Raw genomic sequence first — 72,089 nt, 5'->3', positions numbered from 1 at the left:
TGGCAGTTCTGCTAGATTAGAAGCTGCATGCCCTGTGTAATTTTGGAAATTGCTCTGATATGGCTCCTGTGGATACAGAGCTCAGAGCAGGCCCTGCCCCCCCCCCCCTCGTGCGCGGGTTCCTTTGGACAGTGCCTTCTGAGGAAGTCACCTGTCTGGTTGGCTGCGCAAGCTGGTTCTTGTCTTCCAGCAATTAATACTTTCATTTATTTAGTACGTGGAAGTCTCTTGTCTGCATTTAATGGTGCACAAGGAGTAACATTCTCATTTTACTTTAATTATGCTTTAGGAAATTGTCCCATTTCAAAATTATAATGTCAAAAATTACCTGCCACCAAGTCTTAAGGAGAACAGTCAACCCTCACAGACGTTTTCAAACGTCAGCACCAGGCTCTTGGCTCTGTTCATTAGACACTGGGCTATGGTGGTCTCTTAAAATCTCTTCTTTTTTTTTCCTTGTTTCTGAGATGGTATCTCCCTTTAGATAAATTCTGGTTGCAATATTTTACTATTTTTAATCTTCCAGGAGGGAAGCAGTAATGCCCTTCTCTCCGTCCTTCACACCGATTTGTCTTTGCTTTTCATTATACAGTGTCTGCTTAAGTCCCAGTGCCTGCTGCCAGTTCTATTAAACTGCAGAAGGAACTGCCAGGTCACAATTTATGCTGCAATATCGTAAAATTAACTTTCATGCAGAAATCCTTTTTTCCCCTCTCTTATTCATTTTTATGCTTAAGAAATCCTGATGATTTCTGTTAGAAGGATTAGTTGTCTTTGTCTTTGCAATTGACAAATTGCATAGAATTTTGGTTTTAGGAGCAAAGGAAAAGTAGAATAAAAGCTTAATTCAAATTTTCTTCCTAATGATTACAAAATCCTCCCCGCCTTATTGCACTAGACTGAGAGTGGAAATGTGTGCTATAGAGCCAGGCACAGGGTAGAATAACATGGAAAATGAATGGAAGACAATGAAGTATGGAATATGGTCTCTTACCAGATCTTGAATCGAAGGTCTCCATTCTTGGCGCAGGCCTTCCCTGCTCCATGCTAGTCCTCGGGACCTAGCAGACAGTATTCCCTCACTATCTGGGTGTGCGAGCTGGGGTCCTGCTTCCTGCCATGCCCAGTGACACCCATGCTGAATAGCATGTCAACTACCTTCCACTGGCCTCTTCCAGTAACCAGCAGGCTCAAGGCTGGAAATGCAACTAAGGAAGACCTTTAGACCTTGCTTTAGACCTTGACCTCTAAATGAACTGCATGGTGTCCACATGCTCCCTGCTGAACCGAAACCTTTGACAGAGTTTGAGGAGTAGAAAATGGCAGATTCTGGATTTTACTAGTCCTACTCGAAGCTCTTCCCTTGCCCCTCAACAAACGACCCTGACCATTCCTCCCTTTTCCTTTCTTCTTTATCAAATAAAACATTCTCTTCCTGGATACAGGGTGTAAAAGGTGAGTGTGTTCTTGTTATTAAAGGGCTTTCAAGGATTACAATTTTTTTCTGATATTATAGATAGTAATAAAAACAAAATAGTACTTGCGCCTATAACCAATCATAATATTTTTTAATTATTTAAATTTAGAGTTGCTCTTCAGCTGCAAGTGAAAATATCTATCATTTAATTTGACAAATTTTTGTATAGATACTTTCTGATATTACAGGATAAAGTAGAGAAAACTAATATAAGATGTCATCTTTATAGTTAGCATTTATTTCTTTCAAATATGAAAAGAACATTTTGTGGTGAATGATTACTATTACAAAATGGATATTATATTTTCATATTACATCATTCTATATTTTTCTAAATGGTATGAGAAGAATATAAAAATAATGAATGGAATATTGCTATAGTTGTGTTTCACATTGAAGGCTGACTTGGAAAGCAAACCTCTCATTACCTGGAGTAAAAATTGTAGCTGAATGTGATACAGTTACTAACCTGCTCGGAAAGAGAGAGTATCCTTCAATGTTGTGAGAAGGACATATAAAATATTTATTCTGCATCAATGAAGGGCCACTGGACACTAATCATATGGCTATTCTCATTAGCATAGTATTACATTCAGCCAATCTCTGTTCAGTTACCATTCATAGTATACGTACCAAAAAAAAAAAAGTGTACCAAGTAAACTATGTAGGGAGTAAGTATGAGATGATGTCAGTGAGTATACAAATTCTGACACCTATTAGCAAAGTATATGATCCCAACTTAAAATAAACAAAGCAAGTGGGCATTATGTAGTTCTCAAAAGGAATTGCTTGATTCAATCATGTATTATTCTTACCAATTAGAAAAATGTGTCTCTGACCTGGGTGTGAATCTAATAGGGTCTCAGGAAAAAATGACTTCTACAGAGTAGCATGACGAAAGCTACTGGAAAGCAGAGGTAGGTAAGATCTCATTAATTTAACTAAGAGTTTCTGAATAGGTTCCAAATCTGGTGTGAAACATAAAGACTCTGTTGCAGTTTGAAGCCAGAAAATAAATATGTTTTCTGCCAAATGCACTTAAATACTTAGTGAATTGCCAATCATTTATGTTACAGAGCCATGCTAAATTTATCTATTCCTTTAATATAATGAAGATGGCATGGCTGCCTGAGAACATGCAGCAGAAGCGACATGAGCCTTTCTTACATTTCCCACCACTGTGTTGCAGCCATAAGCTCTAACTGTGTCATTTAGGACAAGGAAGAAGACATGCTAAGTCCATTCTCAATTTTAGGAAAAACAATTGCTCCTTACACAAATACTTTGTCTCTATGTGACCCCTGTGTGTGTGTGTGTGTGTGTGTGTATGTGTATCTCTCAAACAATATCATTGTCTTGACTAGTTAATTGTACTTCATCTAGGCATGTCTTTCTTTTTCTTGCACGTAAGCCCGTCTTCATACTGTTCTTCTAGCTTAGGATGGCTACCTCTCTCTTTTCTCCAGTCAAAGAAATCTCACTAATTCTTTCAGCTTTAAATAAATATGTGTTGCTTCATGAAGCTTCTCAGACACCCCTTGTCCATTAAATTGTTCCTAATAGAAAGCACCCACAGCCTACTCTATGTGCATCTCCTGGAGAACAGGGTTCATTCTACTTTGTATCAAATTTGCTTTTTTTAGAAAACATATCTATTCCCATAAATACACAGTCAGTCCATAGAATGCAAAGTCCAAAATTATTCATCTTTGTATTTTAATCAGCACCAAGTGTAATACATGCATATCCAAAATCGAAATTATATGCTTATTAGAATTAAACTGTATTAAACTCTGGTGATTTTCCCTGTAAAGAACGAATATTAATGAATCTTTTAAAGAGTTTTGTAATCTCAGGGTTTGCAACATCAGAAATTACTGATTATACTAAGTCTATCTAAATAATAGTCATTGATAACAGAAGTATATTTCTTCAGCCCAACTAACCAAAGTAAAATGTATCACCTGTAAACATACGAACAACTGTCCTGTAATGAGGACACTTATTTGAAAACTCTTATATTATGCAGTAACTCTGAGACTAGAAAAGTCAACAAAAGCATAGTCTAAGTTTGCTCATTGATGGCTTTGGTAGGTGTCTTAGCTTAGAGTCTGTCTCTGTCACAATTTGTTGGGTGGCTTCTGGTAATTCTACATCCTGTCTGTCAACTTCAATTTCTTTAAATTATTATTGTATCTGACATTATTAGAATGTATTGTTTTAGCTAATCAAAATAGTAGAAAGTGCCAAAGCTAGATGTGGAAATAATGCATTTGGTCTCATTTTACCATGAGTAGCCTATGTGATTTGGAGAAGCCCCTTGCCCCCTTTAGAATGCTCTGCAATCTGAGGCTATTGAACCAAATAGGTTACTCTATGAATCAATGTTCCCATTGTCCACCATTGGATGAGCTCATGATGTAGTCTCAGATGGTCAAATGATTTAAACCAATGGCCTAAGTCCCTGGACAGCTAGGCACTTATGTGTTTACCTTGTTGAGAATACATATGTTCTTCCCTAGCTGATTTTTTTTTTACATTTTTAAAAAGTGGGCTTCTTTCAGGACCCTGACCCATTGTGCACAATGACTGACCTCCCCAGCATGTTACCCAAGACCCACTGGGGGATGGTTAATTTTATGTATCAACTTGCTTGGACCAACAGCTTCCCAGATCGAGCATTCTTTCTGGGTGTGTCTGTAAGGGGGTTTCAGAGGAACTTCCCATTTGAATCCTTGGACTGCTTAAAGTAGATTGCCCACCCCAGTGTGAGCAGGCATCATCCAGTCCTTTGACAATCTGAATAAAACAAAAGGTGAAGAAGAAATTCACTTTTTTTTGCTTCTAAGCTGCCTGTTGAGCTGGGACATTTATCTTGTCCTATCCGATTATGTCATCAGTTCACCTGGTTCTTAGGCCTTCAGGCAAAAACTAGAAGTGCACCACCAGCTTTCCTGGGGCTCCAACTTGCAGACCAGACAGCAGCTGATGGGACCTTTCAACCTCCATAATTGTTCAAGCCAACTCAGATTATATTCTGTTGGTACTGTTTGTCTGGAGAACCCTGACTAACATACACTTACACATCACAGAAGAGCTGAATTTCCAAACAGGCCTCATTTGGGTGGATTGCAGCTTATTACAGTCACAGACACAGACATCAGCTACTGACCTCTCTGCCTCACCTGCTCTTTCAACACCTCCTTCCCATCCATCATTCATGCAGTCACATGAATGAATGAATGCCTGCTCTTATACTCTACCATTGGTAGTCACTTATTCACCAAAAGAATGATTCCTTTTCATCCCTTGGTACTTCCACCTTAAAACATGTAATTCCTCCACACCTTCCTGTATGAAATCAACTGGGTTTTAGAGTAGAAAATCCTCCTGTCTCCTATAAAAATCGGAGAGCTGATTTCAAACAGCATAACAGTGACTTCATTAATTAATTCATCAACGAGATAAAACTTGTCATTTTAACTTGTTTCTGAGATTCCAATCAAAGCCTAATTAGCATAAACATTTCAACATGTGTCCTATATTAGCAGCAGGCCTCAGGAAATGAAGGCTTCCAGCGTGGAGGGGTAAGGATGCAGAAAAGGTCATCCTTGTAGCCAAATGCATATGTTTTTTTGTTAAAAATGAGTGTCCAAGGAAATGGTACAATTTGATAAATACTAACAACTACCCTCAGTATGGGCCTGATGCATCAATAGATTTACAAACTTTCCAGTCTACCTACAGAGAAACCTTTGTAATAGTCAGACTTGTCAAAGATGCTGTGAGCTACTTTAGAGACAGTAGGATTCCTGCCATGAATGTACCTGTAGACTAGACTAAGAAGCTGGATGGGGCAAGCCGGATAGTCCTGGTTACAGCACTGTAGTGGATATAGGTGACAGGTGGTTGAACTAGATAGACCCTATGACTTCTAGTTGAGTCCTGCTGCCAGCCTATTGACCGTGGGGAAGCTTCTCAAAGACAGAACTCAATTCTCTCTTCTCCATCTACCTTGATTTACCACTGTTCTATGTGATACGAATAGAGATACGAAATTTCACTGACTTTAGGTATATTAGAAAATTAAGAGCTTGCCTTACAGCCAGGGCGGATGTACAGGGTTATTAAATAGACCGCATGCCTGGTGAGAGACGAGGATTGGATAACAATATTCACCCAAGTTTGGGCAGAAAGGAGGACCTGCATGTTCACTTCTCAGTTTTGCCAAGACCCAGCCTGGGCATCCAGATGCCATGTCACAAAACACCAAACAGGCTGAGAGTTAACAAAGGAAGATGAGAGGTACAATTCTCCAGGGTCACCAGATGTCCCAGCTCTGCCAGTTCCAAAGTAAGATTGAGAGAGCGCTGGCTCCTTGGCTCCCACCTTCACTGCTTATTTGTAACAGTGCTGCCATGTCTCCCTTCCCCTCCTCAAATCCCTGGTCGTCCCATTTCTCTTGGGTTTTAGATAAGCATAAAAGAAGAATTATTTCCTTGTTTACCATCTCCACAGCCGGGGCTACCAATTTTCCAGGATTTCTCAGAGCAATGACAGGCTACCTCAGTTTCATTTCTGAGTTTGATGGCCTCAATTGCTGCCCATTTCATATCTATGTCAATGGTCTATTTTTATTTGAAGTTTTTAGAAACACAGAAGAGAAGCCTTGGCCTTTTCCTTCAAATAACTGCTACGACAGCTTTATGGATGGCTAGTTAGTTTCTTTCTGACCTCCCTGAGAGGTCCCATCAGCTCTAACCCAGTTTCCTCCAAATTCTATATTCCCGGCTCTGGGACAGCAGCCTACAATTGTATCTTGTTCCATGGTCCATAATTCTCAGCTTCAAAGTTCAGTGCCAAATAAGAACGCACGTTGTTGGATAACCTTTTGTACCAGCCCTTCAGCAGTAATTAAATCCTGCTCCTTCCATGTGGTCTGGAGAAAACCTAGGCTCTGCTGTTTTCAAGTGCAAAAATGAAGCAAAACAAAACAAAGCACAAAAACAAAGAACAGCAGACACACAGATACGAGGCTTCCTCTTTGTTAAGTGTTGCAGCCAGCAAAGTCAGGGAATATAGAGTGGCCTTGCGGGGAGAGGTAAGGAGGCGGATGAGCTGAGTGGGATAAGTCAGAGCCCTGTGCTGGGCTTCTGCCGAGCAGAACTGAGAGCAGAATCTAGTCTGTAAGTGGCAGGTCCATAAATCCTTTAAGAACCTTAAGTAGACATGGCTGGTCAAGAAATGTGAACCAGGGAGGCTATTCAAGATCCTGAGGTTACAAGTGATTAGTGTATGGAGCATCTCTCTGGTTAATAGTCAGGACTTACTGAGTTCCTGCTGTGTGCCTAGGAGGTCATTATTATACCTACCATACATTGAGTCCTAAATATAGGATTTACTTACATAGCTAATCTTTATGGCATACCTGGACCTATTTCTGTTTTACAGACAAAGAAACAGACAGAGAATTTAAGAGACTAATCCGGAATTTATGAATAGAGAAGCTAGAATTGAAAACCTGGTTCTTTTCATATGAAATCTATGCTTTTTCTAGGTTGCCATATTCTAGTACCCTAACCAAGAATCCATTATCTCTGTGTCAGCATCTGTGCCAAACACCTACCCCTACCGGGAAAGGCTGCTGAGTTGCTTGCCAAACCCTGGCTAACTCTTATCTCACTGAAGTTCCCAAAAGCTCAGTGAACCAGATATTGCTGTCATCACCAATTGCCATCATCGCTCATTTCTGTAACTTCTATAGAAGAGGATTCCAGGAAATGAAAGACACAGATCATGCCCTTAGGAGCCTGGAATCAAGCTGGGATGACATTCAAAGATTCACAGAGAAGACAACAGCACCTCAAGACAAGGAAATCAACAAAACAGATGTCAGGTGAGTAATCACAAATGCTTGATTAAGTGCCCAGGAAAAGGAGAACAGTTTGAGTTAGAGGTCAAAGTGTCCACGAAATGAAGCAGGGATGAGGGAGTTTTTGAACAGGTCTATAAAAGTTGCTATTGTTTGAAGAGACAGAGAGGAAGTGTTAGGATCTTCAAAATATGAAGAGCCAAAGAAGATTGCGGGGCGGGGGGGTGTGGAAAATCATGGTGTTTACAAGGAACAATGAAGAAATTCCTTTGGCTGAAATGTTTTTATTGCTTTAGGACTGGTGAAAAAAAGTCAAAAAACTAATCACAGGTGTCATCATCTTCTTAATTGTACAGTCCACTAGCAAAAAGAATTTAGAGGTACCCAAAGAATATGTATATTTGTTCATTTCTAAGTTATATACATGCATTACTGTCTAAATAGATTCTTATGTAAAATATATATGTAAGAATATTTTAAAGGATAAAATATATAAATATAAGTTTTAATATTTGTTTTTTGGATTGAATAAATTTTAGGGGTGCACATGGTTTAGTTTAGAGCTAAATTCCAGCCCACATTCTTTCTTTCTTTTCCCCACCTTTACTGATGTATAAGTGACAAATAAAATGGTATATATTTAAATTGTAAAATGTGATGTCTTTATACATGTTTTCATTGTGAAATGATTATTACAATCTCATAAAATCATTTAATCTGCAAGCAGAAATCATTTTACTCCTTCCTTTTTGGTTTGGAAGACTTATTTCTTTTTCTTGCCTAATTGCTCCTTCTATGACTTCCAGTATTATGCTGAATAGAAGTGGGAAGAATGGACATCTGTGTCTTGTTTCTGATCTTAGAGAAAAAGCTTTCAGGTTTCATCGCTGAATATGATGTTAGCCGTGGGCTTGTCATATATGCCTTTTATTATGTTGAAGTACATTTCTTCCATATCAAATTTGATGAGTGTTTTTAATCATAATGGATGTCGAATTTTCTCAAATGCTTCTTCTGCAACTATTAAGATTACTACATGATCTTTATCTCTTGTTAACGTAGTATGTCATATTCATTGATTTGTGTATGTTGAACCACCCTTGTACCCCCAGAATAAATCCCACTTGATCATGACGTATGATTCTTTCATTGTGCTGTTTATTTCAATTTACAAGTATTTTGTTGAAGATTTTTGTATGTCTGTTCATCAGGGGTATTGACCTGTAATTTTCTTTTCTTGAGGTGACCTCATCTGGCCTTGGTATCAGGGTAATGCTGGCCTCATATAACAAGTTTGCAAGTATTTCCTCCTCTGTGATTTTTGGAGGAGTTTGAGAATTGGCATTAATTCTTACTTAAATGTTGGTAAAAACTTAGCAGTGTAGCCATCTCGTCATGGGCTTTTCTTTTTTGGGAAATTTGTAATTATTGATTCAATGTCTTTACTCAGTATGGCTCTGTTGAGATTTTCTATTTCTTCATGATTTGGTCTTGGTAGGTTGTATGCTTTAGAAGTCTATCAATTTTCTTAAAAGGTTATCCAAGTTGTTGATGTATAATTGTTCATAGTAGTCTTACATGATCTTTTGTATTTCTCAGGTATAAGTCATAATGTGTACTCTTTCAATTATAATTTTATTTATTTGAATCCTCTTTCTTTTTTATTGGTTACTTAAGCTAAAGGTTTGTCAATTTTGTTTATTTTTTCCAAAGAAATCTCTTAGTTTCTAAGAGATTAGTTTCTGAATTCTTTCATTTATTTCATTTACTGATTTTAGGTATTTATCACTATTAAGTTACCTCTTAGAACTGATTTCACTACTTTCCATAAATATTAGTATGCTGTGTTTCATTTCCATTTGTTTCAAAGTATTTTTTTTGACCCAAGGGTTATTCAGGAGTGTGTTGTCTAATGTGCCTATATTTGTTAATTTTTCAATTTTCTTCTGTTATTGATGTCTAGTTTCATACCAAGGTAGCCAGAACACATAACTGATATAGTTTTAATCTTAAAATTTACGTGACTTGTTTTGCATCTCTTCTCTTAGTAGAACTAAGTTTTACAAGGATGGAGAACTTGTTAAACAAAAATTGGTAAGTCCCCCAACATGGAGCTAGATGTTATTTAGAAAGCTGGAGTTTCTTCAAGATTTTGTGTGATTGGGAACATTTAACCTCACTGTTAAAGAGTTTCATGAAAAAAATGCAAAGGGCAGCAATGAAGTACTTTATCTGAGGGTACACGGTCAAGGCTTAAGAACAACTGGCAATAGAAGATATGCTCTTGGTGATGTGAGATGAAACAGCCTCCCTAAACTAAGTGAGTGCATCACCATCCCACCAAGCTACCACCACAGAAGTTGCAAAGCCCAGGGTTTGTGGGGTTTTTATACAAAATCATAAAGTCCTTAAGGGAATAAGAAAGAATCCTGACTGACTCAGGGGAGAACTTCCTGTAGCAACAGGCAGGGGATTTTACTAGGTATCTAAAGAAATAACCATCTTAGATAGTTATGAACCCTTAACAAATGAGAGAAAGCACCTTGGGAGGTCAAATAGATTACCTTGATCTCAGTACCTCTTAGAATAATTCAATAATTAAAATATGAACAAAGTTATGTGCACACACTGGCACATTTGTAAGTCATAAAGGTCTGAGTATGAAAAATGGAAAATATTAAAATCTTACACAATAAACATCACTTGGTATACTATAAACCAAAGTTTAAACTAATTTGAATGATAATACACAGTTTTTTGGCAGACATTTCTTAGCCTCACAATGATTAAAATACTTGGGAATTCTTGTTTTTACATATTAAATTTGGAGTTTCTTTGTGTGTCTGTGAAAGATTAATTCAGAACATTTTCTCAATTTCTGTTTTTGCAAGCATTACAACTTGTGATTGTTAAATATAACTCTCATTTAGATCCTTAGTAAAATCTCTTTCTTGGTCTCTCTTCCCATACTTGCCCCTTAAAACACTTCAAATATTGCTTTTAGAGTCAGGACCAACTTACCTATTAGGCCCAAAGGCAAAATTTTATGGGCTCACATTACTGTTTTAAGGGCCCATGGAAATAGTTTAATTTCTTTTGAAATTAGAATTAAAAAAAAATAAACGTTTAAGTCAATGTCATAATGTATATTAATATGTTCATTTTATGCCAATTCAGTAATGAAATATATATTTTAATAATTTTTTAAAATTGATTAAAAAATAAATGGAGGAAAATGCCCATAGAGGCAAAAGTGCTTACGGCTCAAGAAAGCCACAGAGCAGTCCTGCTCAGATGGAATCTTTCTGAAATCAAAATCACATCTTCCTACTCCTCTGTTCTGAGACCTTACAATTTTACTTTTGTTGGTAGTGAATAGAGAAGACAATGACAACATCTCCTAGGCTCTGGCCCCGATGAGACTTTCTAGCATTACCTCACCCTATCAAGACCTCTTCACACTGTGTGCCCGTGTATCAGCTGTATTGACCCACTCCCTGGTCTATTCCCGTAGCCTTCATCCCCTCTTCTCTCTTCTGTTTCCTCAAAAAGTGACACACACATATATCTGGACACAATTATCACCCAGATACTATAGACAGAAAGGGTATTTACTAATTTTTCTGATCAAAGGCAAATTTTCTCTGTTTATATTTATCAACGTCCTTCCTCTATGCAAATTCCACAGAAATTTCCATCTCCTTGAGCAGCCTCCCCAGACCTCCTTCTAAAGCATGGTCTTTGCATCTGTAATATCTGTATTGCCACCCTCCTCCTGAATTCTTGGATGGTACAGCGCTTAATTACTCCCATTGCATAATTTAATACTGAAGACCTGTCCCACTATTTCTCCAGACTAGAGCAGGGGCAGTATTTCTTTTTATTTTGGGTTACTCATTTAATCCACCATAGTTTCTTACCACATTTAGTCAGTGTAAATGCTCATGTCCCTTATAGTTAAATGCAGCATAGAAAATATTTGCAGCATTTTTATCATCATTAGTCACCTAAAGCCATTTTCCTGGATGGAGATTCAATTACCATCCAGGTTTTTAAGGACAATATCCTGTCATCTGTGACTGTTCCTGTACCTCTGTGTTGGTGGTAGCTGCACATTTTAATGGATAGATCACTGAGTTGAAAGTCAAAAGCTCTTCTTCCTGCTCTAGATTTAGTCTCAAATTTCCTAAGGGAAGCTCATATATAACTCGATCCTTCTGAGTTTGTTTTCTCACCTGTAGAAACAAAGGATGAATAATAACTGATCTCATAGGGAACTTCTGGTCCTGGCATTTTCTAGTTTTATGGCCCACTGATGCTAGTCCTAATAGAATCAAATACAAATTAAGAATGAACTGATAAGGGCCCCCAGGAAATAGAAGAAGGGAGATACTTCAAATGTCCACTGAGGACTCTTCCCTCAAGCAGGCTAATAGTGACATGAGCCTTCGGGAACAGTTCATAAAGCATGGGAAGGTCGCATCATTCAATAAAGCTCATCCTGTCTCTCACTGTGCCTGGCTCCTAAGTTATTCCCACTTTCAAGCATAAAGAACATGGGTCCCTAATCTCCCTGGGTTCTGAGATCAGTGTGAGGAGACGCTAAATCAGATCTCTCCAAACGAAAGCAATACTTTTTCATTTCTCACCAAAGACAGTCTAAGACCCATCCATGCACAGTGCATAGAAATAGCTACATAGGCCATGAGAGGAGCCTTTTCTGCTTGTATTAAATTTGTACTTATATTTGAATTTTAGAGACTTTCCTTGTTCTCTGCTCTTTGTTTCAATAACACCAAAAGATATACAGTTGGGGACTCTGAAGAATAAGACATTTTTCTAGTAAGTTCCCCAGGGCAGAAATTTGTCGTGTTAGCCTTTTAGAAAACCTTGTGGTTCTCAGAGCTTGCTTTGGTTTAGTCACATTTTCCATATGTTCACTGCCAACCCAACTTCATCAGCCTGAGACAACTCAGGTCCCATGGGTTTGCTGTCTTAATTTTGCTAATCAATGAAAAATCCTAGCTGCCATTCATGGTCATGGGTTTCTAACATTAAGGTTGATGACAATTTCCTGATTCACTCATGAGCTTTATTCTTGCTCTTATTGACAGTAATAAGTATTACATGGCAGATAGGCTAACCTGGAGTCACTAACTGCTCTCAACTGAAATCAAACCTGTCATTGGAGTCTCTTCACCCATTTTTTAATGCAAATGCCAACTGGAAAGGCATTATTTAGCACCCACTATAGGTCAGATCATTACCATGTATTTTACATTCTCTCATTTAACACATAAAACCACCCTACAGAATAATTGTTAATTTTATCATGTTAAAGATGAAAAAGCTGAATACCTAGGAAATAATCTCTCTGGAATCACCTAACTAGGAGGGGAGGGTGCAGTGTCAGTCAATATTCCCATTGTGACTCCATAATTTCACACGTACAGATACCTCTCTGATTTATAATTACCACTTTCGCTGCTGCTTCCTACACTAGACTGTGAGCCTCTAAAAAGTAGGAGGGTCATATGTTTCTTTACATCCACAGTGCCTCCCATGGACCTGCTACTAGCTGTTGTAGTCTTTGTGGGGACTCAAGGAGGGAGAGACAGGTGAGGACTGTGGCAGTCAAAGTAAGTTTCCAGTTTAGATGAGGAGAGGCATTGTGGATGTGTCCAGAAGAATGGGTGGGTTTGGACCGACTGAGTTACGCTGCCCAGAATTCCCACAGGGGAAGATCTCTTGGGCAAAGATGCCAGGGGCCTGAAGATATGTCACATGACTGTGCATGAACTGGGATAGTGCCATTAGCCAATATTGGATATAAGAAATGAGAAATTACTGACTGATGGGATTAGCCTGAGCTCAGAAGAACTGCCTTTGAATGTATAGGTTCTGGTCTTACAATTTCTCAAGTTCACCCAAGGGCAATCATTGGTCTCACCTACACACCTCCTCCCATTTTCCATTTCCACTAAAGGGAGAATGCTTAACTTTAGGTGAGCTCTTTACCTTTGATATTCTGACAAGAAATGCACATTGCTGTTTGCTAAACCTCCCCACTGACCTGCCCTTATTCTTGGAAGGAAATAAAAAAGAAACATAGGAAGTTAGGAGGGGGCTGATTTCTAGCACAGCCGCTCATTTCTAAAAGTCATTTCAAATTGCACTAGGTGCTTCAATTGCCCTATTTTTCTGAAATTAATTCTAAATTTTCTGGGTACAATTTGTTTCCCTTAAGTCTGTAATTATGCTTTTAACATTCACACTTTCAAACTCCAGCCATTAGTGACTTAATATGGTGTTATCAGAAGACAGAGGGAGTTAGAAGTGTGGGTGGGAATTATAAGAGCAGAAGTTGCACCTGTGCTTGTGATAGTTTGAAATTGATGTCCCCTGGAGGAAAGCTAAAAGGAAAATCTAATAAGTCACCAAAATAGACTAAAGTAAAGTCTGAAATTAGTATTTAAGGTATTAGGACAAGTGGCTGGGAAGGGTTTGATAGCTAATCATAAAGTTCCATTTAAACTTACTGAATATGGGTGATGGTATGGGATTTCAGGCCCAATGAGAATCATGGAAAATGTAGACATCAGACAGCAAGGCATGCACAAGGTATAAAATGCTAAGGTTAATACATTACCTTCAGGAACATTAAGAAAAAATCTAAGGAAGGAGACAGGTAATGAAGTGGCTTAGAGACAAGACAAAAACTTTGAAAGTTGAATCACTGAATAGCTAGGAATGGCCTGTAGGAGGAAGACAGAAGATAATCAGTAAAGCAAACTTATTCTTTAGAAGAATCATCAATAAGCATTGACTGAGCAGCCACCATGCTTCTTGTATTTCTTAAAAGAGGAGGTATACCAGATAACCTCTGTCCTTTGACAATCCCCCCCACCGCATACACGCATATGTATTCCCCTTTTGTGTTGACACAGTCTGCTCCATGATTCTGACTATAGTATGCAACTTAAACTCTTAAATACTGGGGAGTTTTAGGAACAGAGGCGAAGAGGAGCTGCTGTAAGGATGGATTGCTTCATGAGCTGTTCAACAGGAGCGAAAGACCCAGAACGTACTATAGAAAACTCAGAGTTTGTGAAACTGGAAGACGAGAGAAAGACCTGGCTTTCAGAAATTCACAAACTAAAGATCCCAGTCTGAGAAAGTCCTGCCAGGAGGGCGTTGGAAAGGAGGGGCCAGAGGAGTCCAGCCAGTCACAGGCATTCGTCTGTTGACTTCTGGGTGTAGAAAAATAGGACATTGATTTAGCAACCAACAAAGTCAGTCACTGACGGGGGCAGAGGAGGGCATGTTCACTATTTGGTGGGATTGAAGAGGATCACACCCATGAAGCAACAGTGCGCTGTTTGGGACATAAAAATTTCACTTCAAAAAATGCATTTTTTTTTTGAAGTTTAGAAAAGTGAAACATTATCGAGACCTTGAAATCTCCTCACATGAGAGGAGTTCTTAGCTGGAATAGAAGAATGAACAGATATTAGAGAGACAAGAAAATGAAAGCTCTTAGTAGGGAGATCCACATCAGAAAGGCTACAAAGCTAGTCAGAGATGAGTGTACATTGTATCATGTACAATGACAATAAAGATCACATCTGCTAGAACTTCTTGATGCTTAGGGACATGATCAAAGAGATACTGTTGGAGTGATGTGATAAAGCCAGGTTGTTGTGGGCCTTGGAGTCTATGTTAAAAAAATGTTAGACCTCATGCAACCGAACGAGTAGGTAATATTGAAGATTTCTGGGAAGAAATTTGAAATTTGACATTGATGAGTTGTTTTAAACTTTTGTTTTTTCGTGTGTATGATTTTGATCAGGACTTTGTACCCTAAAATCTGGACAAGGTTCAGGTGTTAGGGTGGTAACAGTAAAGGAATATTTTCCAAAGTTGGAGAGTCTTAAATGGTGCACATAGGGCATGGTTTGGGATAGCATGGACCGACTTGCCAGCTAAAGCTCAGGTATCAGGATCCCCTCATGCATCTTCCACACAGAAATACTTCCTGTACAGGTATCTCCCAAAATCCTATGTGTACATATATTCACCATCCATTCTGTTGAACCTGCACACATATGTGTGCCACCTTCATAGGTTTGCCATTAAAATAGGCATTCCATCAGCGCAGGTGTGCCACCTACAAAGTTGTGCTATCAAAATAGGTGTACAGCCCTGGTCAGCGTAGCTCAGTTGGTTGGAGTGTCACCTTGTAAACCAAAAGGTTGTGGGTTCAATTCTTTGTCAGGGCACATGCCTGGGTGGCAGGTTAAAAAAAATAGGTGTATAATAGCTAGCTAATCTGTGGCATAGATAGGACATGCGTAGATCCTTACTTTCTCCAGCATCTATCCACATGTGATGCTCTCTGATGAACTCAAGTATGTAGAATTCTCACCCATAGTTCTATGAGACAAAAAATGTGAGGAGCTATGCAGCCCGTTGTTTGTTTGGCACCAAGCCACACTATTTCTAGAAACATCTTCCATGTCTGAAAATTAAGGAAAAAATATTTCCTTCTAAGGAGCTCACATTTCAAAAAATCATTCTAAAGAAACTGCAGAGATTGGTAACATAATAACAAAAACAAAGAAACAAAACAGTAAGCTGAACAAATATATATATATTTGATTGATATGGAGCAATATCTGTGCAAATTTAAAGAAAAGGCATTAAATACCAAAATGGAGAAAGAATAATCTTCCCATTTTACCTCATATTTATCCTCTAGCTCTTGCATAGAAAAATATATATATAACTCAAGATTCACAGTTAAAAAAATTCTGTAATTCACAGATGAACTTGAGTATGACCTCAGAGAATTCAGAATTGACTAAATGTTAGTTCTTTAATAAACTGGACTTGGCAACAACTGATCTCAAGGAAAATTCAATCAAAACCAAAGTCTTATCTTCCTTCAAAAACAGGACAGTTAGGAATTGAATGTGATGTCCTAGAAAAATCAAAGAAATGACATCAAACTAGTTTGTTCCTGAAAACAAGGAAACAAGAGATTGATGGCATTTTCACCTGTGATTTTACTACAAAAGATTTTAGGCTTAGAAATCATGTCACTTGGCTTTCTTAACATCCAAATCCAGAGATAGAGAATAAGGAACCATGGTGGCAACATTTCTGGGGTAATTTTGAAGTAGAAGCCAAGGGAAGTCCTGGAACCAATGGCTATTCGTTTTTTGCACAAAGGTTTTCCACTGAAACCACTCAAAGTGCTGAGCCTCTGTTTGTCAATTTCCCCCTCCTTGGAGGCAGTAAAGGAGAGCATGGAATTGACAATTATTAAAAGGAAAAGACTTTGCAACTTCCTTCTCAGAGCCTGCTTAATAATATCTTTTATGAAGAAACATAAATGGTTTGCATTTCATCATGGCCTTAAAGACATAAAGTTAAACAGGAAAGCCAATCTCTAAGGAACTAAAATGGGTTTACCCATTTGCACAATTTTACCACATCCCTGGTTAATTTTTACAAACAAAATTAAAAAAAAAAAAACCTTAGCTATGATACTAAATTCTGACTTTGATTTTTTGTTATAAAAAGAACTAGAACGGGGCAGAGTCTAGCTCACTTTTGGATGTCACTCTTTTCAATGATGACATGCTTTATTGAATTGGAGAAAGTGTGAAATTTTGCAAACCTACACTGGCTCATCTACGCTCTAGTCCATAAAGTATGTTAGGCATATGAATGATATATATTTGTCATGTGAACCCTAGTTGAAAAAAATGCAGCATATTAACAACTTCAGGTTAAAAGAAGGGCTGTGAGGGAAACAGACATAGCTGATACATAATAGCACCAAGAATTAAACACCCGCATCTGCATCATGAAATTTGCATTGTCAAACCAACAAAGAAGCAGAGGACATTTGCCAGGCTAGTTTAACCCAGAACAAAGTCTTCATCAAATGGATTCAGTCTTCTGATTTGACCTTTCACATGTCAAGTCCACAATTGGTTTAAATTAATAAACTGAACAAGGAAGACTATGATTTTTACTGATTTCTGAATAAGATACTAAATCATTCCATTATATACAACCAATGTAATATACTGTATTATGAGAACTATGGAGTCCACTACTATATGAAGATGGAAAATATATGATTTCTACCCTTAAGGGACTCACATTACTTACATTTAAAGGGAGAGATTTGCAAAAACAAACATATATACATATACACATATATACACACAAATATATGTATTATATATACTTATATGTGTTACATAACTTTATATATACATAAATTTATATATATATAAGTTTATGGTAAAATGGCAGATATAAAGTTGTATACATAAATTTACTATTTATATATAAACTTATATATTAAGTTATATGTAACTTAATAGATATAATTTGTATATATAAATTTATATATATTTATATATAAAGCTACATATATAAACTTAATGTGACTGGTATATGTAAATGATGTTATCCAAAGTCAATGGGAAAAAGTTCAGTTATTACGAGGGCCCCGGAGATGACTTCTTGAACTGAGAGCCTTGAACAGTGAGTGGAAATATGCCTGAGAAGAATGGGCAAGGGCTGCCAGCAGGGAGACCACACGAGCAACGCAGGGGGAAAAACAGCAAGCTACCTTGGGAAATCCAGCAACCTCTCTTGGGTAAAGCCAACAGAATTCTCCAAAAGAAAGTATGTTAGTCACCCTGGCTGGTGTGGCTCAGTGAACTGAGCACCGGCCTGTGAACCAAAGGGTCGCTGGTTCAATTGCCAGTTAGGGCACATTCCTGGGTTGTGAGCCAGGTCTTCGGTTGGGGGTATCTGAGGGGTCAACTACACAGTGATGTTTCTCTTCCTCTCTTTCTCCCTCCTTTCCCCTCTGTCTAAAAATAAATAAATAAAATCTTTTGTTTTAAAGAAAGTATGTTAGTCAAGGTCTTAGAAGAAAATAGAAAGTAAAGCAAAGTGAGAACAATCTGAGGCAAGTTTAATAAGGGTTTATTTATAAAGGCTGTACACAATGTTGAGAAATGCCAAGTATTTAGACAGAAGGGGCAGAAGGGGGAGAAATAATTGGCATCCAGAAGCAGAAAGGTTGCTTGTCAGGAGCAACGTCCTGAGGCGATATCTTAGGGTGCAGTCAGCCTGATGCGAAGATGGGGAATCAGGAGGGTAAGTACTACTGACCTCGCTCACACCCTCCCCTTGTCTTCGGCTGGGGCCCCACGCACACAACTTGTTGGTCAAAGCCAATCTGAAGCCTGCAGGCAGGAAAGCCACTTGATGCAGCCTCTTGTGGTCAGAAAGCCTAAGCTGAAGGCAGACTGGGGAAGGGTGGAGGTAGGTCATGTGGAGGATAATCCCAAATACCTCGCACAGCGTATAGGCGGGGATCAATCCCAAAAGGGGTGATCTCTGAATTATTCCATCTTTGAAGTATTTATCAACAGTTTACCTCTTCCCTGAAGTCTTTCTATATCTTTATCAAATTAACTACTACTTTTTGTGATCCAGAGACCTTTCTTTCCTTTATTTTAACCCTTCATCATTGTGACATTTCATGGCCAGTTGGGTGTGTATTTGTCTCCATAAATAGGTTATAAAATCTTCCAGGGAGAAAGTTGTGTGTCTGAGTCAGCTTTATTGCCAGTGCCCAGAATGAGTAACATTCACTCACTTTTTGTTCAGTTGGATGCAAATAATTGCACCCATCACCTGAGTGACTCACCGTATCAGGGAGTTATGCTGGGTATGAAAACCGCCGTGCACATTCTCGCCATTCTCAGTGTGTCCAGATAACCTGCACCTGCATGCTCATGCGTCTGAGAAGGAGAGATTATTTTATCATCCAGATGACACGCAGGAGTGAAGTGCAATATTATTATCCAACCACCAACGGAAAAGACAGGTGTCTGTGGTAGTATAGATATTTACTAGGAAGCATCCTCAATATATACCAGTATTCAAAACCATTCAGATCCAGACAACAATCATTTTCTGAGTGATAGTCTACCCAAGATGCCTATGCTAAACACTTTCTCACCTGCAGTCTCGTATGACGGTCAGAAAAACTCCGTACGCCAGGGGATTTTTATCTGTACCTTACAGATAGCAAACTAAGATTAAGGAATGTGATTGTAAAATGGTAGACATAAACACTACTGTTTTGATTTCTACTGAGGTCTGTTCTCACCATACCAGAATGAGTGCTTAATCTTAGAAGTAAATGTAAATAAGATTTACTGATTTCATTATTCATTTTAATTTGATGATAATTATTATTTATGACATTATTTTATATGTATAATGCCTAACAATATATAAAAGGATGTTGAGGCTGGTGTCTCTTGGGCATGCTTGCATTAAGCACATAGCCATAAACATGCCAAAATCTACTCTTAATTGATTTTTGTTATTTGAGGAAAAGTAAAAAAAGATTTTAGTACAGAATGAAAATAAATGAATAATTACCAGGACTATTCATATTATGAGAAAATCGCTAAAATACTGATTAATAAACACTTTGTAAAAACCACAGTGGTCATCATGAGGTTAGTGTAACCTTGAAGATATTCTTGTGCATTTTGTAATGAATCTATGGAATTGCAAGCCACTGGTTAGAGTTCATGGCAGTGAAATTCTATGGTAAAGACTGAGCATCATTCTGGGAAGCCAGAAATTTTGTTTAATAGCTAAAGAAAAATATTAGAAAGCAAAATAGACTGTGGCAGAGAAAAGCAAAAATTGCCATGATTTGTAACTTGGTATGCCAAGTTCATTAATTAATACAGACTTTACAATCCTTTCAAAAATATCAGCTAAAGGACTAGAACCACTGCTGGTGTAGATAATAAATATAGATCAAATGGGTTTCATTTAAAATATGGTGGCCTCAGATAAGACTAATTAGCAGGATGACAAAAACAGTCAGTAAAATAGAAACAAATCTTCTCAAATTCTGGCAACAATGAGTGGAATTAATTGGAAATTGTTCCTCTTGCCCAATTGTATATAAAAACTTTATACCAGCTTTTGATTGTTGTTGTTTTATTACTTTTCATTACTTATTATGTTGTAATAATATGCATATTGTTCTATGTGACCAGAGGTGCTAATGGTATCGGGGAAAGAGGGAAGAGGTGCCGGTGGTTAGAATTGGAGAGGGGTGACGGAGAAAACGGAGAGAGAGGCGTAAGGGGACAGACAGGGACCTGGTGGGTAACAGCAGCTTTCTCCTTTAACGCATATTTTTTCAAAAGTAGGGTTGTCCACTCTGCTTCCTTCGATGGCTTTCAATTTCCTAGTTATTTGTTGATTTGCTTACATATTGCTGCATGACAAACTATCTCCAAACCTTAGTCGATCCTCAAAACAAAAAGTTCATTCATTTGCTACAATTCTAGAATTTGGGCTGAGCTCAGCAAGGATGGGCCGTCTCTGTTTCCCAGGGCAGTAGCTGGAATGGTTTGACTCCAGATGGAGATTCCACTTCCCAGAGGCCCTCACATACATGGACAGCAATTAACGTCGACTGCGAGCTGGGAGCTCAGCTGGGCTTGTTGGCTGGGACCTCGGCTGTCCTCACAGCCTCTCCATATGGCTAGGTCGGGCTTCTCATTGCATGGTGGTCTCAGGGTAGTTGAAGGTCTTACATGAAGGCTGAACTCTCCCAGAGCACAAAGATGAAAACAGTGGGATCTTCAGGCTTAGATATGAAATAGGCCTAATGCGGTTTTTGCCACATTTTAATCATTAAAGAAGGTCATGGCCCAGAATTAAGGGAGGAGGCTGCACAAGGACATGGATGTCAAAAAATATGATTCACTAGGATCATCAAAGTAATCACCTAACCCTACCTGTGTATAAAAAAGATGACTGGCATTTGATAAGAATAATACTTTCTTTCAGATTTTTAATGATGGTAAAACAACAGTCTCTAACAGAAGCACAAGATGACCCTAAAAAGTAAGCACCTTATAACGGAGTTCAGGTCACCCCCGCCTAATAACTTATTGAAGAACACAAAGAAATAGAATTCACATCATGCGAAAGATGGGGGCCTTTTCCTCCAAGTTTTTGAAACAAATTATTTATGAAGTGAAACTGACCAGCCAGAAACTTATAGATCCAATTTTGTTTCCCTGCTTCAACACAATATTTACTGAGCTTACACGCTCTCTCATTTGCTTACTCAGCGAAAGTGTAATGTTCCCTGCTTCGTGGGCACCGGGTGTGCACAGGGCAGTGATATATGTTAAAAGGGAATCTACGCTAAACCTGAGTCTGCAAATATTTGTCTCATATGGATCTGTTCTACCTGAGAAAAGTAGTGTGCAGAAGAATCCTCAGCTTTGCTTTCTTCTATAACTAATAAGGTGCTCCAGGTTTGTGTTATGGAAAAGTGGCAGAGAGGAGCTACTAAAGTAGAAAGAACAAGGACCTTAATTGATTTTCTGCTACAGATGTTTTCTTTTCATCTGGGATAGCTCACCACCCCCACAACCTCTACAACCTCAATTTCCTCATCTGTGATAATGGATGAAATCTATCTAGATATGAGGAATAACTAAGAGGAAATAAAATTAAATAGGAAAAAATAAGGAACATGAAGTTAATCATCTACGGTAAAGTGTTATACAAAAGTACTGTTTTATAGTAATGGTATATAAAGATCTATTTTAAGCAATTCCACCAGTTTTGTTTTGTTTCTGGCAAATAGTTTACTTGGGAATATCACACACCAGGCCTGCAGATCCCTATTGTTGAAACTCATTGCAGGTGTTCTTGAGTACTCTGCATAAAGAAAGTATTTTAGGATTTTTACATATGTTAAAGAAATATCCAGATTGTAAATGCTAATTGTGGGTAAAGAAAGAGGCTACAGGTGGAGTATAGCATTTCCAGGCCACTTGACATTTTCATTAAGAAAACTTGCCAATAGGAATTCCCTGAACCTCATCTGGTCATGCCTAGAAATGAGAATATTCTTTTTTTATATAAACAATGTAGACTACTCTTTGAAAATGTCAAGTCATAAAACATGACTAAGCCTTGCACTTCACACTTTCCTAGGTACTCTGGGGAATGTACAAGAAATCTAAGCTGAGGCAATAGTTTCTGAGGAATTTACAATCTGTTATCATTTCAAAATTATAGCCTACACAGCTACAGTGAGCTGGGTGGGATAGGAGCTACTACAGTTCAGGGAAAGTAAAAAGAAACCTGAGCCTGGACAGTAGGGAAAGATTCCTTGAAGGTAGGAACTATGCTTCTGTTTAATAGTCATTTCTGTATCCAAGCATTAAAAAGTGGTTGTCAGTAGTTTGGATCTTCGGTTCTTGAAGATCAAGATGAGAGAGAGAGAGAGAGAGAGAGAGAAGCAAAGAGGCATTTACAATGGAGGGAGAAGTTTCAGATAAGGAAGTCTGGAATAGACAGCACCTGCTAAGGATGCAGGGAGACGAGGTTGGCCAGATAAGGGAACTCTAGCTGTGGAAGACTTCTGAGCCCAGACCCAGGAGATTGGGCTTTTATCTGACAGGCAATAAGGGGCAATTATTATATGCTTTTAAGTATGATGTTCTACTTTGCTTAAAAAACTAGGGAGTAAAAATTTCTCTAGCTTCATTCTCCATATTGACAGTTCAAAGTCTTGCAGAATTCTGAGGTTAAGGGATACGGAGAAATTTTAAACATTGATTCATTTTTCATGGTGGAATTATTTGTCTTTGATTAATCATGAGGATATTTCATTTCTGATTGTGTCTCTTTTCATCTATTTCTATTTCATACATTTCGTAGACACTGAAAATCCACTCCTTTGAAACCCTAATAAGAGATTCCCTTTGTGCTGATTTTTTCACTTTTTCACAAAAAGCCATTGTGTTTGTGAAGATGTTATAATAACAGGCTCAGCAGCAAGTGAAGTGAGACCACCAGACACAGGGTGGCCTCATATTACAGTTATTATTGTCTTGAAACAAAATGCTTAATGATGTCTCCTTTAGGAATTTCACTGCAAGGGTAAACAACCACTGAGGTAATCAAGAAAAGGAAATATGAAAACAGTATTATGCCTCATGCCAGGGTCTTTTTGGGTGTGAATTATGAAAATAAGGTGTGACTTCTGGTTTTGTGTATATAATATCAGAATCTAATCAGCTCTCCTAAACCATAAGGTAAAGGTGCTTAGCACATTCATACTTACATATGGCTTTGGATGCAGAGAGGGAGCTAAGCTAGCAGATAACCCTGTGCTGGCAGAGCCAGGCTAAATAGTCAGATAAACACAAAGGTCAGGTGAACTAGCAAACTCATGCAGCCCCCTGAGGCACTGCCAAGCTAGCCTTGCCTGCTGCTCTGTATTCTACAGGAAAGCTAATTTTAATACCAGGCTAGGTCTATACTTAGCAAATCTCCATCCCTTGCTCACTGATTTAGAATTGTACCTGACATGTCCTAAAATGATACTTTGATTTTTTCACTCTCAAACCATGCAATTTTGCTTTCCAAGACTTCAGCTGAAAATGAATGTATTGAACATTTGGCTTTGGCAGGAAGGAAATGTTTCCACATAGAAATATGTGTCTCCATGAACACAATTGTGAGTTCAAATTCAGCCTAGACAATTAAAGAGAATGGGTATATAGCACATAATAGGTACTCAATTGCATTGTGACATTGAATTCCATGAGCTAAGTGGTCAGAACTCACAATTGCGTGTGTAATTTGGACAAGTCAGAAATGAATTGAGTGGTGCTAGAACAACCAGAGACAGGAGAGAAATGACTAATGGTTCCAAGACCAAACAGAATAAAGAAACTGAAGGTCCTAGGGAATAATCTGTAGGAAGGAAGGTGCATCTCATCCAATTTCATCCCTTAAATATACAGTGCCTGCCTACAGGAGAGCCATTTCCCCGCCTTTCTATGTATAGAGACCATAGATAATTAGGTGATTCTGAGAATTGATTCTAAGGACGGGATGGAAAGAAAGAAAGCACTTGAATTCTACCACCAAATATCACTCACTGTGTGACAACAGGAAAACTATGTCATTTCTCTAGGCCACAACCTTACCTGCTAAAGAAACTTTTTGAAATAAGTGCTTTAGGTAATGCCCTGATTAGATATGACACTAAGATTGTTCCTTCTCCCATAATTCTCAAACTTTCCAGAAAGCAAAGTTTTTTTTTTTTTCAGGTGAGCATTTTTAAAGGCTGGAATAACAAAATGATCAAACGTGAGTTACAGGGATACCAAATGTGCACCCCCACAAATATGCAAGTCCAGTTAGGAAGCCTGACCCGGCAGCTTAAGTGTCAGAGGGAGGCATTGCGCTGGCCAAATGCACGAGCACAGAAGAGGAGGAAGTCCATGTGCTCAGGGCCATAGATATAACTCAGCCTTTTACTTATTGAATGTTCCTCTGTGTCAGACACCATTCTAGGTGAGCAGATCTGATAGTAAACAAACCAGAAAAAGCCTCCTTCCCAATGGAGTCCAATTCTAGTAAGAGGAGATAGATAATAAGCAAAAATGCACAGTACGTTGGGCAGGATTGAGTGCTAAGAAGAGAAATGAAGCAGGCTCAAGGGAGAGACTGTGCCCATAGGGAATGCTACTGAAAACAGGCTGTTTTGGCATAGGCCTTTCTGAGGAGGTGATATTTGAGCAGAAATCTGCAGGAAAGGAGGAAGCAGCATGTGGATAACTCAGAGAAAACCTTCCCAGCCTGGAGGATCAGAGAGGGCAAATGGAGCCCTAAAGCCTGAATATGCTTGGTAAATCCAAGGAAACCTAAGGAAACCAATGTGGCTGTGGTTGGTGGGGTGTCAACAGGGGCCAAAGGTGGACAAAGCAGGTGGTCAGCTCACACAGGACAATGCGGGTGGCTCTCCTGCTATTGAGGAGATGTATACTCTGATGTATACATCTGAGTCAACTAGGACTTTCAATAGACCAGTAACATGTTCTAAATTTTTGAAAGATCACTCTGGATCTTTATAGAGAGTGAGTTGTAAGGAAGCAATCATTTAAGAGGAAAATAGGTTCAAGGTGTTACAATATATCAAAAGCCAGATACCATGGTGGTTTGAACTCATGGGACAGGGGTATAGGTGGTGAAAGGTGGTCATTTATGCACGTATTTATAGGTATAGCTAACAGGATTTGCTCATGAGTTAGTAGGACACCCCAAAAATGAGATTCCCTTTGCAACATGAATCCTTGGCCAACAGAGACTGCAAGTACAAGTGAAATCCCAAGAAAGGTGATCTTGTCAGCACTTGAAAAAATGGAATAACCAAGACATTGGGTTAAATTGTAAAGTAAGCTATGCTTATCTGAGGAGTCTAACTTAACATTTTTCAGGACTTACAGATCTCAAAGGCTGGTGAGTTACAGTGAAATTCCTTACACTACAGTGTGAGATGACCCATCAATAATTCTCCATCTCCTTGTAGTTGCCAAGTCAGAAACAAAGCCCACAGAGCGCAGGGTAAAGTGGGCTCTGTGGCCATATACCAAATTTATGTAGGAAAAGGAAGCTTTGCCCAGGCTTAGTCCTGGAAACAAGAAAATGTCATTGGAGACTCACCTCCCCCCTACCTCCTACCAAGTTCCAAAATTGTTCATCTAAGGAAAATCACAGACTTGACTTTTGTAGTTGGTTGCTTTGACTGCCGGCCCTATCCAGGTAATTGGCAGCAGTGCCATGTCACCATAATTTTCTTTTCAGGATATGCCAGGACCTAAACTATCTGCTATAACCATATGAAAATGGCTATGTAGTGTGCTTTGAACATTCCTGCAGCTGCTGTGTGTCTGTGAGTCATGGGTCCCCTCTAGGGAGCCCCGGTGCTGCCTATGGTGACTCTCAGCACAAACTGCCCCAGAAAACTGTCATGCCCGCGCCGCCCCCCCCACACACACACAGACCTCACTCATCTGTATGGAAGTTTTATTTGATTAATTTTGATGTTTTTGCACGCAGAGCATGACATTTTAAAAAACTCTTTATTTTGAGTTAACTTTGTGAATCCATTTGGCTGTAAGCTTAGACAATACTTAGGCCCATGTTAAGTGTTTCCTCCCTTCAAAATCACTGATTGCCCATGATATTTTCTTAGATTAATAAGAATTAACTGAAAGTACATTGCTTATTGATCCAAGCTTAAGACTCTTCAGAAATAATTTGACAGTTAGGAGATGAAACCAACAACAAGTGATCAGAAAGAGTTATTGGAGTTAAGGAGCAAGGATAAAGCAATAGTTCCTACTCTTCCCTTATCACCTCTGTGCATGTCATTTACTGGCTATCCGACTAGTCCCTTGAATTTCCTGTCTTATTCGGTCTTAACAGGTAAACTTTAAAGGAGGCGGGTGTTCCTATCACTGGGGCCATCGTGACTCATAGGGTCTGTGTTTAGGGTCACGAGAGAGACTCCAGTCTCAGAAAGTTCACCTGATGCCTAATTCAGAACCTGAAATTTTAGCACAACAGGTATAACCCTTTTTGTTATGAATTATCTCTCTGGACTTTTCTTTTAAATTCCAAGTGCCCCTGGAAAGGTCAGTGCACTAAATCAATATGGATAGGTTTATTGGAATCTCTCCTCAGTGTCTAGCAGTTTCCAGTAAAATTACCAGGCGGGAGAAAGGGGGAGAAACAGCTGCTACTAAAAGGTCTGAAATGAACCCAAGAAAGGCACACTACGGGGAGGGCAAAGGTATCAAAAAGAAACCCCTCCATCTTACCTAAAATTTGGCCTTCCGTGAGGGCCGAGGGCAGAAGGTTGAAACAGGAGACAAATGGAGAATCTGACACAGATTCGGTAAGACGAAGGTGGATGACCACCTTGTTACGTACAAGTGGGGGCAATGAAGGCTCACGTGGAGTGGGCTAGAGTGGGCATAGGACAAGCTCTCCTCAGGGGACATGCGGTCATTGGGAAGCAGCAAACAGGGGGAGTCCCCGGGTCTTCAAGTACCGTCCTGTAAGCGTGCCTGCAATCTTTGCCCTATCCGACTGTGGAGTTCGTGAAGATCCAAGTCCTTCGATGAAATACTCTGCCTATGGAGTTAAATGAAAATGTGGGATTCAAGGGGTAAACGAGAGGTAGGGGCGATGGTCTGGAAAGACAGTGCAAATACCTGTTCACGAAATTTTATGATGAAAGAAATAGAATGTTAATTTGAAAAAAAAATGTTCAGGTAAAGGATTGTGTATATATGTGTGTGCCTGTGTGTGAGGGAGATGTGTTCCCGATAAAAACAGTAGCTCATGTTTATTGAATGTTTTTTTATATTCCAGGTACAGGCTTATGTTCTCTCTCTATATTAACTCCTTTAAGACTTAAAGCAACCATATGGGGAAGGCGCTATGATCCTCAGAAGAGAAAATGAAGCACAGCAAGGCTGTCAACTTGTTGAAGGTCACAGAGACAGTAAGTGAAAAGACCGACATTTTATCCCAGGTGATCTGCCTTCAAAGTCTATGCAATTAACTGTTATGGTTTACTGGCTCCCTAAGAACTTATTGTCTCACAACATTTTTTATATTCCCTATTTTAGCACTGTAACGATATGCTGTTATTTATGTGCTTATATGTCTATGTCTCTATTTCTCTACACTGTATAATTCTTAAGGGCAGGAACTCAATCTCCCTTGTCGTCTAAAGAACTTAAACAGTGGCTAGTATACAACAACTGCCACACTGACTGTCTATCTGGGACTGACAATACGCCAGATACTAAATTTTGTATTTTAGAAGAAGGAAGAAATTTAAAAATGTAGGGAGAGAGGAAGGGAGACAGGGAAGAGAAAGGAAAAGAAAGAAAATGAGAGGAAAGAGAGGTAGGCTGATTCTAACTAGAGGCCATCTGCCACAAAGAAAGACAGAGGGTAAAGGGCCCACAGAGGAGCAGATATTTTACAAGAACATGAACTAGATTTAATTTTTGTTCTGCTCAATGTTTCTAAAATTCATTCTAAGATTTAATATAAATCTATTTGAAAGGAGTTGCTAAATTTTAACTGGAAATGCTTCTTTGTGCTAAATAATGTTTATAGCATGCTAAATTATAGCCAAGTAGCAATATCATTACAGGGCTGTTTAGCCATGGCTGTTTATGTGGAAAGTCAGGAGAAGGTGATGATGCATAGCAAAATATATAATAAAGAACTTTTAAAAATCATGGGTAACTTTATTTACTCAAAATAGTTTTTATTTAGCTATTTAAATGCATTCGAGATTAAAAGGGACAATGAAACTAACCAGGGGGAACTACCGAATGTTTGAGAAATGATAATAGTGTTTTGTACTCTTGCAAAACTTTTCAGGAGAGAAGGTCAAAGCACTTTACAACACATTCAACCTCACAGAAGCCTCTTGGATATGTGGGTGGTGATCAGTTCAGGTTCACCAAAATGGAGATGAAAGTGTTAAAGGGAAATTCTCAAGGCTGCAAGGCAGTGTGCGCTTGGGTACACGTGGGTTATCTTTGTGCAGCTGACTCAAAATTCCCACTGTGCATTGATGGGGCTTGAGAAAACACCTGCAGCCCCTCACTGCAACCTCCCCTCCCCCTTGTAACAGAGTTCCCTTCCAGCAACATCCAGAGAAAAAGTGACACCATTGAGAAAAGATAGAAAGGCAGGTGCCATGTCTAACTCAAGGCCCCACCCACAGCATATCCTATGAGATGTGCCTATGCAGTCTCTGCTTTACTGCTTGTGTTCACAAGGCCCTCACACAGCTGTGGCAGCCCCTTCCAAAGACAGTCTGCTCCATGTAAAAGGATGCGGCCGTAGATTCTGTGAAGGACTTGCTGCCTTAGGGAAACTGGACAAAACTTGGAACCCAAGGCAAAGTTCGTAAGTTGAGTTCTCCTCAACTCTTTGACACTAACTCACACTTTATCCAGAGAGCAGTCAGTCTTTCATATCATTGCTGCCAAGCCATACTCTTCCTTTAGGTGTTGCGTTTAGGAAGAAACCAGACAGTGAGACCAGAAAGATAACCATGCTCACGATGTTCTCGTCTTCCAGAACCATTCCAGGCAACCCAGTGTTCTCTACTGTCTGTTTTCATGTGTGCACCCCAATAAGAAGCTCCCCCTCACCCACCCCAGCCAATGAGTGCCTCACACTTCCAGATCTTCACACATGCAACACCAAGCAATCTTCATGATCAAGGCACACAAGTAATCATTTTTGCATGACAGAAATATGCCAAGCCCCAACAGAGTGCTGAGGCATCTTCAGGTTCAAATTAATAGGCTGTTTTAAACAGAATTACATTTGAATGACTAATGTTTTAAGAGATGGTAGAGCTCAGGCTGAAACCTAGGATACACATGGACATCAAGGTTCACTCCTTCGTGCAGTTGTTAGAGAACAATTGTTTATTCTCTTATTCTCTTGTCCATGTGACATCCAGTGTGTACAATGTATGGAAGCTGAAATGGTCAGGGGTGCAGTGATTTATAACACATGGTCCCTTGGAGGTAATGATGCTGGGGAGAGGTAGCAATATCGCCACATTAAAAATTAAATAAAAATCTAAACTTGTACAGCAGAAGTTGTAAGGCAGGTGTAAGCCAGCAGCACCTAAGGACAATGCAGTGAGTGAAGCAGCAGATCAGAGGACAGAAGGATTCCTGAGGGAGACAGAAATTTAGCAGATTCCTGAACAATGGGTAGCAGTGCAGATGTAAAAAAGAGGACTGGAAATTGCGTATTTTTTGTTTAACGATGGATCCTCATCACCAAGAATAAAATATGTGTTTCAAAGTGAGTGAGTGAATGAAAGAGCAAATGAATGAGTGAAGATACCAGGAGAGAGCCTGTCAGAAATACAGTGAAAATTGGAAGATGCTCTTACTTTTCAGAGAGCAGATGAGTATAGCTGTCTATGATGTATCGGATGGTGCTTACAGTGGCAGTGATGACCGCGTAGAAGAGGATAAAATGCAGGGAGTTTAAAAGGTCACATTACGATTTGTTTCCACCTAAAACAGATAGGTATGCAATAACCACGAAATAAATGCTAGCTGACTTCGATGAGTCACCAGCCTGGAAACTCGACCACCTTAAATTCAGCACTAAGGGGCCACAATGATGGGCTGTCTGGCGCCTTTGTAAGACACCCAGTGTCAGAACGCAGTGGGAGGACACAGGTCTAAACGACTGGAAATGCCCGGCTTGGAGTCTGGACTTCATGCTTATGGCAGGTCACATCCCCACCTCCTCCCAGAAGAGCAGATCCACACAAATGCTTTGCTGTCTCTGGTGAGAAGTGTCATCTCCATACACCAAGACACCAGGGTGTTTAATATTGTGCTGAGCAGGATCACTATGAGGAAACCGGATACATTACAAGCCTAACGTAGTTTTTCTTCACTGCTGATGATGTGAAAGGGTGGGCCCACCATAGAAGAGAGTGATCTGCTGATGTAGACAAAATTTCTCCAATGCATCCCTCCTATCCCATAATATAATCTCCCCTTACCACAGCCTGTACTAGTACCCAGGAGGTGATTATTTTGGAAATAGCCCTATTTGTTTGCTTATTCTTTTTTTAACTGATATTTTATTCCTTTTTACTGAGGTATTATTTATATATAGCAAAATGCAAAATTTTAATTGCTGATACAGGCAACATGGATGAACACCAAAGACAAAAGAAGTAGGACACAGAAGAGCACAGAGTATGGGCATTTATATGAAGTTTAGAAAGCAGAAAAACCAAGTTAGAGTGACATTTGTTTTTAGACATTTGAAGTTATCTAAACTTCCTTTTCCTTGAAGATGTCAGTGACTGATTATTTAGTTTAATTCATATTAGAATGATTTTTTTGCTTAAACGTAGACTTGAAATAACCTCCATTAATTGCTCCAGAAAGTGATAATGTTGAAGACCAGTGGTATTCAAGGGTGATATTCAATGCTTCTACTCATTTTCTTATGTCAAAAAAAAGCTCACCAAATCAAGAGATCCTAGAGCAGGATGAGTCCATCACAATGTCTTACATAAAGGCCACAGATAAGACTACTAAGTAAGATTAAGCAGATGGTTGTAGTAAAATAGGCTTTACCAAAACCACATCTTCCAACTCATAATTTGCATCACTGCACACAAGCACACACACACACAAATAAAGCCTCCCTCTCGCCACAGGGACATGTATACACCCAAGTCTCAGTTGACTTCAAAGCTTAGTCAGTATCTAAGGTCTCACAGGAAAGTTTAGCAAGGTTAAGTGTTAAGAAAGGTATAAGAAATACCTATGTTCTTTATCTGGATTTAATTAGAATCCCACCAACATAATCTAAAGGGTATTTATTGATTTATTTATTCGTTCATTCATTCATTCATTTTAATTGCATTATCTTTTCACCCAGCCCCATAATACCTCTCCCCTCTGACAGCTGTTGTCTGTTTTGTACCTATGAGTGTGTTTCTATTTTGTTAGGTTATTTGGTTCATTAGATTCCACATGTAAGTGAAATAATATGTTATTTGTCTTTCTCTGACTGCCTTATTTCACTTTGCATAATACTCTCCAGGTCCATACTATTGTAAAAGGTACAATTTCTTTCTTTTTCTTTCTTTCTTTCTTTTTTTCTTTTTTCTTTTCTTTTTTTTTTTTTTTACAGCTGAGTAGTATTCCATTGTGTAAATGTACCACAGCTTTTTTATCCACTCATCTACTGATGGATACTTGGGCTGCTTCCAAATCTTGGCCATTATAAGTAAAGCTGCAATGAACACAGAAGTGCATATATTCTCTTGAATAAGTATTTCCGGTTACTTTAGATATATTCCAAAAAGTGGAATCGCTGGGTCAAAAGGCAGTTCCATATTTAATTTCTTGAGGACATTCCGTACTGTTTTCCACAATGGCTGCAACAACCTGCACTCCCACCAGCAGTGAACAAGGGTTCCCTTTTCTCCACATCCTCACCAACACTTTGACCCACAGATTGCACTGCTGGGATTATAAGAATCCCAAAACACCAATTCGAAAAAACCTATGTACCCCAATGTTCACAGCACCACAATTTACAATAGCCAAGTGCTGGAAGCAACCCAAGTGCCCATCAGTAAATGAGTGGATCAAAAAACTATGGCACATTTACCCAATGGAATACTATGCGGCAGAAAGAAAGAAGGAGCTACTACCCTTTGCAACAGCATGGATGGAACTGGAGAGCATTATGATAAGTGAAATATGCCAGGCAGAAAAAGACAAATACCATATGATCTCACCTATAAGTGGAACCTAATCAACAAAACAAACAAGCAAGAAAAATATAACCAGCAACATTGAAAGAAAAAACAAACTGACAATAACGAGAGCGAAGGGGGGAGTAACAGGGAAAAGGAGGGGAAGGGTCAAATCAAGGAACATGTATAAAGGACCCATGGACACAGCCAAAGTGGGAAAAGATTGAGGGTGAGAGGTCGGGGTACGAAAATAGAGACAAATATATTTAAACAACAACAACAACAAAAACCCTGATTTCTGGATATTTATGTTGTATCTTGCTGCTTCAGTGAATTCATTTATCGGGTCCAGTATTTTTTGGTGGAATCTTTAGGGTTCTCTATATACAGTATCATGCCATCTATAAATAATGACAGTTTTCCTACTTCCCTTTCAATTTGATGCCTTTTATTTCTTCTTCTTGTCTGATTGCTGCAGCTAGGACACCCAGTACTATGTTGAACTGAAAGGATTTTAAAATCTATGGCTTAAAAACACCAAAGTAGGTAGACTCAAAACTGAACTCTCATTTAATTTGGGTATTCCCGCTTACAGTGATTTGTGTCTCCTGTAAGTCAGGTTTAAAGCCAAATAAAATGGGAAAGATATAGAGTGCAAAGTCAATTTGCTAACAATAGCATGGGAAGTTATTGGTGCCACAGTAAAATTCCAGCTAGCACATCCATTTCTTAAAGATTTTCTTTATTTTTATTTTTTTAATTTTAATTTTTATTGAATTTATTAGGATGACATTGGTTAATAAAATTATATAGGTTTCAGGTGTACAATTCTAGAGCCCATCATCTATATATTGTATTGCGTGTTTACTACCCCCAAGTTAAGTCTCCTTCCATCACCGCGATCTCCTTACCCTCCTCTACCCCTCCCCAAAGCCCCCCCGCCTTCCCTCTGGTAATCCCCATACCGTTGTCTGTGTCTATGTAAAGATCTTATTTTAAACTAAACATAAACCTTCCACTTACTTGGCCAAATGGACCATTTTCTTAAGTAAAGTGTCCCTACCTCCACCGTAACACTTCTTCCTGGCCCCAAGCTGTGTGTCTGGCCAATGCCCATGGTGTGTGCATCATTTGTATCATCCTGCAACAGCTCTCACATTGCTGTGTGTCAGTAGGTACTTAAGTTTTTAAGTAATTATTTGCATTTAGGGGCCCTATCCCACTCTGAAATATTTAAGGGCAGAAATCAAGTCTTATCATTCTAAGCCTCAGTTTCCTTATCCATAAAATGGAGATAATATTGATAATTCAGGGTAGTAGTACAAATTATATGCTTGTATTGCCAAACATTTGTCACTGTGCCCAGAATATATTCAATTCCAATAAATGGTAGCTAACATCAGTATCATCATCAACAACAACACATACGTGGCTCCCATTATGTTTCTAAAAGCACACAGTTTACAAAGAAGATCTGAGCTTATAAAAGATTATAGAATTCTTTGTTTCAGGGATGTCTGACCAAATTCAATACCCCACCTACACCAGATCCCCTGAGAGGTGCTTGTCCAACTTCTGTGAAGACCTGTAGTGACAAGAAGCCCATCATTCCCAAGATAACCCCTTCCAAAGTAGATACGTTCTAGCCAGAAGCAGAATCCCCACGCTTACATTTGCATCATTGAATTTAGGTAACACTTTGTGCAAGAATCAATAGTTTCTCCTCATTAAGCTCTACAGAGGTGACTGACCTTGAAGGCTCTCAGGATCTCTGGAGTCTGATACATTCTTGATGCCAAATAAACGTTGTCTTGAGTTAGCAAGGCCACTGCTTACTCCTGGTCTTTGTTCAAATGGCTCTTTCCTCTCCTGTTTCATTGCACAGAGTATTTCCCCAGGTCCTCCTTGCCACAAATCCTGCACCCTTTTCTATGAGCCTGGGTTAATAGTCTTTGACAGTTTCTTACAGGGCAAGAAATCCTGGCTCTGCTGGCCCCTGAAACCACAAAAGAAACAAATATTATTCCACTCTGAAATGAGCCTTGTTGTCACAGAAGAAAGAGTGGCACCCATTTTCCAAGTGCGATATAGATGCGAGTTATTTTTATATATAGTTACATACATAGGTTATGCCAACTCATTTTGTTTGCAATAAAACTGAAATACTACTAATAATTACTTTTATCACCAACTTGGATCTTCTCTGGCTTATGGCTTAGTGAATATATATATTTTTTTTTCAAAAATCAATATTTAATAAAGTTATCAGTGTCTGTGTCCTAAATTGAAGCCTCCTTCTCCCTCACCCCCACCACACATGCACTTCCATCTTGTTTTTGAGAGGCTGAAGAGATTGCTGTTTTCTTCAGGCTGCTGCTCACAGCTCTTCACTTTAAACAACAATGTTCCCTTATAGTATGCCAGCTGCCCAAATACTAAGCATTTTATTGTTCTAAACAATGTAGCCACTCTGAAATCCCTGCAGCAAGGGGGAACGATGTTTTGCTTTGGCACATGAGGCACTGGTCCTGCCCCTCTGCATGGTGCTCGGCTGTCCACAGCGCATCGTCCTTCGCTGGTCCCCCGTCCTCCACGCCAGGCACCAGGCAAAGGTCAGAAATACATCTCATTAGAGTCACAGCTATTTTTCACACCAGCAGTTACTATTGCCCACGAATGCTAGAATTTCTTATAAAAAAATTCCAACAAATGCACGGAGTGTCTTTCAAGAAAGATTTCAGGAAGAATTGCATAAATAAACAGGAAAATAGCCACTCTTGATAGTATTGAATGCTTTGCTCCATGAAATCATCTATGCCTTTTTTTAGCAAAACAATGCATGTGAAGTCACCAGAGGCATATCACACAGCAGAAACAACTCCAGAGAGTTATCTAGTCCCAGCCAGGGGGGAGACTTCTCCAAATTATTTAAAAGTTTTCCAAAACTGTCATAGATTCTCAAGTCCTATCAGTGGAATTTATCTCACAGAGGGTACTCTAAGTTATGTAGCAACAATGATGAAAATAATGATGATATTACAATAATTAACATGTGCATGCTTCTCATCACTTGATATTATGCCAAGTACTTTAAATTAATTTTACCCTTTATCATAACAGCCCTATATGGAGATACATTATTGCCCCCATTTGGCAATTTGAGGAAAGCAATGCTACAAAACATGTGTTGCTAAAATCGTATTTACTTTGTAGGTGGAGAAATTAGGATGAGGACCCAGACACTCTTCTGACACAGAAAGACCTCCGCAGGGGTCCTAAGCTTTCTTTGTCGGGGACCACATGGGCCCACGGCCCTGATCAAATTCTGATGTTGCCACCAGGATGCCACCAAGAAGCACAGAAAAATAAATGACAACTCATTTTTCTTAGGGTGTGCTGCATCACTTAACTCATTCCGGGTCACCCTGACCTGGATCCTGTTCTGATTATGCTATTTTCCTGAGCTTTCAGGTCTTTGTAACCTTACTGTCCCAGAGGGGACAATATGAAAAGGTGAACAGGATTCAGTGTACGATTATGCGGAAGACAATCCTTAATGTCTGCCAATATTTCAACGTAGAGCCTTTCCTAATCAAGCAGCCTAAGTTGTCATCGCCTTCCATCATTTCGTGTGTGACTTATAAGTTGTTTCACCCCCACTGGTTTAATTTTCATCGTCTATAGAATGTGGATAACAATGGTGTCTCTCTCACTGAGAACTCATGAGTTCCAAATTAAGTAACATGCATAGAGCACTTAACAGAGTGATTGGCACATAATAATTGCTCAATAAGTAATGAAATGTCTATAAATGTAATATATTATCATCATCAAAGCATGAGAAATTTTCCACTTTACACAATTTACTCACAGATATTTAATTTCCATGAAATTAGAAAGGTGACCACAAGATCAAGAAATTATATGTATCCAGGGCTGAAATTTCCTCTTACATTTCATAGTTGACTGTGAAATTCTTATTTATCAGATTTTCTAGGGACAAATAGGCATTAAATTGAACTTTAAATATTGAATTGTTTAGTTACTACTGAATAGAACATAGTTGTTTTCCCCCATATTTTATGCCACATGTGATCTTTTTTCCCATCCATTTCATTTAATTCCACTTTAGAACTTAGTGGAAACACTGAGCTTTGATTTTGCTATTTAAAATCCTAACATAGTATCCCTTAAAAATGACTATGATTTCATTTAAAATTGTTTTAAAATATGTATGTTTTTTGGAGTGCCTACAAAACCTCAGATTTTAAAAAACATTAAGGGCAAGTGTAGCCCATTTTGGTAGGCAACATAATTTAAGAAGCTAGGCTATCGGTTGACACTACTATGTGCCTGCTGTGTAAGAGCTGTGTAAACTCAAAGAAAACTCTTAATCGACCCCAGTTCATGTGCAAATTAAAGAATATAGAATGTATGCCAAGGAGCTGTGGTTAAGATTACATAAGACGGCGTGTACAGCATGCATTCATCGTGGGGTGGTTGTGACGCTAATATTGGTTTGCGATATTAGCAGCTTACTGAAGAGATGACTGCTGGTCATTTTTCCTATTATGCCTGAAAGCAACACAAATTATTACCTTCTAATTCCCGCGGTCAGAAGTCGAGCATGGGTTGGCAGGCCTGGCCCTTCCGGAGGCTCCAAGGGACAGTGAGTTTTCTGGGCTTTTCCCGCCCCCACAGGCGGCCCACGCTCCTCAGCCAAACACCTCGCGTCGCTCTGAGCTCTGCCTCTGCCATCCCACCTTCTGGGACGCTCTTGCCTTCCTCTTTCACTTGTTGGGATCCCATTGGCTCCACTTGGACAACCCGGGAAAATGGCCCCATTTCAATCCCCAACTTAATCACTGTGACTCGTTCCCTTTGCCAGGTAAACTAACAAAATTACAGAGTCTAGGGATTCTGTGCCAAATATTTTCAACAGTCGTAACTTGAAAACTTCTCCTATGATTTCTATGCTCTGATCTGTAGGGTATCTTTACCGCCCCCCCTCATATTTTTTGTATTGGTTTCAGGTGTATGACATAGTGGTTAGACAGTCATATACTACTGGTCATTTTGCCTGAAATAAAAAAGTCCCAGAAATAATATACCTGTATCAAGATTAGTTTTTGTTATGTTTGCCTGAAAAGGGGGAAATTGCTTCTCAATAACTTTTTTTACTTCAAGTTTTTTGAGTTCAAATTAACTTGTGAATAAATGACTTAATCAAGTCACCTCTCTCTCTGAGTTCTAATTCAAATATGTATTGACAGGTAGAAAAAAAGCACAGACCATTGCTCACAGCATGTCACCTTAATGGAGCAGTCCCCACATCCTTGCTGTACTTTCTGAGGACTTCTCTTTGAAGCAAGACACTTTCCTGTTGCCCCTTGTTTGGTGGCTCAGAAGTTCTTTCCCCCCAGGGCAATGACTCACAGCGAGAGTCACCATGACTGAGAAATTGGTTTTTCTTTATTAAGTGGAAACAGGAAAACTGTGAAAAGTAAAGTAGAAAAAAAAAGGAACAGCAGAATAGAGAAACTTTCTCAAGGATCAATTTTAGGAAAGAGAACATATAAATTTGAAAACTGATTTCCTTAAGTCTATACTCCCATATATCTCTGGACAGTTTTTGTGCATGTCTAGCTGATGTTCACCCCAGGTAGAAGATAACCACATCATACAACCAGTTTCCAGGATGTAGAAAGTAGTCTATATCCCAATATTTGCTTAAGCTGTGTAGTTCATAGAGACTGTATTACAGAGTCCTAACATGTCAGAACTGGGCACTTGGAGAACAGCTCCGTGTCTGAAGTCTCAGTCACCTGTTTTTGCAGATGAGAATATTAAGTCTCAGAGAATTGAAATAATATGACACTGATTGTCATAGAGTTCTTTCGGAAAATTTTTGAAGTAGGTTGAAAGTCTATGGAAAGGTCTACCAATACCCATGGATACAATTCTGTATTCAGTCATTGACTACCCGTTTAGTCCAGAACATAATTAAGCCCTTTCATTCTTCCAGTAATTGTTAAGAGGTACAGTGATAATTCAGGCATATACCCTGTCCTTTAGGAGCTACCAAAAGTTATACCATGTGCACAAAAAAGTATAAATCAAGAGAGTACCTCAAAATAGGAACGTGAATACCGTAAACAGTATTCTGTTAGTTTGGGTACGCTTAAAGGGCCTGGTTTTACTTTATGGGTAGAGCACCAAGTTGTGAATTGATTTCCAGGTTCTTCACATTGCTGATTCAACGTGGTCCAGGAAGTGAATTGCCTTCTAGTATTACCAAAGTTCTCATGAATACAGCCAACTCTTTGGAGACTAACACAGAGCCGGTTTCTGCATCCCAGGGTGCTGAATGACTGAGGGCTGGGGACCCGAAAGCGAGGCATCGGCCTGCTTCATCTCAGGAGGCCTGCGGGCTACACATTGCCCTGCAGGTGACCTGCAGTGGTCAGCTATGGAAGGTGAACAGGGTGCTCAAGTAACAGAAAAGGGACGAGGAAGTACCTTTAAAGATACTAGAAAAATAGGACAAATATAAATAATTTAGACATCTTCTTAAAATTCACTTAAAATACAGCTTTCATTAAATCTGTAGCTTAAGACCTACAAGGAATGTGGAATGTAAACAATGTTATTGAACAGTCTGACCTTCCCGCAGTGACAGGAAATTGACACCCTACTCTTCCCAACTCTCACAGAGTTTTGTCACTGCCTGTCGTCTGACACTGATCCTTGTCTCCCAGAGTGAGGGTTTACACTCTCATTGGGTTCTTTCTCCACCCCTAGACTAGAAGTTCCTTCAAGGAAAGATTGAGTCCACTTCCCTTTTGTGTCTTCCTGAATAAGTGCTCATTTGACCTAAAATACAACACTAAGGAATCAGTTGCTCCCACGTAGGTAACACAAAGTTAAGGATTTCTGCAACAGATCCCTAACTGGCCTCTAAACAATATCTAAAGTATCCTACAAACATTCCCCCCACTAACTTTTTAAATCTGTGTCAGTATGAACTAAACATAAACTGTAATGTCTATTTTGAAAGCCATTTCTCCTTAACTGGTTGCTCTGTGACATACACACCTGCTAGGTGTGTATAATCTGACAATGGCCTATGAACAACACAATTTCAGTGACAGCCTCAGGGCCAATCCCCAGGGATGTGGCTACCAAGTAAATTAGAAACTTGCTTTTATTACATTTGTGTGTGCGTGCGTGTGTGTATGTGGATCCTGTCGGCTTGAATTTAACCCAAAGCAAAGCCTGAGGAGGGCGGGATCTCTGAGGATTATTCTGCCATACAATGGGAAGAGCTGACTGTCCCTCCTCTACAACCAGGTTTCACTCGACTGGCAACCCTTAACTTGATTTCTTGGTCTGTAATTCAATGAGGGGTTTTTGCTTCCAAATCACTTTCCAGTCCTCCAGCTGTGCTTTCTCCTGGTGCATGATAGGTACATTGCCTTCTGATTGAATTATCACCCTATTTATCTATTTTTCTATATTAAAGTCTGGTTAGCTGTTCTCTTCCAATGCCCTAGGGTCTGGGCCTTTCTCCAGCAGAGCCTACCATTCCTGTCTCAGTAATAGCACTAGGTAGACTCATTAAGTTTCAATATTAAACAAGCTGCAGGAAACTTCTGAGTTTCTTCCACAAAAAAAAATAAATGAAATCTTGATATGTCTATAAATATGTGATGTTTTGAACCCCATCCCAAACTATTTGTCACATTTTAATGTACATTAGCACATGCAAAATAAGCTTTCAAAAGAAAAGTTGTGGCTTAGCGAGTGTTAAGAATGACAAAACCCAAGAGTAATTGAACCCCATAAGGGGCTTGCAGATTATTCTAAATGAAAAATCTCTGTTTCCTCTCTTATTACTTAATAAAAAACTGGTACACTGGGGGTGGGGCGGGGGGGTGGGAGTTGGGGGGAGACAATGAGCCTGAGATAAATACTTTCAAAAAGTTGTCCACATAGGAAGCTCCCACTGATCACATTTGTTCCTCACTGGACCAGCCAAAGATCCATCTGGAATTGCACATCACTGTCTCTGAAAATCACAGATGCAGCCCAGCCTTTTCCCACAAAAAGCACAAATTCCCATGGCTTAAGAAAGGGTGTTCAAGGGCTGCGCCATCTTTGGGCCTGATACCAGCTCCAGGGATATCTGAGCAGGGGGGTGTTAAGCGTCCGTGGCTCCGCTGGGGAGCACAGGGCTCTGCATCCACCCCTTTGGCCTCCTGCACAGCTCATATTGCCAGCTCAGTCTCTGGCTAGTCCAAAATTCACAGAAAAAGAGAAGTCAGGAGATAGCCAAGTAATTACAACAGATGTTAAAGGGGAATTATTTTATACTAAATTAGTGTACCCTTGTAAATGAATGGAATTATTTCTGGGGGGGAAAAGAGAGAGCAAATTATGTTTACCCAAGTGGAAAGTTTTATTTTTAGTCATAAGCTGAGGCTTCATATCCCATTAAGCAGCAAAGGGAAATAACTCCTTTAGCCTATTCTTCTTCCTGTCAGTTTTGATTTAAATGAAAGAGAGAAAAAAAATTAACCAGGGCCACAGGTCAAAGGATTCTAGCTTTCAAAATCAGAACACTATTAAGAATGTTTTGAGGCAGTCAGCCAACTGGGGAATAAATGTAGGTTCTATAGGAACCTGTTGACACTACCAGGACTTAAATGGGACTTTAAGATCCCCTATCACTCTAGCTTAACCCCACCTGGAGGCATGTTGTCTGTTTTCATTCTTTCTTTGTAGAGAAGGTGAGATGATTTAACTCACCGGATGAGTTGTCATAGAGAGAAAGTCCCCATACACAAGGCAGGCAGGCAGGCAGGCTAGTGGTGGGGCAGGAAGCACTCCACACTGTGATAGAGTCACATATCTGCCCCTGGGGGTGAGCTGGCTCTCCCTCCATCACATACCCCCATCCATTATGGAAAATACAGGAAGGAAGAGTTGAGAAGCAGGAGTTTCAATGTGCTGGGAAATTGAACAAGTAACAGCAGCACCAACAAGGGCAGCCAGTACTCAAAGATTCTATGACATGAGAGGCTTCAGGCAGCTTGTCGCCATAGGATCTCACTGCATGTGTGAGTTGCTTCAGAACTCACCACCTCGTTCCCATCTGGTTCAGGAGAAACAGCAGCAGGGTCTATGCTGGTACTATTGTCATTCCCCTGAATTTGTAAAAAATGGAAATCCACCATAAAATATTTCAATAACTATGGTCCAGGGAATGTGCACTCCCAAAATGATTATTATACCATTAGCTTTAGTTCAGTTCCCTAGGGGTTTCTTGATCGATAACATGGTGGAAGAAGTTAAAACTCAGAGAGAAGAAAGTTCTCTAACTAATTCCACCAACCTCCTTTCTCTGATAGTAGTATTAGTCTATAATGACAGGTATTTTCAGATAAATTCTGTGATCTTTTCCCTTAGGGTGTTATCCAGCTGAGTATATTAAACACCTTCCCAGACACACAGTAATGCCTTCTCTTCATCCATCTTGTCTTTTCTCAAGGGCTGTTCCTTTCCAGTCTTTGATATGTTGTTCACCTTGTTACTACCTATCTTGTCAGGCATTTCCTCTGTGGTTTCAGACATTTCATGCATCGTTGCTTCCTGTGTCTTTTTCTCACACTTTTTTTTTTAAAGCTTCCTAGGCCTTGAAACACTTTCTGGTACCATATTTCATGACATTCACTTTTCATACAAATTTGCAATTTATTTCCCTTTCCTCTCTGATCACACCACATTTCATACTCTTTAAGACACACCGTGGAAGTCCCTTTCTGGAAGAGTCCCCATGAAAAGGAGGACTGGAAGAAAAATGGCATGCCATCATCCTAAAGCCAATTTACATACCTGGATGACTCCAGAAGATGCTATGCTGACCAAAACTAAAGGTGACATTTTTGGTCAATAACAAAGACAAACAGATGTGCATAGATGCAGTCAATCTTCAAAGGAGAGAAAGTTTGCCTTTCCCTGACATGATTAGTATCTTAAACCCTTGGAATCAATCTTAAAATCTGTTCTGCCAACCAAGAGTTAAACCATATTTTTAAAAGATGGTCTTCAAGGTTAGCAGACGTTGAGATAAAAATAAATTATAACTCAAAAAGAGATGAAAATCAAGAGATCCTTAGCATAGGAGAAGGAGATGTGTTTCTAACTGAGTTTCAAAGCCATATGGAGAGCTGATGAGGTGGAGAAATATAAGCAGGATTTTTTTTTCCAGATGGTGGGCACTTAAGTTGAGGAGCTGAGTTTTCTAGAGGCCAAGGACCCAGGGAAAAAGGATTCAGAGGCTACACAGAATTGATTCTCAAGGTCAAAGTAAATGAAGTATTCAGTTGTGAATGAGAGTCTACAAAATAGGTGTCGGTAAAGGAGGTGCCATATGGAGCCAGCTCGTGGTTTCCACAAAATTCCTCAGTGTATATAAAATTAAAAGGATATGAGGGAAACTCACTAATACAACAACAAAATTTCCATGAGCTCTTCTGGGACAAAGAAAGGGTGATCTACATACAGAAATTATACTAAGTAGAAGAAAAGATAATCAGTGTTTCTCAAAATGTGTTCCCTAAAACACCTATATTAGAATCACCTGGAATATTTCTTTAAAATGCAGAATCCCAGACCTCAATTCATTTCTTATTGAAAAGGAACCCTTTGATCCAGCAGAATTTTTTAAAGTTCAACAGGTAATACTTAGGATCACTGAAGAATGAAAAGATTGATGATAACAAATTTGCTAGAGACTCAAGAGCAAAAAGATTGGCAAAACCCAAGGGAATGTCACCTAAGCTCATGGAAGATTTTGAAGAACACTGAAATGTATTTACCAATAGAGGTAAAAAAACTAAATGACAAAAAATAACTACTTGAATGGAGACTACTATATAAAAGAAATGCTCTCTAATATTAGAGCTGTGTTTCTTTGTCTAAAATCTACATCCCTCTAAGAGCAGAGTAATCATGGTAGGTTTATTTTTGGGTCACTAGGGACCTTGGAAATTTTTATGCTAACTACTGGGGACAAATATTTTAACATTATCATGTGGATACAGAAAAATGCAAAATTCAGCTGGCAATATATTTACTCTAGAATAAACCTGAAACCTTCTTTTTAAAGGATTGTTTTTTGTGTTTAATTTCTCTTTTATTACTTTCAGTTTTTACTTTTTTTTTTAGAAAGTTAAACAAAACGGGACATTTAAAACCCTCAATATATTATTATAAAAGAACCTTAAACAAGCCTGTAGAATGTAGATATTGTTTTGCCAGAAAATATCTTTTTTGTCAAGATTTCCCCTAAAACAAGCCTGTTACTGCACCAAAATGCCGCTCATGGAGTCCATTCTAAGTCAAAGGGTGACGGTTGAAAATTTTTTTCACTGATTCATTGTAAAATGTGAAATGTAAAAATACTTCCTTTTCATGAAGACAAATGGCATTTTTAAATTCTCCCTAATGAAGCAGCATTCATCAATGCTTGCTCATTTGTCTTTGCAGAAGGAGTTCTGGGGCACAGATGAGAAGATTAATGTCTCTGAACTTTTCAACGCATTGAGTTCCGCCATGGCCCTCCCCTAGTGAGCAGAATTAAGTCAATATCATTACTAACATTCTCAGTAACATTTTTAGATTTACATTATGTTTCTATCACAGTTTTTTTTTCAGACTCAGAGAGTCCATCCTGATACCACAGTTTACGTTTCTAATTCACCAAGAACATGGTTTCAATTTCTTTTTATCAAGGCGAAAATAAAATTGTATCCACCAGGGAGAGGATGGTAGTAAGAAAGTTAATAGTGCTTGAGGGCTTTAAGGAATGAGGAAGAAGACAAAGCCCTGTGTCCCCTTAAAAATCATTATTTATCAAACATTTATCAAGCATTTATTCTAAGGTAGACATTGAAGAAGGCTCTGGGGAAGCAAATATAACTAATAAACTAGCATTCCTCCAAGGACTCAAAATTGTTGAAGGAGAAAAGCAGTGAAGGAAACAAATACATGCTATATGTGAGCGACACAGCACAATTCAGTGGAGGGAGAAATATTTTATGAATGAAGTAGAAAAGCACTCAAAGAGGAGGGTTGTTTGATTGAAAAATGGCGAATAAGATTTGGATGATTTACTGGGTTAAACAATGTTCATCAAAATTCATGAGGAATCAATGAGGAATCTGAATGTGACCTTATTTGGAAATAGGGTGATTTTAAATATAATGAAGTTACTATGAAGTCATTCTGGATTACAGTGGATCCTAATGCAAAAATTAACATCTTTCTAAAAAGGAAAATTTTGACAGAGACACATAGGGAGAATGCCATGTGTTGATAGAGGCAAATGTTGGAGTAACCCATCTACAAAACAAGGGACACCCACAATTCCTAGGAACTACTAGACCCTACATTGGGGCAAGAAAGCCTCCTCCCTTGGAGTCTTCCCAGAAAATATGAGCCTGTTGATACATTGATTTAGGATTTCTAGCTTCAAGAATTTAAAGACATTTAGTTTCTATATATTTTTTAAGCCATACAGTTTATTTTGTTATGTGAGATCTAGGAAACTAATACAGGTGTGTGTGTGTGTGTGTGTGTGTGTGTGTGTGTGTGTGTGTGTGTGTGTAAAATGAGGAAAAAGAATGGTCCTATACCATGCCATATTTGGTGAAAATGAGTCTTTCAGGAAGCCAGATATATAGAGATTGAAATTGATAGCATTATCAGGAAATGTGGCTGGAAAGATAAACTTGGTACAGAGGGCAGAGAAATCCATGTGCAGAGGTGATATTCATCTAGCACACCCAGTAATGAGCACTTATAAATCATTAAATATTTGAGGTTTATTCGTAACACATATGCCCTAGTAAGTGGTACATACTTTAAACTGGAGGCAACAGATGTTCTGAAATAGTTTACATAGGGGTAAACAAAACAAAACAAAGCAACCAGAATTAAAGTTTTTTTGTTTCTTTGTTATTTATTTGTTATTTTAGAAGAACTCTTCTGAATGTCCTGTATACAAAGGTGTTGGGGGGATGAGTGGGTTGAAAGATTATATGCAGGGAGACCAGATAAAGGATGTTACCATGGTTCAAATGAAAGACTAAAGTAGGTGGTTAGGGTGTATTACTTCCAATAATGATGGACAACCTTATCTCAAACTAGACCTCCTACCACAAATTCTAGTCAAATAAAAAAAAGTGCTAAAGTCGTTGGAGAGTAATCACAAGTGGGCAGAAACTGGAGCAGCCATTGAAAGCAATGAGACAAACTAGGGGAAATACACGCTAAACCAGTTGTTCTGCTAAGGGCGTCCTCCTGTTCACATCATACAGTGGGTAGAGCTCAGGCAAAAAGTCTCATATTTTGAAGAAAAAAGGAAGGGCTCAGAACTACCAGAGAGATAAGAAATTGAGAAAAGAAATTCAAATAAAGGATCCAGAAAGAGGAGGAGCCCTACATTGTGCATAGGAAAGTCACTCAGATCTTGACTTCTAACCTCAACGTGCACAGGGCAAGAGTAGAAACCAAGTTTCAAATTGGAAAAATTTGAAAAGTTGGAAGTCTAAAAGAGATGAGCAGAGATTTTCAATAGCTGTTCCGTGCTGACGAGAAAAACTCAAGAGTTCAAGTTCTGCCATGTTAAAGGGGATTGGTAAACAACTCAGGCTTACTCTTGTAATCTCAGAGGACAATACCATAAAAGTAGGAACGTGTTCTGGACTGAGGGCCACACCCTAGAATTAAAGACAAAATTGATATAACAAAGCCAATATCTAAGATTTCACAGTGTGAAGGTGACTTACCAGTGATTTAATTGCCTTCAAAAATAAAACTACAAAATTGAGAATTTTATAGAATCTAGTGTGTCTACATTTCAGTCAGAGTAGCTAATGTATAATAAAAAATTTTTTCAGCAAAAGATCAATATAACAAATGAAAATATAGGAAATTTTAGAAAAGTAATAGCATCTCTGAAGAAGACAAAATGGGAATCTAGAGTTAAAAAAATTCATCTAACATAAAAAAATTAATGAATGAAACTGCATGAATTAAAAAAGGAGATAAAAAACAATGAATTTATTGGTATGTCAGTGAAAATTCTCCAACCAGAAGCATTAATAGAAGAATAAAACAATAAACAAAGCCTCAATAATCTGTAGGACAATAATAAGACATTCAACATACATGTAACTGGAGTCCCCAAAAGAAAGAAAATAGAAAATGGGGCAGAAAAATAGTTGAAGAAATACTGGCTCAATTATTCCCAAATTTGATTAAAGGCATTGACCAACAGATAGACTACAGACAGCAAGTTAATATAAGGAACATCCACCTAGCATAATAAACTCAACTCCTAAAACAAAGATAACAAAAAAATCATAAAAGCAGCCACAATAAGACTGATAGCTGATTTATCATGTGAAACAATGGAAGAGAAACTAATGAAACAAAATTTTTTAAATGCTAAATAAATAAAACATCCTATATTTCTATATCAAATGAAAAATATCTTTTAAAATTTATTTAAAAGAAAAACGTTTTAGGTAAGTAAAGGATGAGCGAATTTATAGCTAGAACATCACTGTATGAAATGTGAAAGAAAGATGTTCAAGTTGAAAGGAAATCAGATCTAAAGGAAGAAATGAAGAGCACTGGAAACAGGAAAAATTGGGATAAACAATTTTTTTTATTTTTTAAAAAGTAGTTAAGTACTTAAAGAAAAATAGTAACAGTTCTATATGTTGCGGTTTAAAATACATGTAGATGTAAAAATTTATGACTAAATTAGCATCAAAGAAAAGATACATAGTTTGCTTTATATTTTTATAGATCGTACAAATCTCAACTTGTAGGTGAAGTGTTAATAAGTTCAGGATGCATATTAAAGTTACTCAAGCACTAAAAATTAATATAAAATTAAAGTATAAGACTAATAGAAAAGATACAACAGAATACACTGGAAAACACTTTCTGATTAATCTAAAATATAGGCAGAAAGGAGGGAAAAAGAAGAGAACAAATGAAAAAACCTATGGATGGTTGGATCTAAGACTAAATGGTTAGACTTAGAAATGAGCCTCTTAGAATAACCACTTAGACTTAGATCAAACCATATCAATAAATACATTCCCTCAATTAGGGGAATTTTTTATTCAGTAAAGCTAGATAAAAAATTCAGATCAACGGTATCTAAATATATTACATGTAAAGATATAAATAGGTAGAAGTAAAAGGATAAAAAATGCAGTTCAACAATCAAGTTTGAGAAAGCCTGAGTAGCTCTAATAATATCAGACTTGAACACAAGAAGTATCACTTCAAGTAGCGAAGTGTTCATAAACATAAAAGGTAATTTGTCAAGATGACATCAGAATACTGAATAAATATACCTCTAATGATAAATCTTTAAAATATGCAAAGGAAAAAATCCAGAAGAGAGAAATAGACATAGTTGGAGATTTCACTCTTGGTTCAGTAATTGATAGACAAGTAGATAAAAAGTTCAACTCGGATGAAGAATATTTGAACAGCAATAGCAGTTGTCTTGATTTAATTATTCCTTATGCAATACTTCACATGACAATTTTAAATACACTCTGTTGAAGGAGTTATGTATAGCACAGCCAAAAAGATCACATGTCAGGCTTTAAAGAAGTCTCATAACAAAGGATTAAAATCATTCAGGGCATGTGATCTGACAACAATGTTAGATTATAATCAATACTAATAGCTACTAGTGATTTTATAGATCGAAAATTATAAAGTGAATATTAGCAACAGCATTATATTAATAAAATCAATAATCTGAAATAGAAAAATTTCTCAAAAATAAAACCCTACCATTTAACAAATTGACTACAGGTAGACATACAAAATATAAAAAACCTTCCCTCTTTTGGAAGAAATTGAATTTGTAATTTAAACCTCTCCCCATTTCTCCAGATGGCTTTACTAGTAAAACTTATCAACCACTCAAATAACAAATGATGCCAAACTTACACAAACTCTTTCACAAAATACAGGTGGAAAGACACTTTCCAACTCACTTTATGAAGCCGACCTAACCCTGCCATCAAAACTTGACTAGGACCTGACAAGAAAAGAAAATCACAGAAAAAACAAACTGTTAAAAGATAGAAATTCAAGGTAAATTGATCACCAATTAGGTATTTGATGTCATTAAAGAACATTGTATGTTTTGTGTGGTAATGATATTTTGACCATACTTTAAAATAACTTTATCTTTTGAAATACGTACTGAATATTCCTAGGTAAAGTGGTACTAAGTCGAATTGTACAAAACTGGTCTCAAAAAATGAGTATAATTTATTGTTAACAATTATTAACAATTTCACAATTGTTATTAACAATATTAATAACAATTTCACAATTCACTCTAATACAGTTCTGGAAATTTCTTCATTATGATCCAGTAGGTAAGATGGAATAAGCGAGTGAGGGTGAATATGACGAGAATGCTGAGATGATGATTGTTGTTTTTGGGTGCGTGTTTTACCCCGTGGCTGTTCTCATGATATAAACACTGTGCTGTTTTCTCTGCTCATCACATCACCTGTGTCACTCATGCTAAGGGGAAGCAGCACACAGAACCAATCAGAGATCACACAGACTGGACCATGTCACACTGGAAGGCAGTCATGCCAAATCTGACTGTCCTGGTCATAGCTTTTTTTATATAAGGTATCCCATCTCTTTCATAACTCATCCATACCACCTCTATTCAGCTATTCTCTCTCCTGCATTCCATCTGGCAATTCTGAAGCAAAAAGAAGTCTCTGTATAAATCACTGCACATTAGTAAATTGTTCTGAATTATACTTGAATTAGTCAATTTTTGAAGAATGTTATACACATTATCTTTCTTGTAAATTTCAAAAGGCATCACAAAGTGTAATCTAGTCATTGATTTATGGGCTTGAATTTTTCAAAGCAGGGTTTCAGAGTCACTTTGTGTCCCTGAGTTGCTCAATCTGGTATTTAGATAGGAAATATTGCATAATGTGTGGGAACTTGGCTCTCATTCTCCGATATTCATCATCAGAATACCTCAGAAGGATAAGCTCTGCTCCCAACTTCAAACCGTACAATCTGATATAACTTGCTCCATCAATTCCTTCACGGTTCCCCCACTGAGTGAGAGATGTGCCCTTTCCTCTGTCCTTCACGTGTGCCATGATACTCTACGGTCCTCAGGCTGCTTGGCTTTGTATCCATCTGGGCCCAATCAGGAAATAGAAGCCACATTATAACTTTAAACAGGGGAAATTTGATATAAAGAATATTAAGCTATCATCGGGGAGCAACTGTAAAAATGTAAAGAGAACTCCAACAAGTACTCTGTGCAAAGAAAGACAAAATAGGCAAGGGAACACCTCTGAGGTTGGGGTTCAGATGTCACAGGAGAATGAGCAGTCACATGGGCTGTAGTCTACTGGAAGGTGGAGATGTTGGCTGGTTGGCTTGGGCAAGCGCTGTTGATGGTTGCTGAGCAAGTAGGAACCACCATGCATGTCCCAAGTGAGCCAACACTGATGAGCAGGCAGACCAAGGGAGTCAGGGCATTACTGCAGGCTCGGCTGGGGCGCATGGCGTTGTGTCAGAAGAACTACGAAGAAGCGGTCACTCGGCCTGCGCTGGGCTGGGCTGGGCCTGGGGTTCCTGAGGTACTGTGCTCTGGGTGTGTGACTTGGGCAGAGTATCAGAGGACAACCCCATGCACCCACACCAAGGTTATCATGCAACAGGAGCAAGCAGCAGCCAACACAGTAACCAGGACCAGGATGAGAAGTTGCCTCTCATGCCATGACCCTCAATGCACTCTCCTGACAAAGGTTCACATTATGCTCATCATTAAAGGGACAGGTTCAACTCATTACCCAGAGCAGGTACTCAAAGACGAATGTGGAGCTGAGAAACAATAAATTCAGCATACAGAACTGGGTTTCTATGGCTAGCGGATGTCCGGGTTTCATATGTAGGCATAGTCTCCCAAAAGTAAGTTGAGATCTATCTATCTTAGTGATTTCTGTGGCGTCCTGAGTTCCAAGAAAACAGCACTACAGCCAAGTATCGCCAGATCATTCTCATAGAGGTTAGGAGTCTTGTAGTGAGTTCTGACGCAGGGCTTCCTTGGGCTGAATCCTGGCTTCTCTACCTTCCAACCGTGTGAGTTTAGGGTAGTTATTTATCCTCTCTCCTTGGAGTTGTTAGAAAGACTAAATGACAATCTATATTAGAACTTAGAACAGTCCCTAGGTCACTGTCAGGGCTCAACAAATATTAGTTTTTAATAATACTGTCGGTTGAGCACCTATGAGGGAGATCCTTCACCTCTCTAGAAACAGGGAACACAAGTCTGGGAGTCAGCCCTCTAATCAGTTTACCCACAGCCTCAGGTATTTCTTTCATTCACTCCTATTAGCTTTATCACATCTCCTTTTGCAAACCCACAGAAATTATATTGACATTGCTCTGTGCTTGAATTCCGTAGGCTACCAAGAGTTGATTACACCTATTCAAAACTCTCATAGCAGATTTAACTCCCCACTGACTCTACCAAATATATGTCCCTCTCTTTTCCTTTGCCTCCATTGTACAACCTGAGATATTTTTTCCAACCATTTATTTCTCAATTTATATGCTGATACATTAAAGCATACTCTATAAACAGAAAGGCAACTTGTTTAGGGGTCGAAAAATGATGCTCAATTTTGAATTTCTAAATTTGAGTGTCCTCATTTTCTGAGAATGTTTCCTACTTCATTTATTTAAAACCTAATTTATGCAATGATATTGCCAGCAACATATGCCAGTTAGTCTTAAATTCTAAAATGAGAATCACTAGGCTTCCCACAACGACCTTTGGGTACAGCTCTAGTCTTCCAGTTTTGAAATATTCACTTGTCTGGGTAGGTGGGTGATAAAATTAACACTGAGACACTTCTCCTTTCTAGTTCCTTTTCCACTTCTGTTCATTATCCTAAGTGTGATGCCTAAACTTTGACTTCGATACCTTTCTATATGATTAATGATATGTCAGATCAAAAACCTTTTGTTTCTAAGTCCAAAGGGCCAAGAGGAATCCTAAGCCAGACTGCGACTTACACTCCAGGTAAGTTCCATATAGAGAGTAGAACCTAGGGGCATGTTGGCAGCTCCACGTGCTTACCTCAGTCATGAAAGTAACACAATATGTTACAGTTATATTAATACTTCTACATTCCTCAGTTTATTTAACATTTCCCTGCAGACCAGCATGGCATCTTATTCATGCTATACCCCAAGTAATTAGGATATTTTCAGCACATATATGTACCTAATAAATGTGGTACATAAATGAATGACTGAAATTTGCAAAGTTGAAGCTTCGCATGCTCGCTTTCCTAGGTTTTTTTAGGAGACACAGTCCATCCAGATATATTCATAGAATCATTTTCAAGTTAAACGTTTCCACCAAAGATGAATGGCTATCAGGATTTACATTTGAGTCGACTGTTATAAGCCAGGAAAACCCACATTTCCACAGGGGACTAAGTATGTGCTTATCCTTACTGAGGATATCCAATGACAAAGACATCCAAAGTCAAGAATGAGACTCTCCATAACACTCGCTAACTTTCTTCAAGATTTGTTAATCTCCCTGCATGAGAAGCAAGTGTACCTCAGTGAAAAAAATTTCAGGAAAAGAATCAGAAGGACCTCAGGAGAATGCAGATATAAGTGTTTGAACATGCTAATCCTACTTGCATTAGAGCAAACCCAGCTACAAGGGAAAACAAAGAAACATCAAAGGATGAATACAAAAGGCAAATAGTCACAAGTGGTAATTCAGTCACAACCTATGGTACAATGCCCCAAATGCAAGGTATCAGCAAAGACACAGATCAATTTTCCAAGCAGAGCCAGAAGAAGGGAAATGTGTGATTCATAATGCCTGGAGAGATAGAAAGCACCCTAAATGGATAAATCAAAGAAAAAGGTGGTAGGGTTGTGTGTTTTTTTTAGAATCTAATAAAGAAGGTGACAAATCTGACTTCTCTATGGCAGGCAGATAAACGATGTTTTCACATCTCTATAGGCCATCACTAGACACTGTACAGCAATAAACAAGGATGACAATCAAGTCAAGAGGTCTTCAGAATAAAAATGCAACAGTCACACTGTAGGGTTTTCTAGAAAGATAACTATTCATTTATTTATTTATTTTGCAATCAGTCTTTGTTGATGCCATGCATTACTCCAAAACCATGATAAATCAGATAATATTCCTATCATGAGAGAACTCAGTACTTAATACAGATAAGCATATATATGTAAACAGTTAAATGAATTAGTGTATTGTTTTTAGAGCTATAATGGAAGCAGGGACTCTTTCCTGAGAATAGAGAAGTATTAAGTGTGCACAGTGTGATGGCAGATTAGGAGGTTGAGCATTGTGTAGACTACCTTTGTTTTAGTTGGCAAGGGCTACTGAAACAAACACCACTGAGCAAGTTAGCTTAAACAACAGAAAAGCACATTTCACAGTTCTGGAGGCAGGGCAGTCCAAGGTCAAGATACCAGACAAGGTTGTGGTGAGGACCCTGTCTTGTTTACAGATAACCACCTTCTTGCTGTATTTTCACAGGATGAAGAGAGGGAGCAAGCTCTTTCCTGTCTCTTCTTCTATGAACCCCATTATAAGGGCTCCGCGGTCAGGATCTAACTACCTTCCAAAGGCCTGATCTCCAGGTCTCCAAATACTTCCTATGAGGAATTATGATTTTAATGTATGACTTGGGAAAGGTGAGGTACACAAACATTCATTCCATAGCAACCTTCATCTTATCTCTGGACTACTTTAAAAGCCCACTGTTCCTTTTCCCTCTAGTCTGGCTTCTCTCCAAGTCATTCCCCATAAAACAACCAGGTTGATCCTTGTAAATTGTAAATAGGATTATGCCACAGTCCTGCTTTAAACTCTTCAATAGCTTCCCATTCTAATCAAAATAGAGATCGTCCTTTTGCATGGTTTATAAAACCTACAGGATCTAGCTTTGCTTTTATGCCAGTTTTATCTTGCTTCATTCTCCTCCTTGCTCTCTCATCTCTATATGAATGTATTAGTTTATGAGCGCTGCCATGACAACATATCACAGATTGGTTGATAATAATAACAGGTATTTACTTTGTCGTAGTCCTGGAAGCTGCAAGTCCAAGATCAAGGTGTTGGCAGGTTTGCTTTCTCCTGAATCTTCTCTCCTTGGCTTGCATACAACTGTCTTCTCACTGTGTCTTCATATAGCCTTTCACCTGTGCATACAGATCTTTTATGGATCTTTGAGAGTCCAAATTTTCTCTTCATGTAAGGACCCACATCAGACTGCATTTGGGCCTAACCCTAATGGCTTTATTAACCTAATTATCTTTTCAAAGACCCTATCTCCAAATATGTTCACCTTCTGAGTTACTGGACATTAGGACTTCAAGAATTGAACTTTGTTTTGGGGAGCTCAGGGAACACAATTCAGTCCATAACAATACACTTCTTTTCAGTTACTAAAACATCCCATGTTTTTTCTCAACTCAAGTCTTCACACACATTGTTACTAAATATTGGGTGCTTTTCCCCTCTCATTTTAATAGGCTAACATCTATTTATTGTTCAGATTTCAGGAAGTTCTTCCCTAAATTTCAATGTTAAATAAGTTTACTCATTATATAAGCATTATTATATCTTATTTACAGAAATTTCTCCTCTTGTAATTATGTGCTTAATTACTCACTTGGTTATATTAATCTTGTCTTACCTTTAAACAATGCATCTTATGAATATAAGAACAATGTCTTTTATGCCTATATTCAATTACTTATTCATGTCATGAAATTATACTCCATTTTATATTTGTTTATTTTGTCTGCATTTGTTGCATTCTCTAATTAAAAGAAATAAATTGTCCTTATACTTAATTACAAATTTCTGTCCTCTCTCGTTGTTACTTTATTTTAAATTATCTTGAGTTTTTTGCCTTTGTGTTCTGCATTCTTTTTATCCAAATATAGATTCACTTTTCAATTTGTCTATTCTTTACTTGTGGTTTCTATTTTATTTATTGGTTCTAAAGTGAAGTTCTGATTTATGTTTTTTTCATTTAAAATTTCCCTTTTCATGCTATTCTATTATTTTGTTACCTTATCTATAAGACATACAGGGAACTTTACAATCATAGAATAAATGGTAGGCACTAAAATAACAGAAGTGAAATTTATGCTTCCCAGACATGTAAAAGAAAAGTGAATAATAAAAGTCAATCAATAAAAAAGGCAGAAATAAATATAATAAAAACAAAACCAATTCCCAGAAGGCATAAAATAAGAGAAAAATCATTAGTTGTAAGATGTAGTCTAATTTTAGGAATGTTCTAATGTTAAAACATAAAATAAAGTCACAAAAAGTTAAGTATAGTAACAATTCTACAAATATAAATGAAATACATACCTATTTGTATATAGTAAATAACAAAACAAATCTTTTAATCTAGATAAACTGCTCAAATAGTTAACTTTAGAAAGAACCCAACAGTTAAATGTAAAGGAATAGAAAAATATATAAAAGGGGAATCTTAATAAAAAGGAAGATGGTAAAGCAGTATTTATATCAGAAAAAAATCAAGGTAAAAATATTAATGATTATAAAGAAACTATATCTTGCTAAAAGTATATCTACTTAGAAGAAAACCATTATCAACTTCAATGGCCTATATATGCAGAAATTACAAAACTAAAGAAGAAATAAAAATCCTATTAATCGTAGAAAACATTTTAATTATCTCAGCATTTATGCAACAAAAATAGTAAAAATATGAAATGTTTGAAAAACAATATAAAAAGCTTAATCTAACTTTTATAGAGATAACTCCTCACCTAACAAATAACATATATATTATTTTCAACTGAGTGAAACACTCCTAAAACTGACAATGCACTATAATGTTTCATTATATCTAAAAGTTGTTTGTAAGGTGTATATTAGTTCATGTAACACAAAAATAAAAATAGAATAATCAAAAGAAAAATAATAAAGATAATACAATAATAAATAGAAATAATATAAAGATTAGAGGAGAAATAAATGAAATAGAGAACAGAAAAACAGTAGAAAAGATTAACAAAACTAAGGATTTGAAAATACAAAAATTAATAAATATTTTATTAGATTAATTGAGAAATAAAGAGAAGAACCAAATCAATAAAATTGTAAATGAAAGAGAGCGCACACATTACAGCTGATATAACAGAAATAAAAAGCTCATAATAGACTACTACGAGAGTGAAAACATTTGTCTTATTTCTAATCTTAGAAGAAGAGCTTTCAACCTTCCCCACTGATGTTAGCTGTGGGCTTGTCATAGATGGTCTTTATGATGTTGAGGTACATTCCTTGTAGACACAGTTTGTTGATTTCTTTTTTTATGAAAGGGTGTTTATTTTTGTTATCACTCCTATTCAACATAGTACTGGAAGCCATAGCCAGAGCAAGCAGAGACATACAAAAAATAAATAAAAAACATTAGAATTAGCAATGAAGCAGTAAAATTGCCTCTATTTGCAGATAAGATTTTATATATTGAAAACTATAAAGACTCCACCAAAAACTGTTAGATCCAATCAACAAATTCAGTAAAGTTGCAGGATACAAAACCAACATATAAAAATCAAGTGTTTCTATACACTAACTACAAATTATCTGAAAAAAAAGAAAATTTAATTCACAATGTTAATAAAAATAATAAAATACTTAGGAATAAATTTAACCAAGGTAAAAAAATATTTATACTGAAAACTATAAGTAAAACATGGATAAAAGAAATGGAGGAAGATACAAATAATTGGAAAGATATCTCATGTTCATGGATTGGAGAATATTGTTAGATAGTTGGAAAAATATCTCATGCTTATTGATTGGTAGAATATTGTTAAAATGTTAATACTACCCAAAGCCATATACAGTTATGCACTACTTAATAACAGGGATACTTAAAGTGTGTCCTAGGTGATTTGTGATTGCGTGAATAGTGTAGAGTGCACATGCACAAACATAGATGGATTAGCTTACTATACAACTAGGCTATCTATATACTCTTGAGACCACCATGGTATGTACAGTTCATCATTGACCTAAATGCTATGTGACACATGGCTATAGAGGCTCAATGTAATCGTTATCAAAAGTCCAATGAAATTTTTTATAGAATTATAAAGAACAGTCCTGAAATTTGTATGGAACCACTACAGACCAGGAGTTCCTGAACGATTTAAGGAAAGCACTGCCATTTCTACAGTGAATTGTCCTCACCCATTGTCAAAAGCCAGTTGTTCACGTATGTGTGGGTCTACTTCTGGACCTTTATTTTGTTTCACTGATTTGCGTGTCTGTCCGCTCACTGCTACCACCCTGTCATAATTACCACGACTTTACAATAAGTATTAAAACTGGGTCATGTGCTTCCTTCAGCGTTTTCTTCTTCAAAAATAGTTTTGGAAATTCTGGCTTCTTTGCACTTCAATATATACTGGTTTAATTTTAGTATTAACTTGTCGATTTCTTCAAAATGTCCTATTGGGATTTTGATTAATGTTACACTGAGTCTATGTATTAGTTTGCAGAGAATTGATGCTTTAATAACATTGAGCCTTTCAAACCATTAACAAAGTCTAGTTCTCTCTTTATTTAATTCTTCTTTGACTTATTTCATAAGTATTTTTGTAGTTTCCAATGTATAGAACTTGCACGTATTTTAATAGCTTTATATCTACCATATTTTGCCATGTATAATGCACTCCTGTGTAGAGCATGCACCCAAATTTTTGTGCACATTATACCTGGGGTTATTATAACCATTATTATATTAATGGTATGTAATCATTATACCCGTGTATAATGTACATCCTTATTTTTCCTTCAAACATTTGGGCAAAAAAGTGCATCGTACATGGCAAAATATGGTAACTCTTTCGTGTTTTTGTACTATTGTAAATTTTTAATCTTTACTTCAAACCGTTTATTAATAGCATATAGAAATTTAATTGGTTCTTATAATATGGCTTTTATATTCATAAACCTTGTTCAAGTCACTCATTAGTTCTAATAGCCCTTTTGTAGAATCTTTAGGGTTTTCTATGTAAGCTATCATATCACCTATCGATAGAATTTTATTACCTCCTTTACATTTAGATGCCTTTTATTAATTCATTTTGCCTTTTTACACTTGTTAGGACCGCCAGTATGACATTGATTAGGACTAGTGAGAGCAGGCATCCTTGGCTTTTACCCAGATCTCAGGAGGAAAGCATTTGGTATTTGACTATATTGTTATCAAATAAGGGGTTTTGGTATATTACTTTATCAGGTTAAGGAAGTTTCCTTCTATTCCTAGTTTTCTGAGAGTTTTATTATAAGTGGATGTTTTTTAGTTTTGAAGTGCTTTTTCTACATCAATTGACATCATATGGTTTTTCCTCTTTAGTGACTTGAAATGGCAAGTTATATTAAATGATTTTCAAATGTTGCACCAACCTTGAATAATGGGATAAATCCTATTCATTATATTGTCCTCTTCATATAGTGCCGGATTTGATTTGCTAAGATTTTATTGAGGATTTTTGTTTTGTTATCATGAGGCGTGTTAATCTTGTACTTTCTTTTCTTATACTGTTTTTATCTGTTTGTGTTTTCAGGATGATGCTGGCCTTAAAATTTGAGTTGGGAAATGTTTCTTGCTTTTCTGTTTTCTGGAAATTGATGATTCAGAAAAATTTATTGAGAGTTTTAAATTTCTAAAATAATCTAGACAAATTATCGTTATTCTAAATTCTTTAAAAATATTTCCAAATAAAAGTGACTGTATGTAAGCTATGAAAAATTTAAAATAATCACTTAAATTAGAGAATATTAAATTAATACAATATAAATGTATATATAAAATCTACATAAATGTATTATACTATCTAGTACTGAGTAGAAATATACAACATTGAGAAAATTCATATTAGAAAAGCAAGCATAATTAAAGGGAAAATGTAAAAATGACTATTATACAATGATGTAGGAGAGTCAAATAAAGCAGAAGTCCTGGTGTTTATTAGTTGTTTTCACCAAAGATTTAAAATAAGTGGCACATCTATCAGTCACAGATAAACTCAATCCAGGTTAAATGAGATATGCAGAACATATTACATGTATGATATTTGCTTTTTCAGACACATGCTCAGCGCATTTTGGAGACAGATGGAGAAGGATATCCACATTTCAAGTGACAAAGCCAGCAAATATTATGGGATTAACAAAAACTCATCACCCTAAATGCTATGAAGTTTCTAATGTGTAAGCAATGGCTACTTACATGTCAGAGACATTATGTTCTTGTTTGCTTCTGTTTCTTTCTGGTAGGACACCGTGTCACCTGGGAGAAAACTAGGCATGTTTAAAAATACAAGAAAGCATTATTCCTCAGGGAATATTTTTGCAGAAGCGATTTCATTTCTACTGTTTAACTTTTTCTTGTAGTCGGTGGTCATTGGTTCAAGTGGCTGTTACTTTTGTTTGGTCAGCAGGAGTCTGGCTCAGGCTAAGCTGGTGAGTAAAGGGGCAAATGAGGATGTGAAAAAACATGGCATGAAAGTAAAGCTAGATTTCTTAAGTAGCACTGAAACTTTTTTGAGTGTCAACTATTTATGGGTTTGCAACTCAATCAATGTCTCTTTGATATGGGTATCTAGAAAAAAGAACAGTTAATGATACTTAGAAAGTGAGCTCAACAAGAATATTAGTCTTAGAATATATGCCTATGTCCTCCAGGCCTAGCCCTCCCCCCAGGCATGTAGTAGGTGTTCAATAAATGTTATTTCTTCTTGGGAGTAATAAATGCTATAAAGAACTTTTGTTTTTGCATATTAGCTTCCATAAATTTCCAAGAAGATCCTTTTTTAAAAGAATCTGTATATAAAGTACTGAGAACTACCAATAAAAGCATATATCTGCATACAGGTAAACCAGTTTAACCATTCAAGTCTCATGACAAAAGTTGTCATTGTTCTTTCTCCTAGAGGTACTACCACCCATTTCTGGACAATCATATTCTTTATTTTTTTCTAATCTGATTAATATATTTCCATTTTTATTAGATATAATAGATAGCTGATCTATTTTGGAGAATATAAATTATACAGTTAAATGTGAATTGATTGTTGCGCCTAACTCTAATATGCTGGCAATTTTTTCAGAGATTAGAAGTACTGCTTAGGTCCTTTTCTCTGAATGATTAATTTTCAGTGGTGATCAACCCTCAAACTGAAAATTAAGCAATACATATTTGCTTTGTGCATGACTAGTTTTATTAAAATAGTAGAGTTGATGTAATTAATTATCAATACCTCATGAAGAGAAGCCAAAGTTAAAATGGCTTAAAAGAAACAGGCCTTACTGTCAGTGATTAAATTCAGTGACCATTGTGAAGGACCAGATCCTGGTTTTTGCAACAGTCTGGGAATCATACACAAAGTATTCTTTGATGCCCTGGTTTTACATCTTTTACGGAAAATTGGTTTATGTCAAGAACCATTTCAGGTAGCGTGACGCGAAGATGACGAATGCTCCGTTTGACTTAACAGAACTCTCTCCATTCCCATTGATTCCCAAAGGCTGCTGCTGTCTTTGGTGCTGACCACCCTCAAAACAAGAGAAAATTGTCCAGTGACGGCCACAGATTCAGCCCTTGTGCTTGCTGGAACACAATTTGTGAACACAGGAACGCAGTCAGAGCTCTGAGGTGTAAGCACGGATACCTGGCCTTTCATTCTTGGTCCTGAAACTTCTCGGAACTAGAGATCCTGTGACAGTGACACCTGCCAGGAGGGCCCCATTATAGCTGCAGGCTGGGCCCCCCTAGTGATGGTTTCCCAGGGGGCCAGTGACATTGGCTTGGATAGTCTTCTCTAGAGATTTCCTTCTGCAATGTGGGACTCTTCTGTTCATCATGATTAATTCATTAATATAGCATTAATCAAAGTTGTGAATAAATGATAAGAACTGCTATTTTGTGTGTGTGGATGATTTGCAGTCATAGTTTTGAGGGTATTTATTGCTCATATTTTATACCAAAATATCTTATGGGATGTCATTTGTGACAGCTAGTTAATGTATGACCTTGCCATTGCCAACTAAGTCCTCATTAGGTGGTAGCCCCAAATTAATTTATTTATCGTCTTTAAAATAATGAACAGATTTTGATTTCTCTCATAATTTATAAAATGTGAATACTCTGTAATTTAACCACAGATTTTACTTCCAGTTAATTTCTTCATTGGGTCTCAATTCCCTTTTAAAAAACATATTCTTGCAGAAGTCAGTGAATTTTTTTATCATTGTTTCTGTCTAGATAACATACCAAGAGGAATCCTATAAGGGTGAGTTTACGAACCCAATGGCCACACAGAGTCTGGAATACGATCATTGTGGTTGCGGGTCCCCTGTGCCAACAAAGACTTGAGGACCAAGGGCAGCAGTGAACTAAGCCCCCAAGTTAATTTAAAACAAAGGAAATCCTTCCATTGTAGCATCATGTAGCTAGCTGTGTATATGATCAAATTAGAGGCAGAGGCAGAATTATTCAAACATAATTGATTAAAATACAATAAACCTGGGATAATTGCTGTTGGAGAAGCTGATATTTTCCTGAAGGAAAAGGATAAGCACTTGAGTTTTACAGAGATGATGCTCCTGTTTCCATAAGCCATACAAGTCAGAATATCAGGTTTCAGCAAACCTGAGTGGTGAAATATGCTTGTGGGCAGGACGGATGGGGTTTGTGTTAGGAAGACCTCTGTCTATGCTGTGTAAGTGAACAAAGGCTCTCAGAGAGGAAAACCAATACACAGCAAAAACACAAAAACAAAGCAAACCTGTGATTTATGCCCACAGGGCACATGTGTGAATGGAGGGGAGAAGGGGGCAGAGAGATAACAGACACAGTCCATTGTCTCTGACATAATTTCAATTTTCATAAGAGTTTGCCACTTACTGCCCAGTCTGAAATATCACAAAAGATGGTTCTCTTCAGCTTTACTTCTCAAACAATTCTCTTACTAGGCATATACAGATATATTTGACTTTGATTAGAAGTGTCCCAACGTCTCATAACAGGACAAAATTTAGGGGAATTTTATAAGAACCTTTGAGATTTTCCTTTTCCATGCACAAACATTTTACTACCCACTTATGAAGCCTGTGCAGAATTACCAGAAGCACATTTAGCTTCTGTACCATTTATCTCTTCACTTCAGCATTATAATACAAGCTCTGTTTTAACCAAGATGTTGCTTTTTACTTTGATCGTGAATGGTTTTAGTGTAGTGTTTTGTCTTTTACTTTAAAAGTGTTTCTCTTTAAAAATATAAGTACCACAGCAAAGTGTCTCTTAAATTCATATTTAATTAACTGTGCAGTCCTAGAGACTACTCACATACAGAGTGCTTTTAAGCGGCAGGTGCATTACATAAAAGTTATTAAAAGTTTTAACCGTTGCACAGCGTGGTGTTTCAAAAATCTGTTTACATTTAAAACACTTCAGGGGAAAGAAGTACAGAACCAAGGGGTCATACGATCTAAACTTTACTCCCTGGCTTATTGTTAATTAGTTGTGAACTCTTGGCCCTGTTGCTCAAATTCTTGTAGTCTCAGTTCCAAAAGGAATAAAGGAAGGCGGAGGCAAAGGGATCCAGAAGGAAATTCTAAAATTCCATACATCTGTTTCTCAAGAACTGCGAAGGGTCTGATATATTATTTTACTCCAAGCTAGTAAGTTTGACACAGTTTCATGGCAGCTGGTGGAAAACATGAGACTCTCGGGTCAGAGATGAAGGACAATTTATTACTCACAGCAGCCGCAGTAGCCAGAGTATCAGATTTGTGTGTGTGTGCGCGCATGCGCGTGCACTGGTTACCAAGCCCGTTACCCAGGGCAACACAAAGAGGGCCAAGTGAGACCTGCATACACCGTGAGCTGTGTTACGGGAACCCCAAATACTTTATAATGGTCTGTAAGTATGCCTGCTCCTTGCTCAGCAAAACAGATCAGTTGTGGTAGAATGATAAAGCTTAAAAGCATACGATAAGGATAAACCACTGTGATATGCAACAACGTGGATGAATTTCAAAACCTGAGCATTGAGAGCAAGAAGGCAGTTACAAAATAAGACATACTGTATTATTTCATTGAGATAAATTTCAAAAATGACAAAAACTAATGGTGATATAAATTAAGACTGTGGTTAACTTTGGAGAGGGTAATGTCTGGAAGCAGGCACATAAAAAGCTTCCAGGTTGCCAACAGTATTCTGTTTCTTGATCTGGGTGGATTATGAGTGTGTTCACTTTTTGACAAGTCTTTGGGTTATATATTTATGATTCACAGACTATGATTCATTTATGCTATTTTTAATGAACAGTTTAAACATATATGTATGTATGTGTGTAGATTAAAGAAATTTAGAAGTGGGGAGGGAAAGAGAGGAAGGGGGAGGGAGGGGAAAAGAGGAAGAAAGAGAGAGAGATTAAAAGATTTGGCTATGTTGAACCAGGTTTTATAAATATAGTGAGTGTGAAAAAAGGATAAATCACTAGTACCATCTGACATTCTTCCAAAATATGCAACCCATCATGTCTGAAAGAAGTCATGATTAAAATAATTCCAGAATTACATAGAGATTGTTGTGGAGTCTGGAATCACAGTCAGTACAATAATACCTTTTTTATTAAACAGCCATGGAAACATTTGGGGATCAGTTGTTAAATAATTTCGTAGGTATAAACATGTTGAGTCAAAGTTTGCTGAAAAAAGAAAAAAACTAGTTTTAATAATAAACACTATCCTATCTCAAATAGATTGAAAATTCCATTGGAAAGTAATATCTTTCTCCCCCCAACCACACACTCACACACACACACACACACACACACACGCACACACGCACGTGCGTGCAGTTGGTTAGCAAATTGGCTCTCGTAAGTACACGGAGGGCACAGAGAGAGGGAAGAGGCAGACCTCTCAGATGGGTAGGTGGCAGATTTAATCAGCGAGGGAACTTACGAGGAGGCTGGTCTCAAGCAGCCACAAAACAAGTAGATCTCTGCACCTGCCCACAAGAATCTTAGAAGCTTATATAGGGGCCTTAGCTGGTCAGTCACATGCTTAGTCCAGACGACCAAAACACCTTACTCTCAAGGCTGCACAGAGCCTGAAACAGCTCCTAGTGTGGGAATAGTGTGCAGAACATATATTCCAAGGAGAGGGGAAGGATCAAAGAGCTTCTGATTGCTCAGGCTCAGATTTGTGGTCAACTAACCGACAGCCACCTCCTCCTGATGATGTCCTCCAACACTCCTACACACACAGACACATCCCGCTCTTGTCGTAGGCACGATGGGGTACAGAGAGCCAGGCAGATCATTGAATATCCAGGCAGGGCCTTTGGTAGGGTACACAGGGGAAGAGTGGGGCACAGTTACACTATCAGAGCTCCAAGGTCAAGTGTCTGACCCCCAACCTTGAATACAGATACCATATCTTATCAAGGAGCCTACAGATGACTAAACATAAAGACATGAGTCAATTCACTAAAATCATAATAAACTGATGTAGAACTGATGTCCTATCATTAATTAATGAGAAGGAAAACTACTCGACAGGTCAGAATGCTCTCATTTTTACGTCAGTGTAGACTCTTACTGTTCTAAATAGAAACATGAAAGGTCAGGATATACTTAGAGTTGGCAGGAGAAATGAGTGGCTTAATTTTGATGACAGTGGCATTAACTGATGAGCACTAATGGACCCACTTCCACTGAGGGACTATCTGCAGCGGGCTGTGGAACCAGGCAGCATGCAGGCGCCTTCCCCTTAGAGTGACCAGGGGGCGCACAGGTCATTCGCTGCTCTCCCATCAGTTTCCTGAAGTCCATGCAGATCTGTCCTTGTTGATTTATTCACCCTCCTCTAGATAAAAATACTGTGCCCGTGCCTGTTTATACTGTGTAAATTTTCTTAGTCGAATCCTCCAAAACAGATCTCCAAGTTCTAGGGGTATTTTACTCTAATTCTCTATGCACTACCCTCAGCGCTCTCTCAGAAAGGAGAAATACAATGCAGAGGGAAAGAATGTATATTTAAGACACATACTTCGTTAACCCATATGAAAACAGAAGTTTCTTAAGAATGATTATTGGCTATCTCTAGTTTAAAAATAATGCGAAGGCGCATATCCAATGTTAAATATTCTCAATGCAGGAGATAAATATTCTATAATTTCCTAAAATGGGGCTTTTGACAAAACTTGAAAATGTCAAAGCTCCTGGGAGGAGGCCTTGCAGCCACCCCAGCGACTGGTCTGGGAGACACCAGCCTGACAGTCCCCAGTGAGACCTCCTGCTTCCGGCCTTGGAATTTGTGGGTGCATTTTATCCTGTAAATTGATTAGATGTCAACAGGACTGTGCAATTTAATTAAACATATAAGCAGAAATCACTTTTTAAAAATCTGCAAGCCAACAAAACCTGCACAGTAACATAGGAGGTATCTACAGTGTTCAATTCTGCCAGGAAAAAATAGTCAGTAAATCATTAAATCATGCAGACTGCCATCTGCCTAATACTAAGTAGCTGACTATTGAAATCATGCATAAGCAAATGATTGCTTGACATAACGTAGTGGACACTTTGTAAGTTCCGGACGCTGTATTATCACACAAATAGCACTGGAGCCTGGGGAACACCCTGGAATGACAGTGTACATTTTAATTAAACGCAAGGCAGTGATGTCAAATCATGCAAGGTGTCCACTGCACACCTCCAGGAGGCACCACCTGCATGGGCTGGAGGGACTTGTGCAATGTGGCAGTCTTAAAATAATCTTAATCCAGTGAGAAATAAAAATTTATTTCAGAAAGATTAGAGTGTGGCCCAATAGAAAAATAGAAAAAAAATTGGTTTCAATTTTATGGATTGACTGATGACAGCATTACTACTTCAGACAACCTACTTGGAATACCACGTGTCGTGGGCCGCAAAGAACATAGGACAGTCAGCTAGAAGAGGATGTCACAGGGTCCGCAGCCTATCCGAGGACTCCTTTGCTTTCAACTGTATTTTCTTACGGATGCGATCGTTTTGTGTGTTTCAGAAATATCTTTGTTACCCTTTCCATCCACATTTATAACCTCTATAGCTCTATTTGTATTATTTATATATCTTTCTAAGTGTGTTTAATGCCTTCTAATTTAACATCACTGAAAAAGGCAGCATTGTGCTTCAGCACAGCTCCCTAATCACTAATAAAGACACTGCATTTTTAAAAATCTGCCCTTGTTAAACATATTTTTGCAACTTCAAATTATATAAAGCCTAAAATATGAGTCATTCAAAGACATTGCCACATATTATATTCTTTGCTTGTCATCTTTTAGTTTATTTTCAGTTAGTGAGGCAGATTTTTTCTGGTTTGATTTGAATCAATTTTGCCAGTAAAATCTTACTGATGTTAAATCAGTTACTGTAAAAGGAGACTATAGGATGAGCACTATGCTTAATCCTCTGTATTCATCTCTGAATTTAGTTATTCTATCAAGAGTGCTATTTAGTTGCTTGTGTGTGTGTGTGTGTGTGTGTGTGTGTGTGTGTGTGTGTTGAGGGACAGTGGTGTTGTGGTTGGAAAGTGGTTTTTATTTTTAATTTTTTAAAAATATTTTACTTATTTATTTTTAGAGAGGGAGGAAGGGAGAGAAAAAGAGAGGGAGAGAAACATCAATGTGTGGCTGCCTCTCACACACCCTCTACTGGGGACCTGGCCTGCAACCCAGGCGTATGCCCTGACTGGGAATCGAACCAGAAACCCTTTGGTTCACAGGCCAGTGCTCAATCCATTGAGCCACACCAGCCAGCGCTGGAAAGTGGTTTTTAAAATACACAATGGAGTTACACTAAATGGAAGATAAAGAATTGGGCTCAGGGTAAAGGAAGTAGGACCCAACACGGTTTGAAATCCATTTGGACTTGACGTTGGCACTGGTGACAGTTCTCCTCAAGTGAGTGTGGTCCCAGGAATCAAGAGGCTTCCCAAACAATGTGTTCCCAGGGTTAAGGTTTATGTGGGGTGGACACTAGAGCTAGAGAAACCCCCAGAGTCCTGGGCAGGAGCCTGGGTTTGAATTGGACTCTATGCAGTGGGTCAGTTTGTTTATGGAAAGGATGAAACACAGTCACTTGGGGTCAGATCAGAATAACTAAAGATACACTGAGAAGAATCCCCTACCCTGTGGGATTGTGACGTGTGAAGCCCCCCTGGAAAGGGGGTATATTCTAAAACTGAGACATAAATATGGAAAGAAAGGCTGCAGCCAAACTATACAGAGCTGTAGCTGTCACTCATAATAATGCAAATGGGGAAAGTGGGAATTTTTTTTTTTTGACCCAGAAAGAAACATCATAAAATGACTGTTTTAGGAAGAATTGTTTGGTGTCTCTGTTAGAGAGACAGCCTGGAACCAGGAGGGGCTGCAGAACATTCTAACAAATGCAGCTTGAAATCGAAACAATCATTACCATTCATTTGGGATTTGTGCCACTTTGCTTTGCTCAAAGAACCCTTTCAAAAATATGAGATCATAATGGAAAAATAGTAGGAAAATTGAAATATATTATGAAAGCGTCAGAAACATGCACAGATTTTCAGCATAGTAATGTTAGTGCAGTTATATGTATTGATTCCTCATTCAAATACAATTAAGCTTTGAAATCAACTGCATATAGATTCAGGCAGTTGAAAATGATATATTTCTTCAGTACTTAATAGATGCCCAAACCCTGTCTAGGAATGACAGAAAAATGAGTAAGTAAATTGTTCTACTTTAACTTTAGGCTAAATTAACTTTTTCTGATTTCAGTTGTCTTTAGTTCGTAGTGTTCTTTATAGTCTAGCATTTTCACATGGTTACTCTCTTTGTATCTTTATATAACCCCATTTTATGGATAAGAAAAATGAAGTTCAGACAGGGCAAATCATTTATGCCACATATCAACCACTATTTAGCAGTAGGGCTAGGCAGAACTTGGACGTAGGCACTGTTCAGCACACAGCGGGCTATCGTTAGCCTGGGAGGTAACTATGAGCTCAGGGTGAGGCAAATCGAGACAAACCTTTAAGGGGCTGAGAATGGGCACCTCTGCAAAGGGAGAGAAAAGAACTGATTTAGATCTGAAACTGGGTACAAATGACGCTTCAGACTCTGCATTTTTTTTTCAAATTCAATGTACTTTCCAGTAAAGACAGATAAGCTTAAAATTTCCAGATTTGAAGCAGCTCCCTTTTGCTTTGGTCACGGGAACCAGGTTATGTTCAGATTTCATGGGTCGATGGAGTGAGTATGTGGTATAGTCAGAGGAGCTCACTGTAGCCGACTAGCTGGCTCTGATCCCATCTGGCTCAGAGGGGTGACATCAGCTTTGCATAGCACCAGACCATTAGGGCTTCCCTGATAGTGGGTGGGTTAGGTGCTGCTGAGTGTGTCCAGCTGATAGCTGAATAGACTAATTAATATCCAATCTGTGTTCTCTCCAAGCCGGGCTAGCCCTGGTACAAGGCTGTGTCCACCCTATTTCAAATGCGTACAAAGATGCTGTATAAGTTTAAAGTGGCCCTGAATAAGGTAATTCCTATAAAGGGTCTGGCAATAGTCTACCACTGTACTGGACTCCAACATATTTTATTACATGTCTTGTGTTCATGGGTTCTGTGAGTAAGAGAGAACGTAAGTTAAGCAGATGGGTAAAGGAATGACTTGAATCTATCAGAAACCATGTTATCCTTTCCTAAAGAAAAAGGTTTGCTTGTTTAACTGAAGAATCTAAAAGCAGGTATGGTGAACTCATTTGTATTGCACAAAGACCCAGTGGGAAGACCAAGAGAAGAGAATGAATTAGCTCAATGTCCTTATCAATCTTTTCCCTACTGCAAGTCAGGCTACCAGTTCTAGAACCTGAGGGAATCACAGTTGTTTGTCCCACCTATCCTTCTGAAACTGTCTACTCGTGTCTGTATCTCACACGAATTTCCCTCTCTCTTCCTGGTCACCTTGTTCAAGCTAATTCTCAACTCCAATGTAGTTCCTGGATGCTGCTTAGTGGATTGCATTTGGACTAAAGTTTGCAGCCTACAAACCACTTCCGTTCCATTTCTGTACCCAGCCTCTGCTCTCTGAACCTCTGCCAAGGGGCATGGATGCATACACTGAGCATTGCCCCACTAGAGGCAATGGGACTTGACCCAGATTAAATGTCAAAGGGTGCGTTCTGAGCCACACGTATTTTATACTAGGAGAGATGGAAGGCTGCTGTCATAGACATAAGATAACTAACATGGAAGCACAAGGACAGTAGAATATGTCAGAGGGAAAGCTCCCCATCAAACTAAAGGCCTCTTCTCGTCACCTCACCTGTGAGGTGTGGCCACCCGTGTGTGTGTACAATGAATGTTAATTATCTGAATGAGTGTACATGGTTAGTGGGAGTCAATAAGTGTCCACTTCAGTACACCTTGTCAGTTACAATTTGCATCAGCCCTCCTTTCTCATCGCAGGATGATCTAACTTGAGAGATAAGGAGAGGCTCCAGAATATCCAGGCTTCATGAGCTGGTTTTCAAATGGGAGATGCTATGAACCAAGATGCTATGAACCAAGGGCAAAAGGTACATGAATGAGAGTCAAGAAACCAATTGAAGGGAATCAACAGGACATGTAATTAAAGACAGACTTGCAGAAAGAAAGGCCAGCTTATATACTCCCCCCCGCATGGGGTAGGGGAATGCTATTAAGGACATTATCAGGCCAAGTGAAAAAAGGAGTGTATCAATGCTAAATTCACAGAGTTGATCATATGCTGTGGTTATGTAGGAGAGTGCATGGTGTGGGTACACAATGATACATTTAAGGGTAAAAGGCCATGATGTAGGTATTTACTCTCAAGAGATTCATAAGAATATTTTACATATATGTGCATGTATATCTATGTAAATATATATTTACACATATGTATACATATATGAGTGAGTGCAGATGATGAAACAAATGAGCAAAATGTTAAAAATAGGTGAATTTGAGTAAAAAGTAGATAAATATTCTATATCTAATTTATATTCTTGCAATTTTCTGCAAATTTGAAATTATTTTCAAATAAAAAGATTAAAAATTCTTACAAAAGACAATGAAAGACAGACTTCAGGACAGATGCTCAGGATGGCCTGGCTTAATCCTGGGAAAGGTAGCCAGGCTTAAAGCTAGACTTTACAGGGCAGAAAATAGACCTGCCCACTCATCAGTGCCTTGTTCTGCTGGCCATGTGAGCTCAGATGGTAATAATGGCACAGTGACACTTGTTACATCAGATACTATTTTAAATGCTTTACTTGTGTTAACCAATTTAACTCTCATATCTTGTAAGGGAGGTATTATTATTATCCTTTTATTTTACAGATTAGGAATTTGTGGTATGAAGTGGTTAAATGAATTTGTCCAAGATCACCTTGCAAGTAAGTGACAAAGTTAGTATTTGATTACAAATTGTATGGTCTTAACTATTACGCCATACCATACCATACCATGCCATACCATACCATGCCATACCATACCATTCTATGTTCCCAAGGAAGGCATGTCTTTTCTCTTTGAAAAGTGTGAGAAATATATCAGAGATAGTGAGAGCTAACAAAGATAGAGCCCCAAAAACCTGCCACAAGGAAATGAAAGGAGAGAGAAATTTGACTTCACTCAGAAGAATAGCTTGAAGGACATTTCGCTGCCCACCCTTAAATTTTATTCTCCCTGCTCTGTCCCTCTGCCTGGAGTAACACAATTAATTCCTTGTCCAGGTTAAACTGCGTACTCTCTGTATTTTTCTTTTACTTTTTAACTGACCCCGGCATAAATTATAAGGTTCATCCATCCTCATAGGATCTTCTTATTCAGAGAAGGGCCTGGCATCAGGACAGAGATATTCGGAAATGGGTGGGCCGGGTGAAAGGTACAGACAGAAAGACCTGGGGGAAAAAGGGAGCACCCTAGCTACAAAGTCTGTAAAGAAAGTGGAAGTTATTTTTTTTATTGGAGTAACAATACTCTGAATCCAGAAATAAATTGACTTGTGTCCTGAAAAACATAGACTGGAACCCTCACATGGAAAAACAATATCTATATTTGAAATGCAAAGAAGAATGCATGTGTTTACGTGTAATAAATTTTCTCTAATTAGTGTTTGTGTTTGTGTGTGTGTGTGTGTTTACTTTAAACACTAAGAGGATAGGCAATATAAGAAATTATAAAGGATACCTACTATTGTTCTCCACATTTTATGGGTTGGGAAACTGAAGTTCAGAGAGGTTAAGCAAATTGCCCAAAGGCACACAGCCAGGGAATAGGCGAGCCCGAAGGTGTACTTAGGCTGAACAAATCCAGAGTCCACCCTCCAACGTCGACACAGTACTGCCTTTTATGTGGAGCAGGCGGGCGAAACGCTGGCCAGCTGAAGTCCACAAACAATGTTGGGACCATATCACTACAGTTGGGTCAGGGTCAACTTAATTCCATGAAAACAGCAACATTTTCAATTCAACAAATACATACCTGTTGCGTCTTGGCACTTCATTGAATGCTTCTGGGGAACCAAATGTAAGACACAGATCTCACTGCAGGAGACATTTGGCATCTCAGATTATGGGATGGGAGTAAACACAGAAGCATTTAGCCATACAGCAATATGTCCTAAGCCCAGGGAGAGGGAAGCATTCAATGTCCAGAGGCTGCAGATAACCCCAGCAATTTGGGGGTGAGGTAGAATGAGCAAGGAGAAGCGTGTATTTATTGTACTGGATCAAGAACGTCAGGGGAAGGTGCCTGGGTAAAAGGTTTTTCTGGCAAAGGCAGGTGATCAAACAAAGTCTAACAGGACAACCTGAGGCTGAGTGAGTGCAGGAACTACTGTTCTGGCTGGGATGTTGAGGCCAGGTAGGAGAGAGGCTGACTGCAGATTACATTTAATTGTGTATGCCTGGCTAAGGGTCTCTAATTCTTGAAGGAACAGCTTTTCAGCAGAGGGTGGACAGAACACCTAAACATATATGCAAATAAGAAAATGGTTATAAGTGAAAGATGCAGACACATTTCAAAAATTTTCAGAAGGCATAGAGAGAAGAGAGTCAGGGATATAAACATATTGACTGTGTAAAGAGGGGTATCACTGTGCTATTTTATCTTTTAAAAAGTAATCAATTTGATAGATGCATAGAAATTCAATACAAATGAATGTACACACAGGAGAGTGGGGCAAGGGTGAGTCGTAATGAA

The sequence above is a fragment of the Pteronotus mesoamericanus genome, unplaced genomic scaffold (assembly GCF_021234165.1).
Source record: "Pteronotus mesoamericanus isolate MK-2021 breed Mesoamerican mustached bat unplaced genomic scaffold, CSHL_Meso_final contig_101, whole genome shotgun sequence".
Lineage (NCBI taxonomy): Eukaryota > Metazoa > Chordata > Mammalia > Chiroptera > Mormoopidae > Pteronotus > Pteronotus mesoamericanus.
The sequence above is the reverse complement of the archived record's forward strand: the minus strand, read 5'-3'. Positions refer to the sequence as shown.